We start from the raw sequence: 72,089 nt of genomic DNA on the forward strand, positions 1-72,089 counted from the left end.
CCAGAGCACCTACCCTCCCCAATCTCATGGCACACCTTATCCCTCTCCACTCTTTGATTCTGGCCTCACTGGCTTCCTTGAGGCTCAGGACCCAACTTTGCTTAAGCTCTTCTCTCTGTCCTGAATATTGTTTACTCCAAATCAAGCACCATCAGGTCTCCACTCCACATATTCTGATGGCAACACATGACTCTACTTGGTAGCGTGAGCTACTGATGTGTTTTACCTAGAGTTGTGGGGTTATATGATTAATATCCATCTTCCCCTATTACACTGTAAGTGTGGTAAGGACAGAGGCTCTCTGATTTTATCACCACTTTGTCTTGATTCTTAGCATAGAGCTCGGCTATGTGTAGTAGACAAGTTGTGCCACCTAGACCATCTGCAAGGAAGAATTTACTGCCCATCTGTGGAGAACATGGCCAGCAGACAGCCACCAACAGTCAATAACGTGAGAGTCTGCCTCAGTTATAGATGGTGGCATACCTGAGAATTGTACCCTTTTGGGGACAGTCTGTTCAGTGACTGAGGCAAGGTGTAGTGGGTTGAGTGGCGATCCCCAAAAGATACATCCGTGTCCTAACCCCCTGAACCTATGAATGAGAACTTTGTTGGAAAAAAAGAGCCTTTGTGAATCTAATTAAATGAAGGCTCTCAAGATGGGATCATTTTGGAGTTAGAATAGGCCTCAGATACAGTGAGGGATGTTCTTATAAGAGAAAAGCAGAGGGAGATTTGAGACTTGGACACACAGAGGAGAAGGTCTGTGGAGACAGAGGCAGAGACTAGAGTGTTGCTGTCACACGTCAAGGCGTGCCTGGAGCCACCAGGACCTAGAAGAGACAAGGAAGGAATTTCTGCTGGGGCCTTTGAAAGGGGTCTGCCCTGCAGACACCTTGATGTTGGGCTTTGGGCTTCCAAGACTGTGAGGGAATAAATTTCTGCTTTGTGCTTTGTTATAGGAAACTGGCACTCAGGGGCATAAAGGCTGGTATTTGGGCCACTGTGGCATGACTGAGGAATATTCCCCACTCCAGAGTTCTCTGTGGGGTCCCAAGGTCCTCTCAGGCCTGCATCACGGTCAGCTTTTTTTTCTGTCCACTTTTGCTTTTTCCTGGCCTCCATTAGCAGATTTCCATCCCTAATAAGCATCTCATACTTCAAATTCTATCTCACAGACTGCTTCCGAGAACCCAGAGTGACACAAGATAGTAAGAGAGTTGTTAAATGAGTTAGTTAAGTAGACCGTGAGTTCCTGGAAGGCAAGAATTATGTCTTATTCACATTTACAATCATAAAAATTAACACGATGTCTCCCAGAAAATACACATTCAATAGCAATTTGTTAACTAAAAGAAAGAATGCATGAACATGTAAATAGATTGAATCGAATCTAGAGATTGAAAAAAACTTTGATTAAATGCTTTTGTGTATTTCTTGTGAGCCTACACTAAGGAAAGAAGCCAAGAAGGAAGAAAGGAAGGAAGGAAGGGAGGGAGGAAGAGTGATTGATTGTTGCTTGTCATGAACTCAGCCAAGCATTGCCATCAGGCTCTTTTGTGGATGGGGATGGAGAGGACACAGTCTCCACAAAGGACAGCTTTTCCCCCTTGAGGGCAACATTTTTGTTCTTGCAGAGCTAAGACTCTCCCTCTCAACTTAAAGAAATCATTTCACCACCCTGCCCCCAGCCATGCTGACATAAATCCTCACAGATAAATGTTTTTAGTGTAAAGAGCAAAAATAAAGCAGAAGGGACATGTTCAAACAAGGCAATGGAATGTGGGTAAAGGAGAAAGAATTGCCACTGTCTTCAACAGTTGAAAAGTCTCTGTGAAAGAGACAGAATTCCAGAACTGCTTTATATTACAGTGTGTTTCAGAACAGAATCCCAAAGGTCGTCTCCTGCAGGCCTTCTTTTATAGGTGAAAATCAGAGAGAGCTAGTGATTTGCTCAAGGTTCTGCTACTAGGTCAGTGACAAAGAAGAGGCTAGAACCTGGGTTTCTTTCCCATAAATCCTAATGAGTCATAGGAAGAAAGGAATGAAAGAGGATAAGGAGGTGAGGGAGGAGGGGGTACTGGCAAAATGGACAGGGTTTTAGCATATGAAGAGGGAAGAAAATAATCAGGCTCTGGCTAGGTGCTTTGGAGAGATGGTATCATTTATTCCCTACAACAATGATGTGAGGCAGAAATGATTATCTTCATTTTTATCATCTATGGTGGTAAACTCAAAACACTGGGTGAGTTCCCAAATAAATGGCAGAGCTAGGATGCCAACTCTAGTCTATCTGACTCCCAAACCCATACTTTTCCAGGACAACAGGTTACAAGGGAGAAGAGCAAGATTAAATTGGAAAGTCAAGTGAAAGAATGCTGCTAGGTGGGTTACCTGGGGGGAGACTGGAAAGGAGACCAGGAGTGAGGTTTGAGTAACAAAGGAATCCCCAGGAAAGTCGGAAAGCTCATGCTAATAGTAATAGGGCAATGGAAGTTCTCTTCTTGTCCCCAAATGTCTAAAGAAAAACAGAAGATGTCAGCAGTGTCTGTGTCTGAGTTTGAGGGAAGGCTTGGTGTTAAAAGGGGAACACAGGGCAGGTAGAGGGGCCCTGATTGTCCCTGTGGGGAGATGACTGTCACTCAGAAGTGTTAAGGGCATGACTCCGCAAATGTCAGGAAATAGGGAGATGTGCAAGATGGTATCAGTGAAGGAGGGGAGAGGTTGGATGGACAGAGCAAAGGGCCATGAGGGGCTCTGAGTGACGACTAAGAGTTTTCCCAGCATGCCACTCATCGTGACTGGAAGGTGGTTCCTAAGAGGCTAAGAAGGGCCTGAAACGGGAGAACAATGTGTTTGAATTCACAGCTGATGAGAACTAGAAAGGACAGTGAGGGTCACTGAAATCAACTCAATAAACTGGTGTTTTAGAAATCTTTTTTTTGTTGTTGTTATTTTTAAAAAGATATTTATTTATTTATTTATTTATTTATTTGAGAGAGAGAGAGAGAGCCCAAATGGGGGGAGGGACAGAGGGAAAGAGAGAGAGATAATCTTAAGCAGATGCCCTGCTGAGCCAAAACAAGGATCGATCTCACAGCCCTGAGATCATGACCTGGGCTGAAATTAAGAGTTGGACACTCAGCCAACTAAGCCACCCAGGTGCCCCTAGAAATCATTATTAAGAGTCAACACATTCCTTTCCAGCTGTGATGGAGTAGCTTGTAGCAGGCCAACACACCTGCTGAGAACAACTAGAAAAGCCAGGCAAAATGCAGATCATCTCTCTCTCTCTTTGAAACTCTTCTTGCAGATTTTCTCTTTGAAGGCACTGGGGATCTATCAAGCAGCTAGGACTTGAGGGGCCACATCCTATAAAGAGGGGAAGCTTATTGAGTTTGGAATTGAGCCCAACTTTCTACACACTGGGCATTTTGGGGGTATTGGTGTGGGGCAAGAGGTGAAGAAATGGAAAGAGAGTGTGCTGCTAAGAGGCAGAGAATCCGAAGAGCTTAAGGCAACCTTATGAGGTGGAGAGGTACAAATGGAAGTCTCTCCAAGGTGGCCAGGACTTGAGGGCTAAAACCTGGGAGAGGAGTGGGCCTGACACCCAGCACAGATCCCTGAGGCCTTTACTCTCAAATCTGTGTACAGAGGAGACTAAGTAGTCAAGTGAAAGAGACTGAGAGTCAGGAAAAAGCTATTACGAGTGTCTCAGTCTATGGGACAAAAATTGGAATTTAGTATCTCCTCAGGGATGGGGGTGGGAAGGTCCTAGAGCAGACCTTGGGTTCTCAGTGGGGTTCCCTGAAGATCTACACTCTAAGGGTGAGAGCAAACCCACCGTATATAGAATCTTACAAAGACTGCAAATAGATCTCAAGTCAACTTAATTCATGTTGGGTTGAGGAGCTCTGATTCCCAGTTACCTGCCAGGGGATAAATCTCTCTTTTCTAGAGAGGAAGCATCATTCAGAACCTCTACAATATTCAGTGCACAATATCCAATATCCAACAAATGATTATCAAACATAGGAAGAAATAGAACCATGGAAAAAACAGAAGAGGGGAAATAGGCACATAGGTGATCCAGATAGGAATTATCCGGCACAGATTATAAAATACCTATGACTATAATCAAAAGAATGGACAACAAAACAAATAGTCCTACCATAGAAACAGAAGCCTTAAAAATATCAAATAGAATCCTAAATCTGAAAAATGCAATAACTGAAATTATGACATGGATATTGCCAAAATCAGATTGAACATAGAGAGAGGATTAGCATGTTGGAAGATAAACCTAGCTAGAGACAGACAGTAGACTATGTGCAGATGGCCCAGTGCTTGTTGGGATCACATTCCCAAACATTAGTATGCCAGCTGTGGCTTCAGGCTTTGCTTTGGGGAGTGCCTGAGGTTGAGACCAAATGAGCTCTGTTTACCATGAGATCATCACTGCTGGGCCGGCAGGGGGAGGGGCCACTCTAACTCCAGCTGCAGCATTACAGAAACAAAGTATCTTCAGAATATTCTCTTCCTGCTCTTCTTAAGGCCAAACAGTGTTGGGGACTAGATCTCAAATGAGATATCCTACCAGATTGCTACCTCCAGCCCCAAGCCTTGAGGTCTTATTGGCTGTAACCGTCAAAAGAGACCCCACATGAGGGGTTGTTTGAAACCAGCTAGCTGTGCAGACATATGCACTTATACCGGGAATTACATGTAGATGATGTTTTAAATCACCTAACTGTTGCAGGGAGGCCCCAGACTGGATGAGTCTTCCCAGCTGTAGATCACTCTAGACCCTACTTAATGATGCTTGTGGGGAACAGACATATAATTTCCCAAGTGTTGTGTGCTAGACATGTCACATTCCTTTATTTTCTTTAAGTCAAAATAAATCCAGTTTTGAGCACCTCGTCTTATTAGGATGGTGGCAAATGCCATTTCTGTCACCGTGGGCAGCACAGTGTGGTGGTGACAAGCCCAGATTCTGAAGCCTGACTCTTGGGTTCGAAATCCAGCTCTGCCACTTATGAGCAGAGCTTACTCTGCTTCTCATGAGTATCTGTGTGCTATTATTATCCCCACTTTACATGACAAATACCTTCTTGGTTGGCTTGTGGTGAGGATTAGTGAGTAAATATGTGTAGAAGGCTTTAGAACACTGCCTGGTGTTTTAACCACATTACCTGGGGTAAGGTAGGGTGAGGCTAGACATACACCGAGACAGAGAAATTGGGAAGAATTTCCAGGTGGTGTTGGCTCCCAGCCCCTTGCCAAGAACACAGCAGGCTGTGCAGGGCTGCTTGGGGAAGCAGTGGGGCGGGTCGTGAGACAGGTGGGAACTATGGGCAGGTCCCTCTGTTGTGGCTTTGGAGGGAAAGAACAGGCAGGGCCGGGCAAGCAGGCTTAGGAATGGGTAGCTTAAATCATTTCACAGGGTTCTGAGGCAGAGCAGTTGCCCTAGAGCCTAGCCCTGGACAGTTAGGGTAGCTGGAGGGTGATCTGGAATGTGAGAGCCCTATCAAACAGGCAGTTAGGGTTAGATGTACTCCACTACTCAGGAAGGAGAGCTGACTGGCTTCTAGTCAGGGCCTGAAAACTGGGTCAAGACAGCATTTTTTGAAAACTGTATTATGCCTGGGACATAGAAAATTCTCAGTGATGGCCAATTCATAAGCAATTATGAGTCAGGGTCAGAGGTCAAGAAGGAGGTTCTCACACTCTGACCCCCTCCCAGGAATGCTGTGACAAATTATCACAATGTAATGACTTAGGGCACAAATTGATTATTTCCCAATTCTAGAAGTCAGTCATCTAAAATAGGTTTCATGGGGCTAAAATCAAGGTGTCCAAAGGCTTCATTCGTTCTGGAGACTCTAGAGTGAAATCAGTGTCCATATTTGGCCAGATTCTAGAGGACACCTGCATTTGTGGGCTCAAAGCCCCATCCTCTGTGCTCAAATCCAAAAGCATCCTCAAGTCGCTCTGTAACTATGACTCTCCTGGTTTTGGGGTACCTGGGTGGCTCAGTGGGTTAAAGCCTCTGCCTTTGGCTCAGGTCATGATCGAGCCTCGCATCACGCTCTCCTCTCAGCAGGGAACCTGCTTCCCTTCCTCTCTCTCTGCCTGACTCTCTGCCTACTTGTGATCTCTGTCAAATAAATAAATAAAATCTTTAAAAAAAACAAACAAACCTGGTTTTCTTGAGCCCACCTGGATAATCCAAAAAAATCTCCCTTTCTTTAGGTCCTTAATTTACTCTTGTCTGCAAAGTCACTTTTGCAGGGGTGCCTGGGGGGCTCAGTCAGTTAAGCATCTGTCTTCAGCTCAGGTCATTATCCTGGAGTCCTGGGATCCCAACCCTCAAGGGGCTCCCTGCTCAGTGGGAAGTCTGCTTCTCCCTCTGCCTCTCACCTCACTCATGCTCTTTCTCACTGTATCTCTCTCCAATAAGTAAATAAAATCTTTTTTTAAAAAATTGTTTAAGTTCCCTTTGCCATGTAAAGTAACATAGTAGGTTCTGGGGATTGGCACATGGATTGATAGATCACTGGGGGAATGGACCTCGTTCTGCCTACCCAACACCGCCACCACTGCTGTCTTCATGATGTAACTCCACGTGGTCCCTGACGACAGCTTCGGCACCATGACTAAGCCCACGAACCTCTGTGGAGGCTGGGAGTCTCCAAACCTCCCTGGTGTATCCCAAAGTCATCTGCTGCTTCTGAGGTTCTCCAACTTCCCAGCTCTCCCCCACTTGCCATTCTCATAGGATTCTATCAGTTTCCCTGTCTTGGGGACTCCATCCCTCCTCACGCTGTGACCCATTCCAGCTGAGTCATCCAAGGAGCTTCTCAAGCTTTTGGAAAATAATAGACAGGCAAGGATCTGCTTTTGAGGGGCACCTGGGTGGTTCAGTCGGTTAGGAGTCTGCCTTTGGCTCAGGTCATGATCTCAGGGTCCTAGGATCGAGCCCTGCATCAGACTCCTTGCTTGATGGATAGCCTGCTTTTCCCTCTCCACTGCTTGTGTGCTATCTCACTTTCTATAAAATAAATTAATTAAATCTTAAAAAGTGAGGGAGGGGGTCTGCTTTTGACTCAGCAACAGGAACTTCCCTAGAACTGTGGAGCCCAGGTTAAAATAAAACATCATTGGGATACAGATGGCCCTTCTTTTCACGACATCTGTACCTTTGGAGTAAATGTTTATAGCAGCAATGGCCATGGTCGCCAAACTATGGAAAGAACCAAGATGCCCTTCAACGGACGAATGGACAAGGAAGATGTGGTCCATATACACTATGGAGTATTATGCCTCCATCAGAAAGGATGAATACCCAACTTTTGTAGCAACATGGACGGGACTGGAAGAGATTATGCTGAGTGAAATAAGTCAAGCAGAGAGAGTCAATTATCATATGGTTTCACTTATTTGTGGAGCATAACAAATGTCATGGAGGACAAGGGGTGTTAGAGAGGAGAAGGGAGTTGGGGTTAATTGGAAGGGGAGGTGAAGCATGAGAGACTATGGACTCTGAAAAACAATCTGAGGGGTTTGAAGTGGCGGGGGGGTAGGAGGTCGGGGTACCAGGGGGTGGGTATTATAGAGGGCACAGATTGCATGGAGCACTGGGTGTGGTGAAAAAAATAATGATACTGTTATGCTGAAAATAAATAAATCAATTTAATTAAAAAAAAAGATATTAGGAGCTATACCACTAGTCAAATACAAGGGTTATGTTAATATTTGTTAATCTGTTTAGTTTTAAGTGCTTTGTTCAATTTAAATGGGTTATAAGGTTTCCAACTTAAGTCAAAATACAAAACCAAAGAAAAAAATAAATGCTTCAATATCCCCCCAAAAAATAAATAAATAAAACATCATTGAGCAATCCTGCCAGTCTTCCCTGGGGCTTCTTGTCCAATGTCTGCCTTCCTCACTAGACTCAACCTCTGGACAGCAGAAAGTGTATGTGTCCCAGTTCTAGCACAGAGTAGATCTTCAAGAGACCAAAAAAAGTCACCTTGGGTGCCTTTCAGTTCAAACAACCTACACTGTTCTTCTATCCTCTAATTACTCTTATTATTCTCAAAGGAGGAGCCACCCTGATTGCCCCATCATGCTCTCTCTCCATACTCCAGTGTTCCTCTCTGGGATGGTAGATTATGCAGCAGGTCAGAAAACGGAACTGGGAGTAGTGGGGGGAATTTCCCCCCTTCCCACAGCTGTGGAAGCCAAATGCTTTGTGCAAAAATGTAATTTTAAGAGAGGAGCACTGAGAAAGGCTCCCATTCATCCATCCACTCATCCATCCATCCATCCATCCATCCATGAATCCATCCATCCATCCGTCCATCCTTCCAGTATTACTGGTACTTAGTATGTGCAGATGGTAACAGAAGAAGAGATATTTAGAGTACCTACTATGTGTCAGATACTGTGCTGTGCCATTTATGTGCATTTTTACCAGAGTTTGGTGGCAAAGCTTTACTAATAATATCCTGAATTTGATTTGTATGATTTTCACACTGTTCAAAGTGCTTTCCCATGTCTATCCCTACTTGAATTTCATGAACCTGGGTGCAACAGGTATGGCAGATGCAATCATTGGTATTTCAGAGAGACAGGGACTGATGTACAGAGAAGGGGCTACACAGTCATGCAATTGATCAGGTTGAAGGGAGGGCTCTGGAATCCTGCTCCAGCAATACTTCTCTCTCATCCTCTGTGCTCCTACTGGTTTCCACAGCCTGCCTTTCATATGTTCAACTCGTCCTTTCTTCGACAGAGAAACCTTGACACCTCTCCAGGCACTGTACATAAATAAGTATCTCCCAAAATATATACACCCGCATGTGCAAAGATGAGCACATATTTACACACAAGCACACACTCGTGCACAGATATTTGCACACACACACCCATACATATATGGGTACCTTCCCTTCTCCTAGAAAGAACTCATTTATATTCCAGAGAAAAGGGCTCTCTCCTCTAGCCCCCTCCCCCATACTCTTTAGTCCCTCTCCTCTCTCTCCTTTTCCAGATGCCTCACATACTTTTGAGGTTCTGCTCCTTGACCCTTACGCATTGTCCTGTAAGGAGCTGGGGCATGAGGAACAGGGGTGTTACTAAGAATCTCTGTGAGTCACCAGTCAGAATGGCTAAAATTAACAAGTCAGGAAATAACAGATGCTGGCGAGGATGTGGAGAAAGGGGAACACTCTTATACTGTTGGTGGGAATGCAAGCTGGTGCAACCACTCTGGAAAACAATGTGGAGGTTCCTCAAAAAGTTGAAAATAGAGTTACCCTACAACCCAGCAATCATACTTCTAGGTATTTACCCTAAAGATGCAAATGTAATGATCCGAAGGGGCACGTGCACCTGAATGTTTATAGCAGCAATGTCCACAATAGCCAAACTATGGAAAGAACCTAGATGTCCATCAACAGATGAATGGATAAAGAAGATGTGGTAGGTATACACAATGGAATACTATGCAGCCATCAAAAGAAATGAAATCTTGCCATTTGCGAAGACATGGATGGAACCAGAGGGTATTACGTTTAGTGAAATAAGTCAGTCAGAGAAAGACAATTATCATATGATCTCCCTGATATGAGGAAGTGGAGATGCAACGTAGGGGTTTGGGGGGGTAGGAAAAGAATCAATGAAACAAGATGGGATTGGGAGGGTGACAAACCATAGGAGACTCTTAATCTCACAAAACAAACTGAGGGTTGCCAGGGGGAGGGGGGCAAGGAGAGGGTAGTGGGGTTATGGACATTGGGGAGGGTATGTGCTATGGTGAGTGCTGTGAAGTGTGTAAATCTGGTGATTCACAGACTTGTACCCCTGGGGCTAATAATAACACATTATATGTTAATAAAAATATATAAAAATTTTTTTAAAAAGATTCTCTGTGAGTGAATAAAAAGCCTCTTATTTGGGGGTGCCTCAGTGGCTCAGTTGGTTAAGTGTCTGCCTTCAGCTCAGGTCATGATCTCAGGGTCCTGGAATCAAGCCCCACATCAGGCTCCCTGCTCAGCAGGGAGACTGCTTCTCCCTCCCCCTTTGCCCCACCCCCAACCTGTGTGTGCTAGCTCACTCTCTGTCTCACAAATAAATAAATAAAATCTTTTTTTTTTTTAAATCTCTGATCCAGAGATCTTACACCAGGATATTAAAAACTGAACAAAAGCTATCTGCCCTACGGATTGCATGGAACACTGGGTGTGGTGCAAAAATAATGAATAACGCTGAAAATAAATAAAAAATAAATTTTAAAAAAAGTTATCTGCCCTAAACCTCTATTGTCTTTTTTCCCTAGACTTGATATTGATATTATTCATAATAATGATATTATTCATAATAATAGGCACATTTATTTGGGTGCTTACTCTATTCCAGGCACAGGATGAAAAGCTGTACTTGCCCAAGGTCACCTGGCTGGTAGTGGTAGCCAAGAGAACAGGTGCCTTTGGTCGGGCCGTTCTGCATCCCGGACATCTGCTTTACTGTGCAGCGAGGCAGTGCTGGCTGTTTGGACAGAATACTGGTGAGCAGGCTCCCAAGTTGTAGGCAGGAATGCTGAGTCCCAGATGGAGAAAGTCTACAGAAGTGGTAGCTTGCTCTGCACGATGCGATTTGCCCCCAGCTAAGCTGATGGCTTTTACTGCTTCCTGGCCATGAGGTTCTCCTGTTACGATGAGAATGACTTGAGCAATCCTCCACTTGCCAACACTATGAAGATGACAAGCTTGCCAGTCTGCTGTGGCTTTCCCCCCACCCTCCACAGCACCAGGCCAGTCCCAGACCGAAGTGCCATCAGCAAGAGCCACATGCTGAGCTGGATTCCCAGTGCTGAGTCTCAGTGGGACCCCAGAGTGGCCTAGAGGTGGAGAAATGGAGTGTGTGCCAGAGACCCCAGTCCTGGGCAGTTAGAGACAGCATTCACTCCTGCCTCTGTACTTTTTTTTTTTTTTTAAGATTTTATATACATATTTCAGAGAGGGTGGGGAACACAAGCAGGAGGAGCTGCAGAGGAAAAGGGAGAAACAGACTTGCTGCTGAGCAGGGATCCCAACGTGGGGCTCGACCCCAGCACCCTGGGATCATGACTTCAGCCAAAGGCAGACGCTTAACCGACTGAGCCACCCTTGTGTCTCTGCTACTGCCCATCTGCTCATGCCGTGTCTCCCCCTGGAATGCCTTCTCCCTTCCTCTACATCAGCTCAAACCATACTCAAGTCTCAGCCCTTCTCTGAAGTTCTCCCTTCTGTGAACTGACTAACAATTTAGCTCTGGCACAGAGTCTAACAGAGGTTGGACCTCACGACCTAGATGCAACACAACGATTCAACAAGTGCAATATTCGTAAGTGACCTAATCAGTGTCGTGCAAAGGGTTGGTGATGGGGGGCTGAGGTGGGTAATGGACTCCTGCCTTATGGAGTTTACAGTCCAGTGGGGAAGACAAATGAAACAAAGAATTTCAAGTATGAGTGGGAGGGCAAGGGAGGTAAAGACCGCTTGGGTGCCGAGAACGCAAGAACTTATCTGAACCAAAGGAATCAAGGAAAGCCTGCCAGATCACGGGTTTTCCTACTCCTTAGTCAATTTGTGAGTTGAAGTCTTGTCTTCTCTATAAACGGCATATGCTGCAAGACAAATAACTGTGTGCACTATAGCCCTTGTGTCCTGCGTAATTGTTCATGAGAAATCATCAGAGAACACCAGCCAGCTTGACCAAGACCCAAGACCCGCACAAGCCGTGGCTGCACCAAAAGTAGAATTTAGGAAAATCCTGGGGCTTCATCATCAAGAAAAGGTATGTTTGTATAAATTTTGCTGCCCTGACTCCTTTGCCTTGTTTCCTATCTTAGTATCCTCTCTCTGAGCTGCTGGTGTAGGCCTAGAAGGAATTATAACCCCAGATAAAAAGCAAATGTGGGTCCTGCATAGGCCTGTAGGAGATTACACAATAGGAAAGTGCCAGGACCCTAGATCCGACAGCCTGAGCAGAAGGCAGAAGCTCTGCCTTTCTTCCTGAAAAGTCCTCAATTAATCCAGCTGAACAAAACTGATCTCCTTCCATGTTCTTAAAAATTGTACTCTGTGCTAAGAAGTGCGGAGGCCCTGGGAGGGTATGCAGGTGCCTGGGCTGTGAAGTGCCTCAAGGACCTTACTGGTGAGTCAGAGAACAAATCCACTCAGAGATACTAATAATAATGACAGTTTCCAATTAGCGTATGTCCCCCAGGACCAGGTCCTGAGGGCTTTGTGTCTGGTGCCCCCTTACCCGCCCCCCTGCCCTGTGTTCCAGCGAAGGTATGAGTATGCCCATATTTAGAATAAGGAAACTGAGGTTTTCACTTGCTCAAAGCCGTAGCAGGCTAGCTGCCAAGCCGGGATCTGAACCCAGCTTCTGGGTGGGGCTCCACGGCCTGTGTCTGTGTTTCACTGCAGTACACTGGCCACAGAGGCAAAGGGTTTATTTTCACTTCATAAAGAAGAAGAAAGGAAGTGCTTCACTAGAGATACAGAAAGTGTCATGGGAGTACAGAGGGGGTCAAATGGCTTGAGAGCAGAGGGGTTAGGAAGGGTTTCATGTGAAGGTAGCAATTTTTAAATACTAATTTTTGTTTTTAGTTTTTTGGATCCAGAAAGATCCTTTAAGATCAACTAGTTCGGCATTTCTTGGGTGTGGCCAAGATGTTCCTTTATAGTGTGTGTGTGCATGTATGTGCGTGTGTGTATGTATGTGTGTGTAGGGGTTGTGTAGGGGGTATAGGTGTGTATGGGCATCGTTTTAAAAGCCTGGGAAAGGTTGTAAATCATATCCCACTCTTGGTGACCCACCAATGCCCATTAGCAAATTAAAGGCTCTGAAAAGTCATGTGGGAAGGAAATCTGTTCGTCCCAGAGTTTCCCAAACCTACTTGATCATGCCACCCTCTTCTGAAAAACCCTGATGAACATCTCAAGGGATTCCTATTCCTTGGAATATTTGGATTGTCCATGGTTTTACCTACAATGGGAAGTAAGATCAGAGAGGGTAAGCGCTGGGCCAGGGCTCCCGCAAGACAGGAGGCAGGACTGGACTGGCACAGATCAGGACTGGGAAGAGTGGGGAAGATTCTGAGGATTCTGTGTGAGGCAAGGCCTGGAGCCCGGGAAGCTGCCCTTTGGTGTGGAGAAAGATGACCAGGCTTTTTTGTGTTCTGTAAAGTGCCTGAGGAACGAGGAAGATGGTGAGCCCAGCAGAGGGGTGGCACAGGGGCCAGTTGGGGGGGGCAGGGGGCAAAGTTTGGGTCAGGTGTTGTCTTTACTCAGTAGCAGGGAGCCACTGAAGGTTTGAGGGCATGGAAGACGTATGATTAGATCTGTGCCTCAGGAAAACTTCAGTGAAAATGTGTGCAGGTTAGAATGGCCAAGAGAAGAGAGAGCAAAGACGGGGGAATGAAGGCAGGGAAGAGGCACTGGGAACTGGACAGGGTTTCTCCCCGTTCACAGAGGAGAGGAAGGCGGGCAGCAGAAGTCAGCCAGCTCTGTGACATGTAGCCGACCTCGAGTAGAGCCAACAAACTGCTACCTTGATGGTGGTGATTTCCTCGTTTTTTGTTTTTATTTTTAAGATTTATGTCTTTGTTTTGATAGAAGGAGTGAGCTTGCATGCGAGTGAGGGAAGGGGAAGAGGCAGAGGGAGAGAGAGAATCTTCAACAGACTCCTCGCTGAGTAGGGAGTCAGACATGGGACTCGATCTCCCCACCCTGAGATCATGACCTGAGCCGAGATCAAGAGCCGGATGCTTAACCAGCCAACTGAGCCACCTAGATGCCCATCGTTTGGAGTCTTAAAATAATCAGTTTTTAGATTTTTTGTTTTTAACAACTTTGTTGATATATGTGTGATATATGGCACATACCACACAATCCACCCATTCAAAGGATACAAGTCATACCCTTTAATACACTCATAGACACAGACACACCCTTTATGGGGCTGCTTGGCGTGGAATCTGCTTGAGATTCTCTCTCTTTCTGTCCCTCCTGCTTGTGCGCTCTCTCCCTCTCTCTCAAATAAATAAGTAAATCTTAGAAGAAAGAAAGAAAGAGAAAGGGAGAGAGAGAAAAAGAAAGGAAGGAAGGAACCCACTTCCTTACTTCTTCATACCTTCCAGCCCCAAGCAGCCACAAACCTACTTGCCGTCTCTGTGGGTTTTCCTATTCTGGACATTTCGTGTTAACACATTCGTATAATCTGGATTTTGTGATTGGATCTTTTCACTTAGCCTAATGTTTTCAAGTTTCCTCCATGTTGAGAGTCACGTATCAGTACCTCATTCCCTTTTATGCACAAATACTATTCCGTTGTACAGTTACACTATGTTTATTTCTCCATGTGTCAGTCTATGGACATTGGAGCTGTTTCCATCTTTTGGCTATTAGGAACAATGCTGCTAGAAATATCCATGTACACATTTTGTGCAAACGGATGTTTTTATTTCCTTGGGTATATGCCTGGGAGTGGACTTGCTGGATCAGATGGTAACTGTATGTTGAACATTTTGAGAAACTGCTAGATGGTTTTCCAGAGCATGCATGCCCTTGGACGGTTCCACAAACAGTGTACAAGGGTTCTGTTTCTCCATGTTCTCCCCAACTTTTGCCATCATTTGCCTTTTTCATTTTAGCCATCCTCAGGAGTATGAAGTGGTACCTCATTGTGGTCGCAATTTGCATTTCCTTAATGACTAACGATGTTGAACATCTTTTCATGCACCTATTTGTATATTTGTCTTGGAGAAACGTCTGTTCAGATCCTTTGCCCAATTTTAAATTTGGTTTTTTCTTTGTTATTGATCTGTATAAACTCTCTGTATCGTCTATAAATAAGCCCCTTATGAGATATATGATGTATAAATATTTCCTGCCATTATGTGGGGTACCTTTGCACTTTCTTGATGGTATTCTTTGAAGCACAGAATTATTCTTTTCATTTTGGTGAAGTCCAATTTGCCTATTTTTTTTTTCTTTTGTTGCTTGTGCTTTGGTGTCAGATCTAAGGAACCATGGACTAATCTAAGATCACAAAGAGGTAGAAGTCCAACTTCATTTCTTTGCATATGGATAATAACCGGCATCATTTCATTCCTTTTTCAAATCATTTTATTTTTTTATCATGATAAGTGTACTCTTTAATCCTCACCCCCATTTCCTCCATCCCCCCCCCACCTGCCTCCTTTCTTGTAATCATTAGTTTGTTCTCTACAGTTAAGAGTCCATTTCTTGGTTTGCTTCCCTCTCTCTTTTTTCCTTTGTTCACTTGCTTGGTTTCTTAAATTGCTCATAGGGTATCTGTCTTTCTCTGACTGACTTATCTCACTTAGAGTAACACTCTCTAGTTCCATCCATATCATTGCAAATGGCAAGATTTCATTCCTTTTTATGGCTAAGTAATACACTATTGTATCTATTTACCACATCTTCTTTATCCATTCATCTATCAATGGACACTTGGGCTGCTTGCATAGTTTGGCTATTGTAAATAACGCTGCAGCAAACTTAGGGGTGCATGTGTGCCTTTGAATAAGTGTTTTTGTATTTTTTAGGCAAATACCCAGTAGCATAACTACGGGATTATAGGGTAGTTCTATTTTTAAGTTTTTGAGAAATCTTCATACTGTTTTCCACAGAGGCAACATGACTTTACATTATCCTTGAGGGTTCCTTTTTCTCCACACCCTGGCCAACCCCTGTTGTTTCTTGTATTGTTGATTTTGGCCAATCTGACAGGTGGGAGGTGATACCTTATTGTAGTTTTGATTTTGCATTTCCTTGATGGTGAATGATGTTGAGCATCTTTCCACGAGTCTGTTGGCCACCTGGATGTCATTTCTTTTTCTTTTTTTTAATTTATTTTTTATTTATTTTCAGCATAACAGTATGGATGTCATTTCTTTGGAGAAATGTCTGTTTATGTCTCCTGCCCATTTTTAAATTGGATTATTTGTTTTTTGGGTGTTGACTTGTATAAATTCTTTATATATTTTGGATAACCCTTTATCAGATATGTCATTTGCAAATACCTTCCCCCATTCAGTAGGTTGCCTACCAGCATCATTTCTTGAAAAAAAACACATTTTCCCCCATTGAATTATCTTGACATTCTTATTTAATATCAATTGACCATAGATGTCAAGGATTATTTCTGGGCTCTCAATTCTATTCCATCAAACTATAAGTCTAGCCTTATGCCTAGGCCACACTGTCTGGACTGTAGTTTTGCAGTAAGTTTGAAATCAGGGAGGGTAAGTCCTTCAACTTTGTTCTTGTTCAATGTTGTTTTCACCATTCTGGATCCCTTACATTTCTATATGAATTCTAGAACCAGACTGTCAGTTTCTGTAAACACACCATCTGGGATATTTTTTAAATTTTTTTATAAACATATATCTTTATCCCCAGGGGTACAGGTCTGTGAATCGCCAGGTTTACACACTTCCCAGCACTCACCAAAGCACATACCCTCCTCAATGTCCATAACCCCACTTCCCCCCCCCCCAGCAACCCTCAGTTTGTTTTGTGAGATTAAGAGTCACTTATAGTTTGTCTCCCTCCCAATCCCATCTTGTTTCATTGATTCTTCTCCTACCCACTTAAGCCCCCATGTTGCATCACCACTTCCTCATATCAAGGAGATCATATAATAATTGTCTTTCTCTGACTGACTTATTTTGCTAAACATAATACCCTCTGGTTCCATCCATGTCTTCGCAAATGGCAAGATTTCATTTCTTTTGATGGCTGCATAGTATTCCATTGTGTATACCTACCACATCTTCTTTATCCATTCATCTGTTGATGGACATCTAGGCTCTTTCCATAGTTTGGCTATTGTGGACATTGCTGCTATAAACATTCGGGTGCACGTGCCCCTTTGGATCACTACGTTTGTATCTTTAGGGTAAATACCCAGTAGTGCAATTGCTGGGTCATAGGGCGGTTCTATTTTCAACATTTTGAGGAACCTCCATGCTGTTTTCCAGAGTGGTTGCACCAGCTTGCATTCCCACCAACAGTGTAGGAGGGTTCCCCTTTCTCCGCATCCCCGCCAGCATCTGTTATTTCCTGACTTGTTGATTTTAGCCATTCTGACTGGTGTGAGGTGATATCTCATTGTGGTTTTAATTTGTATTTCCCTGATGCCGAGTGATATGGAGCACTTTTCATGTGTCTGTTGGCCATCTGGATGTCTTCTTTGCAGAAATGTCTGTTCATGTCCTCTGCCCATTTCTTGATTGGATTATTTGTTCTTTGGGTGTTGAGTTTGCTAAGTTCTTTATAGATTTTGGACACTAGTCCTTTATCTGATATGTCATTTGCAAATATCTTCTCCCATTCTGTCAGTTGCCTTTTGATTTTGTTAACTGTTTCCTTTGCTGTGCAAAAGCTTTTGATCTTGATGAAATCCCAATAGTTCATTTTTGCCCTTGCTTCCCTTGCCTTTGGCAATGTTCCTAGGAAGATGTTGCTGCAGCTGAGGTCGAAGAGGTTGCTGCCTGTGTTCTCCTCAAGGATTTTGATGGATTCCTTTCTCACATTGAGGTCCTTCATCCATTTTGAGTCTATTTTTGTGTGTGGTTTAAGGAAATGGTCCAATTTCATTTTTCTGCACATGGCTGTCCAATTTTCCCAACACCATTTATTAAAGAGGCTGTCTTTCTTCCATTGGACATTCTTTCCTGTTTGTCGAAGATTAGTTGACCATAGAGTTGAGGGTCTATTTCTGGGCTCTCTATTCTGTTCCATTGATCTATGTGTCTGTTTTTGTGCCAGTACCATGCTGTCTTGATGATGACAGCTTTGTAATAGAGCTTGAAGTCCGGAATTGTGATACAACCAACTTTGGCTTTCTTTTTCAATATCCCTTTGGCTATTCCAGCTCTTTTCTGGTTCCATATAAATTTTTTAAAATTATTTGTTCCATTTCTTTGAAAAAGATGGATGGTACTTTAATAGGAATTGCATTAAATGTGTAGACTGCTTTAGGTAGCATAGACATTTTCACAATATTTATTCTTCCAATCCAGGAGCATGGAACATTTTTCCATTTCTTTGTGTCTTCCTCAATTTCTTTCATGAGTACTTTATAGTTTTCTGAGTATAGATTCTTAGCCTCTTTGGTTAGGTTTATTCCTAGGTATCTTATGGTTTGGGGTGCAATTGTAAATGGGATGGACTCCTTAATTTCTCTTTCTTCTGTCTTGTTGTTGGTGTAGAGAAATGCAACTGATTTCTGTGCATTGATTTTATATCCTGACACTTTACTGAATTCCTGTACAAGTTCTAGCAGTTTTGGAGTGGAGTCTTTTGGGTTTTCCTGGGATTTTGATATGGATCGTGTTCAATTTACAGACCACTTAGAGGATTATTGCCATCTGATAATGTTAAGTCTTCTAACCTATGAAGATAAGTTGTCTTTCTATACCTCACTCCTTTTCTTCCCTAACAATATTCCATTGTATAGATATAGCACTTTTTATTTAACCATCTGGACATATGGACATTTGGACTGTTTTCTCTTTGGGGCTATTCTGAGTAACACTGCTATGGATATTTTTGCACATGTTTTTGTGAGGATGTGTCTTCATTTTTCTTGGATTTCTTGGATCACTTAGGATTGACTTGCTGGGTCATATGGTAACTCTAGGTCTAACATTTTGAGGAACCTCCAGACTGCTTTCCAAGGGAGCTGCACTATTTTACATTCACTATTTTTATGTTTTCAGCAATGCACAAGAATTCCAATTTCTCCACATCTTAACTAACATTTGTTATCACCAATTTTAGCCATCATAGTGGGTGTGAAGTGGTGTATCATTTTGGTTATGATTTGCGTTTCCCTAATGGCTTAATGACATTGAACACTTTTTTTCATGTATTTATTGTCTATCCCCTTCCCTTAATTCAAGGGCTTTGGGAATAATGAAGAGCCATGGGCAACTCAAACTAGTTGACTGGCCACTCCTGGCCCAAGGCATGGGTATCCAAGCACAATGAGCAATGCCCACAGCCTCTCTTCTGTGATCAGCTGCCCTGAACCCAGGAAGTGTGGTCGGTTATGCCCAAGGCAGCTCCTGTAGCCACAGGCAGCAAGTAGTCCCAGCACGGTAGGTGGTAGAAAGCTTTTGAGAGAAGCGGTGGCTCATTCTGAGCCCACCTATTTGCTCAGCTGCTTCCAAAAGAATCTGCCTGTTTCCTTAAGTCTAAAACAGAAAACATACGGAAGCACACAGATCTTTGAAGCCTTGAGGAAGATAAATAAGTGACAAAAGGGTGGCATCTGTCTGACCGGGCTTTGTCAGAAAAAGAGGAGGGAGTGGTTCAGAGAATCCACACTGCCCCATGAGTGTCAGGGAGCACAGCAAGGAGGCATCTGAAGGCCTGGGTATTTGCTGGACCTCCAGAGGGCTCCGCTGGTGAAGAGGTCCTGCTCCTCTCTCAGAGCCCGGCGATGAGACTGCACGGAATGAGTGCCAGGCGTGAAGCCCCTTGGATAGCGCCAGTCAGAGCTGCCTCCCAGCCAAGACCAGCTGTGGGAGGAGATAAAGAACAAACATCTATTTGTCCCCTTCTCTGCTTGAAAATGTCATGAGGTCAGAGGAAAGACGTGGACACAGGTTGCTAGAGTTGACTAGTGTCTTTGGTTCACATGCTCTTGGGGACGTATCATGACTAGAAAGTGCATGTCCAGGGAAAATGAAGTAGCAACACACCGAATGCCACTCTGGAGGAGACTGGGCTTTCAGCTGACCTCGGAAGCATGGTGGGTGCTCAGAGGATAAAGACCAAGTGGTGAAAGGCTTGTCATGGTCATGGGCATCTTTTTTTTTTTTTTTTTTAAGATTTATTTATTTATTTGACAGACAAGAGATCACAAGTAGGCAGAGAGGCAGGCAGAGAGAAAGAGGAGGGAGCAGGCTCCCTGCTGAGCAGAAAGCCCAATGCAGGACTCGATCCCAGGATCCTAAGATCATGACCTGAGCCGAAGGCAGAGGCTTAACCCACAGAGCCACCCAGGTGCCCCAGTCATAGGGATCTTAAAAATGATACTCCCTTTGAAGAAAGAGGTATAAAGGATAACATGTAATAATTGTTTGAAATTGCTTTAAGCAAAGCTGTTCAATAGAAGAGGAACCAGCTTTTGTGTGTGTGACTAGGGAGCAGAACCAGGACCCATCTGCAGAAGTTACATTGACATGGTTTGAACTCGTTCTAAGTAAGAACTTTAACCACATGAACTCTCTGATGACAGAATTGACCACCTTGTAAGGTAATGAATTTTCTGACACCAGAAGGGCTAATGCAGAGGTTGGGTACCTGTTTATACAGGATGATAAGAAGAAGAGTCAGACATTTGAAAGAGGGCCTGGTGGAGTCTCACAAAACTTCAGATTCTGAAATTCTCTAAATCTATTTGGGTTGAACCATGTATATTTGCCACTGTTCCTCTTTGTGGCCTGTTGGACCTCACTGGCTCGAGAGTAGCCCAGTCAATTCTCAGGCATCTGCACCAAAGGGGAACCATAATAGCACATTACATCCAAACCAATAGCAACTTGTCAAACTGATTGGGTTTTTTTAATTATTATTAGTTAAATTCAGTTAGCCAACATAGAGTACATCATCAGTTTCAGATGTAGTGTTCAATAATTTATCAGTTGGATCTGATCTTACAGTATGTTTGATTTGGGGGCATCTCCTCGTGTTTTATTTAGACTAATAGTTTGGAGATTTTTCCAATTCCATTGGATCCTGCACTATTTAATGATGTTACAGGAGACAGACTATCCATTAATATCAAGACCTCCTGACATTTCTGGCAACTAAATCATCTAGCTCAGAATCTGAGCTAGCTCAGAGTCTCTACTAGGCTGAATTACAATAGAAGGGGAATTTCTCTGTTTTGGAGAGGTATAAGCTAAGGGATCATTGGCATGGATGAGCCCCATTATGTTGGTGACTACTCCAGAAATAAGTTTTGCCAGATTGGAACTTAGGGATTCTTCAAACCCTTTGAAGGGGGACGGGGAGTAGGAGATAGAGCTTGAAGTCCTTCTCAGAGTGTTGTCCTGGACCTCAGTCAGGCTCCATTCATGAAGAGTAAATATTCCTACTGCACAGGGGTGCATGGAACTGCTGAGTAGACAGATGGAATGGAAAGTAGAAAAGTAAGGTACAAAGCACACACAACTTTGCATCCCTGGTGACTATGAAAGTGAAATGAACTTGATCCATAAAAGCAATGCTGGGGTGGCTCAGTTGGTGAGGCCCCTGGCTCTCGGTTTTGGTTCAGGTTGTGGTCTCAGGGTCATGGGATCGAGCCCCATATCAGGCTCCACACTCCGTAGGAAGTCTGCTTGAAGATCCTTTCCCTCTCCCTCTCCCTCTGCCCCTCTCCACCTCACATGTACATTATCTCTGTCTTTCAAATGAATAGATAAATCTCTTTTTTTAAATGTGCACTTTTATAAAACAACAGAAAGACTAAAAATTAGCATATCAGTAAAAAAGTTCGTAATTGAAAAGAGCATATTTCCTTCATCTTTGCCCAGCACTGCTGCTAGCCATGGCACTGCAGAGGGAGGTTGAACGATGTAATGGTTAAGAGATCTGGCTCTGGACCCAGACTTCCTGAATTCCAATCTTGGTTCTGCCGCTCACTAGCTGTGTGACCTGCAGCAAGTTACTTTACCTCTCTGTGCTTCAGTTTTCACATCTATAAAAAAGATAAGGATGGTGATAATAGTGTCTATCTCATGAGAAACAGTAAGATTTAAGTGTAACATACTTACAATGTTGTCTATCAATAGTATATACTCAATGTGCTCAATGATACTGTTTCTTATTATATTACAGGAATTAATGTTCTCACAATAGGAAGTTCAATCCCAGGTCAACTGGAGGGACAGGTAGGGCAGTGAAGGTAGGATTTCTTTCTATGAGATCCTTCCTTCCTTCCTTCCTTCCTTTCTTTTTAAGATTTTCTTCATTTATTTGACAGAGAGAGACAGCAAGAGGGAACATAACCCAGGGGAGACGGAAAGGGAGAAGCAGGCTTTCTGCTGAGCAGGAAGCCCTATGCGGGGCTCCATCCCAGGACCCCAGGATCATGACCTGAGCTGAGGGCAGAGGCTTAATGACTGAGCTACCCAGGCGCCCCTCTTTCTGAGAAGTGTCAATGAGAAAGATGTAACACGATATTTGAGCACAGCTATAGTTTTCAGTAGTTGCTATATTCTTCAGTAGAATCACCTGAAGAGATTTTAGCCAAATGAAGCCTGGCTGTATCCTGACCAATTAAATGATAATATCTGGGAGTGAAGCCCAGACTATCTTCTTTTTCAAAAGCTCACCAAGTGAAAGTAACGTAGAGCAGGGGCTGAGAATGGCTGGCCTCGAATCTTTTCACTTAACGTATGGTTCAGGGATCAGCGGCATCAGCATCGCTGGGGGGCATGTAAGAAATGCAGGGTCTGGGCCAGGACCGTCTGAATCCAAAGCTTCCTCTTGACATGATCACATTCTGATTCACACCCCCTCTGATGTCTGAGGAGGTACTGGAGTAGATGACTTCCAAGGTCACTTCTCGCTCCCAGGGAGGCGTCTAATAAATGCCGAATGAAACAGTGGCAGTTATGTGAAGTCCCAGAAAAGTCTGAGGCAGAAAGACTTTTGGAACCTGGACCAGCAGGGATGTCATCCGAGCCCAAACCTGATTTTTCCCCAGGCATGGAAATCTTGACAAAAGCACACCTGTGCTCACAGACCAAGGATAATTAATTAGCGGGGTGCCCCTGGCACTCAGGCTTCTGGTGCCAATGGAAAGGGATGAGAAGAAGTGACATAGATTGATAGGAACCAGAGACAGAGAGGAGAAGAGATAAGATAATAATTTCATTTTCCAGAGGTCTCCGTGAACCCTGGTTTTGATGCATTTCCAGTGCCGTGGCTGGTTCCTCTGACTTACTCATACTTCGAACTGGCAACCTCCCTACAGACGTGCCCACCCACTTACACAGGAAACCTGAACTCCTGTTTGTTATATCTTTCCCGCTGCTGTTCTCTTTCTCTTTCCTAGCCATTAGAGCACAGCTTTACCCTCCTACCAACCCCTATTATTTCTGTCCTCTTGCATAACCCTCCAAGTCCACCTGCTCTTAACCTGAGTTTCTCCATCACTGAGTCACTTACCTCCTTCACATGCTGATGAGCAAGGCACTGTTCCGGGTGGTGATAGGGAGCAAGAACTGAGGGATGGCCACTGCATAAAATAGAACCAAAAATTCAAAACCAACTCCAATGTCAACACATCCTGTCAGCTATGTCAATGGGAACTCACCAGACCTAGTGATAAATTCAATCAACAAAAGGCTAGTAGGCTTCTAGAACTTGACAACATGGCTGAAGAAGACCCATGGAGGACACAACCAAGTTCCTTGGTGCAGGGATCAGCCCTCCACCCTCCACTTTTCTTTTTTCTTTTCTTTTCTTTTTTTTTTTTAGAGAGAGAAAGTGAGAGGGGGTATAGGGGTAGGGAGGAGCAAAGAGAGAGAGAGGAACTCTCCAGCCAACAGGGGACTCGATCTCACGACCCCTGAGATCGTGACCTCAGGTGAAATCAAGAGTTGGATGATTAATCCACTGAGCCACTCGGGCGCCCCAGCCTTCCTTTTTTTTTTTTTTTTTTTTTTTTTATTGTGGTGAAATACACACACATAAAAATTACCATTGTAACCATTTTAAAGTGTAAAGTTCCATGGCATTATGTATATTCACATTGTGTGTAACTACCACCAGCGTCCATCTCTAGAAACTTTTCATCTTCCCAAACTGAAACTCGGTACCCATTAAACACTAACTCCCCATTCCCCCATCCTCCTGGGCCCTTGGAAATTCTATTATATTTTTTGTGTCTATGAATTTGATACCTCATATGACTGAAATCATATAGTATTTGTCTTTTTGTGTCTGGCTTATTTCCCTGAGCTTAATGTCTTCAAGGTTTATCCATACTATAGCATGTGACAGAATTTCCTTCCCATTTTTACCCCACATCTTGGCACTCTAGAAGACGAGGAATGATCACTTATCTGGATAAGGTCATTCTGTGTCACTGGAGAGGACACAGGGAGACATACAATTTATCTCTGCTCCCTGAGCAACAGTAATCAAGTCAAGGAATTGGATCCTGGAGGGGTTAGAGCCTTTGTCTGTGAGTGTCACTGGAAAAAGTTGAGGGGTAAATGGAAGGAGTCCATAAAGAGGAGACTAGAACAAAGACCCAGAGGTGGGCATAGAGGTGGTATGCATGTGTGTGCCTGATGGGAAAGACTTGTCCAGCTAGCTTAGCTGCCTGAATTCCAGCTCAGATGTCAGCCATGGGTAATGCTGGGGTTCAAGAGCACAGGTTTGTGCAATGTCATCTCTCACCCTGGGCTGTGCTTAGTTTTCCGGTGGCCCATCTTCAACGTACTTACATCGGGGCCATGGCGGACTCTAGCCAGCTCAGCCCCTCCTTCCTCCCTTCCCTAGCTCAAACCCAGGACATAGTCTGAACCCACTTCTCAGGGAGCAGCAAACGTGGGAAGTATCTCAGAATAAGACACCAGTGCTAAAAGGAACCTCCAGAGGGCCATACCCTCACTTGATTCTGAGGAAACGGAGGCCCAGGAGGGTGAAGTAACTTGCCCGAAGTCACATAGCAGAGCAAAGACAATTCAGGATCTGCTCTTTGCCAAGTTGGTTTCATCTAAGCTGTCATGGCTTCAGTAACAGTGAATTCTCCTTCTCCCTATCTTTCCCAGCCTCTAGACCCTCCCCCTGCCTCAGTACCCCTGCCTGCCCACATCTCCAGAAGCAGCCTTGAAGTCCCCTCCTCCTTCATCCATCATTCCAGGTCACTCCCCCGGTCTCCTGATTAGGCCTTCTCCCTTACCCTCTGGAACACCACCCCCCTTCCTTTTGTTGTGATTGCTTACTTTTTCAACCAAAACTCCCATGAGGCCTGGGGCAAACCATCTGTGGAGTAAATCCCAACTCGAATAAGCACTTACTGAACAAACTGAACGTTGCCGTAGAGATCTTGAAATACCTTTTCCACCTGAGACCCCAGCCCTCCGCTCCCCCCCCCCAACATCTTTGTTTCTAGGGCCCCTCAACTGCTCTCTTGTTGCTGTAGGATGACTGAAATGCCCTACAAGGGACAGTTCAAGATTTGAAATTACTACTATATTGATTCAGGCAAGTTCTTACCTTAGGAATTTTGGAACAATCTGGGCAAAAATGTCTGAAAGTCCCAACACACCTACTTTAATCTCATTAGTGCAAATTCAACTGACAGGCTCATGAAGCCACCCTGGGGTAGGGGGCGGGTGCTGAGCCCTACAAACACTTACAAGGGGCAATTTCCTTCACACCTGGAGATGAGAAATCACAGTTGACAGCCCTTGTTTTGAAAGACGGAAGATTGGTGATAAAGTCAGAGCTGCATGCAGAGAAAGGACGCATTCCATTCTCTCCCTGGGAGGGAGGGGCAGCGGATGGAAAGTGCTAGCAGAGGAAGGGAGCACAAAGGAAGACAGACGGAGTAGGCATCTCTGATGGTTCGCACCTCTGACAAGAGAGAACAGGGATTAAAGCCATCAAAACAAATCAGACTGCCGCCTCTCCCTTTGGTTTCCCTGAGGCCTCCTCTGTAAGTTCTAAATTTTTGCTCGTCCTCCTGAGTTCCATCAATACTGTACTTGCTCTCAGAGCCCACATTCTCTCCGTGACTCTCCAGCAGTGGCTCCCAGAATTCAGACCTGGAAACAGACCTTCTGACATAGCATTGCCAGATCTTTGTTTTGTCAAGGGAAGATGCAAACACAAAACAGAATGAAATGAGAAACAAGCAATTATCATCTCCACGATTTCTTTTTTTAAAACAGGTATTTTAATACCAAATAAATAAATAAAGCTCTTCCTAAAGCTTTTAAATTTGAGATGGTCCTTAGTATTTGAGAATAAAGCTCTAATGCGATTGGTAACTGAAAGCCACATTTCCAACTTCAACTCCTACGAGTCCCCAAACTGCTTCCCTCTTGAAATACAGCCTTTGATCCATCTTGACAAAACTATGTCTTTTGCACTCTGGCAATTCTCACTCATCCTGGAGCTCCTCTTGTTCTTCTTCTTCTTTTTTAATTTAAATTCAATTAGCTGGGGCACCTGGGTGGCTCAGTGGGTTAAGCTTCTCCCTTTGGCTCAGGTCATGATCTCAGGGTTCTGGGATCTAGCCCCGTACCCAGCTCTTGGCTCAACGAGGAGCCTGGTTCCCCCTCTCTCTCTGCCTGCCTCTCTGCTTACTTGTGATCTCTCTGTCAAATAAATAAAATATTTTAAAAAGAAATAAATTTAATTAGCCAATATATAGTACGTCATTAGGTTCAGATGTAGAGTTCCATAATTCATCAGTAGCCTATCACACCCAGTGCTCATTACATCCCCTGCCCTCTTTAATGCCCATCTGCTAGTTACCCCCTTCCCCCAACCCCCGCTCCTCCAACAACCCTCAGTTTGCTTCCTAGAGCTAAGAGTCTCTCCTGGTTTGCCTCCTTCTGAGATGACGCCCCTTCTTCTGAAGCCTCCCCTTCCTCTGCATGTAGAGGGTGTCTCCCCTCCCCCAGCCCCCAGCATTCCACAGAGAGTTCCCTCCCCAGCAGCAGTGCTCCTCCATTGGTGGAGGAAGGAACGACTGACACATCGGTCCACCCCTTCCTTCACCAACCCAGCATAGTGCTGGCACCACGAAGGCTACACCGGGAGAACACAAACTTGCCCTTGGGGAGTTTACTTTGAGGGAACTGGGTAAATCAAACAGACTGAAATGAGACAATATAAACCATTTGGAATCAGTGTGACTCAGATTATGGGCATAATAGCTGAGGGGATCTGAAGTGAAGGGAAAGTCATCTCTGGGTGGGGCTTGCCAGAGATGGTTTCATGGAAGAGATGAGTTTTCATCTGGGCCTTGAAAGAAGTACAGAATTTAAACTGGCAGAGGAAAGCCAGCATGAACAAGGAAGGGTGAAGAGTAGGAGTGAAGGCTCAGAGGAGTTGGGCAGTGACGAGAACCAGCTGGGGGCCAGGGTTCGAGCATGGTGGTAAGTACTGAGCCCCCAACAGGGCAGGGAGGGAGGCAGGTTGGACTAGACCAGGGGGAAATGAAATGCCTAGCAGAGTAATAGAATCTTACTGCTGGGAATAAAATTTTATTCTTTTTTACTGGAAAGATTAGGCATCATCCAGTCTCACCCACTCATTTCACGGATGTAAAAACCAAGGCACAGAGTGGAAGCATGCTCTTTCCAAGGTCATAGGAATAGCAGCATCGACAGTAAAAATAAATGCAGTGGCTGACTTTAATAGAACCCATAGGACAGGCTGAACACTGCTTGAAGCACTTTATCTGCATACCTCATTTAATCTTTTCCACCATTCTGTAAGGTAGGCACTGGACTTATCCCCATTGTGTAGGTCAGCAAACTGAGAAAGTAAGCAGCTTGCTCAAGTTCACAAGGTAACATTGACAAATGGCAGAGTCAACACTCTGGAACGGATCCCATAGGGCGCTAGTGCTCATGGAAAGAACATAGGATTTGGAATCAAAAGACATGCATTCAAATTCTGGCTCCACCCCAGTAGTCATGTGACCTCAGGCAAGCTACCTAACCTTGCTGATCCTCTGTTTCCTCATTGGTACAAAGCAGATAATAATTCCTACCCCACAGGATTTCTATGGGGATTAAATAAGATTATATGTGTCAAGTTCTTGGCACATAGTATGTGCTCAATAAACACTGGTTTCCTCCCCTCTCCATCTCCTTCCTTCTAGAAGCCTTCGCACCCCCTCTGTGGTCCTATGGATTCAATTCTGCCCACTCCCACCCCTCCCCTTCACCTCTGGACAATGGTCTTCCAGACTGGGGCCCTGGAGGTAACTGAGGGGTGGATGTCAGGGTTTGGAGAGGAGGAATCTGGTTTTCCTGGATATATTGGTACCATTCTCATTTGGCTCTGGTGATGTTAGCATCATGGGTGGCAGAAAAAATCTGCTCTCCTGCTTGGGGTGGGGTGTGGGAAGTCATCAGGAACCAGTGGAAAGACGTAGGCCAACCCTTTCATGGAATGACTTCTTCCTGGCCCAAGCCCTTGGCCTCTTGGGTGTCTTGAGTTCCTTATTCCTTCTCCACTTTCTCTACTCAACCTCTTACATGCTGAGTTGTGCTGCTTAATTGTTCCATAGGAGGCCTCGGAAAATATGTATGGGGAGACCAGTTGGTGGGAGCCAAGCAACTGTATCAAGAACTTTGCTCACATGAGGATGAGATTGGGAAATAAGATGGATATTTTCATTCCTGGCTAAGAGATGGGATAAGAGGAATGTTCCTCCCTGGAAATTTTGAGTGTTTAGCTAATTGAACAACATCTTGGCCTCTTGGTTGCAAAGCACCATCTTCTAAGCCTTCAAGTGTTAGTAAGCTTGAGCACTCAGGAAATTAGTGTTTGGTGGCTACCAAAGTGAATTAACTGTGTGATCAAGTCCCTCTGAAGAAAAGGCCGTTATTGGTGAGTTGGGAGTTAATAAGTCTGCATACTGTAGACTCTGTTTCTATTGGATTTAAATGAAGATGAAAAAGGACTCTGAGAAGGCACTGAGGATGGGACCTAGTATTTTGGAAGCCCACTGTGCACAGAGCACCGTATGAACACTCTGTATATGTATCTTGCTTCATCTTCCTGGCAACCCCATGAAGCTGATGAAAGTCAGTCAGCCAGGCCTGGGTGTTAATCAGTCTCACTTTCTAGCAGGGTGACTGAGGACCATTAACATCTCAGCCTTAATTTCCACATAGGAAAAGCAGGGATACTGGAGGAGTCCTAGTGGTTCAAAGATTGTACAATGAAGAACATAGCACCCTCCCTGCTCAGGGCCAGTGCCTCAAGTTTGGTTGGTATTGTCAGCGGGGGAGGTCACAGAGGTCTTTAGGAAATAAGGGAAGGGGGGATCCGCTAAGTCCAGGCTCTGAAGCTTGAGAAAGATTTTGTCTTGTCACATCGAATCAAGCTTCTTTCTGTTAGAAACAAGGGTGAGCCATCCAGTTGACTCTGGAGTGTTTTGGCAAGGTGGGAGGGAGCCCTGGGCTGCAAGTCAGCGACATGGGCTCCACGGGCAGCTGGCCGGTGACTCTCTTGTCCAGGTCCCGGGCCTTCGGTTCCACGTCTGTGAAAGGACACGGCTGGACTCAGGGATCTCTGAGGTTTCTTTCCGCCCTGTGAAGAACCTGGCCTTCCAAAACATAAGTTCATTTATATAATCTTAACAGTCCCATTCTGGCTTTTTAAATTTGACAGGCAGCTTAGGAGGTACAAGAAAAATAGCTCTCAAACAATTTCAAAACAAAACAAAGCAAGTTACAGGCAGTGCCTTTGGATTTCCATTTCTTGCCCTTCTGCACAGGGAATAAAAAAACAAGAAAACATTTTTCTTTCTTTCTTTTTTAAATAACACACACATTGTCTTTCTACCTGGCATTTCATTTGGGCCGTGTGCCAGGGATGTGGATAAGATCTTTGAGGAACTTTTATAATGTCACATACTTATGCAAATTGGCAAAGTGTTTTTAGCAACAGGCACCACAACAACACCCTGAGGTTTCAGTGAGTGAGAAGCAGCCAGGCAACCTAAGCAGCTTTGAGTACCTGAATGCAGGAGGATGGCCCCAGAGACAGGAGGGTGGGGTAGACTTGTGGCAAGGACGGATTCTGGAGTTCTCTGGGTTTCAACATGGCTGCCATCTTGGCCAAACCACATTGGTCAATCCACTCCATGTCTTGAGTCGAGGTGTCCTATCTGTCCAGTGGGAGGGTGTAGCTGTCCCATTTCATGGGTTCCAGGACTGCTATGGGCCCTCCACTGGGGTGGCTGCTCACTGACCCAATGCCATCTTCCATCACAAGGACTCTAGATCAGAGGCCATGGCATAGCGGCCTCCCTGGTCCAAAGGCCCTACATCAGGTCAGGCCCACCTGTGCAGTGATTAGTCAGGACTTTTAAAGTTAGACAGATCTCGGTGCAAGGCCTAGGTCATGTCCAACTCCACCACCTCCTAGCACTAGGACTTTGGTAGGATATCTTCCTTGATTCTTAATTTTCTTATTTGTAAAACAGAGGTAGGCAGGTTGGAGGTTTGTTTGTTTGTTTGTTTGTTTTTAAGATTTTTATTTATTTATCTGATAGAGAGAGATCACAAATAGGCAGAGAGAGAGGGGGAAGCAGGCTCCCCACTGAGCAGAGAGTCCGATGCGGGGCTGGATCCCAGGACCCTGAGATCATGACCTGAGCCAAAGGCAGAGGCTTAACCCACTGAGCCACGCAGGCACTCCGGCAGGTTGGAGTTTTGGTCAGTCTACTTTGTGGTTTTATGTAAGGCACACATCCCATGGGGATGATTGGGAGTTAAATATTTATAAACAGCTACCACGGAGACTGACATGTAACAAACATTCAATCAATGGGCATCATAATTATAGTTACCAGCATTAGCCAGGATATTTCCCAAGCTGTATTTGTGGGGAAGCAGGTTGTTAATAAGCAATATTTGAAAAATGGGTTTGTGGTCAAACTAATTAAGAAATTGCTAACTAATCAGACAGGAAAGGTAGACAAGTTTCCTTCCTGCAAGACTTCTCAAAGCCCTATGGAGAACTGTTGACTTCTTGAAAGGAGGTTATGTTATGCATCTAAAAGGAGGTTTGTTATTTCTCAAACTGATTTGTCCTTAGAACCCCCTTTGGTTGTGGGCCATTTGGGGGGACTAGTGGTCCATGAAAGTCCTTGGGAAATCCTAATCAAGGTCTAGAATGGGAAAAAAGGAATCTGGAAGAGACATACATGGTGAGAATTGGTGAGCAGGACATTTGAGGAAGGAGTAAAACTAAAGAATGGAAGAGAAGAGAGGGGGATGGTGGTGTGCTTTGGAGCCATCTGGACCCTACTGTGAGGTCTGAGTGTCCGACGTCATCCCTGCTTCTCAGGGAGTGCTTATTCACATCAACTCATTTTGCATCTCTACACAAACCTTTGAGAGAGCCCAGCCAGGTTGTCCTCATTTTTCAGATGACCACATCCAGGCTCCTGGCCCAGGACCACATATCTAGCAGGTGGTACATCGGGGATGTAAGTCCAGATATCCTACTGTCAAGTTCTGGAATCTTCTATGTAAGACAGAAGAAAGTTGAGTTAGATTCTAGCATGCAGACCATTCAAACTCCAGTTAGCCCAAGGGAGTTCAATAATTAAGGTCAATTGGGGCTGATTTTTTACTTTAGATGTCACCTGCTTGTTTTCATTTGTTGCCTCTTCCCAATATTTGGAACACTATAAAAATGTGCTCTGTTGAGAAACATAATTGGAACCATCCCAAAACATGTTTCAATGACTTTGTCAATTTGGTGAAACAGTTTCCTCATTTCCACCTCTCGTTTTCTCTAACCCCAGCCCCATCTTTAAAATCTGGTGGCCTCGTGTGCCATCCTTCAGACTACGGCAACCTGCAAGGACCTGTGACCTCACCACAGAAATTGCTGAGGTCAGCCTGTTCCCTTCAGTCCTTTGGGATAAGGAAAAATCCCAGGGGCCTGTAAATAGTGCAAGAAACAGCACCCCACCCAGTGCTCTGTTTAGCTTGGATGAAAATTGTACGCAGTGACAATGCAAAGTGCCCTGGGCCGCAGCAGGACCCGGGACCTTATCACTTGTTGATTAATTACATGGCTATATATAGAGTTGCATCGGCTGTGGAGTTAAAGGTGGTGCTGTGTGTGGATGTGCTCGTTCCCTCTTACTCCTGCTGAGCTAGAGAACTATCCCCGCCAAGAGATGAGAGGCGCAAACCGTAAACATCCCCGCCAGGTGGTGGTGATCAATTAAGGTCCGAGTGGGAGTTTGTCTGTCACACCCAAGCTTCTCAAAGCCAGCTCTAGGCACCTGGGAAAGCATGTGGAGAAAGGCCTTTCTCTCCTCTCTGTTTTGATGGCTGGCTTTTGTTTTTTGTTTTTGTTTTACTGGAAAATCAAGCTCAAACAAAGCCAAGACCCTAAGAACAAGGACACTTTCTGTCACTCGGTCATTCTAACATCACCGATTAAGGTTTTGCTGTGTACACAGCCCTGGAAATGAAAACTCTGGAAGAAACTGAGGTACCACGGCTGTCCCCTGGGAGCTCACAGGCCTGATGAAGGGAGAAGATCCTCAGACCAAGTAGAGGGAAAAAGACAAGACAGGATAGTATCACCCTAGGAGGCTGTAGTGGACATTTGCCATTTTGTCAGCTCTTTTGGAAGCCATCCTTCCACAATGCCCGTGGTCCTGGTCAGACCAGCCACCACAGTCTCCTGTGGCCCAACTTCTACCAGAGGGGTGAATGAGTGAGTTAAGTCCCTTTTCTACCGAGGACTTGTGTTTTGAGCGGGGACAGAGAAGGACACAGAAAGGGTTTACTCTCCCCAAGGTTGCCCTGTGGTAAACAAAGGCTTAATATCAGGTCTGTCTGCCTCTGAGCCTATGCTTTTCTCCACAATGTCACTGTCACCTCCAGGAAATGAAGGAAACAGGAAATAAAGAAGTGAACCCAGAACTTAGCATGGAAACCCCTCTATGGAACTACTGATTGCCGAAAGAGGAACCAGAATATGGGTTCATGAAACTTAGTAGGGGGGGAAATCATTTGAAAAGAAGGACCCAGTGTAGCCCTCGGCTCCTGACAATAAGCAGTAGACTGAGGGTAGAAACTGTACCGTTTTCTTCTTTTCTCACAGTGTCTAGCATGTGTTTATTCAACAGTCTAATGATGTGCTACTATTTCCTTACAACAACAAGGAACAATCATAATTCAAAGCACAGGCTTTTTGGGCACCTGGGTGGCTCAGTCAGTTAAGCAACTGCTTTGGTTCAGGTCATGATCTCAGGGTCCTGGGATTAAGCCCTGTGTCAAACTTCCTGCTCAGTGGGGAGTCTGCTTCTCCCTCTCCCCCTCTCTCAAATACATAATTAAATAAATCTTAAAAGCACAGTCTTTCAAGTTGATTAGATCTGGGTTTCAATCTTCCCTTCATTGGAAAAAGGTCGCATTTTTACTTGGAAATAATTGGAAATGGATCGCTGTCTCACGTCATTATAAATCAGTACCAAAAGGATTAAGAATACAAACCTCAAAGCATAATTGGAAAACTTTCAGAAGACATGCATAGGTGAATGTCTTTATGACCTCAGGATAGGTACCAACTTCTTAATCCGGACACAAGCATTGTTAATCATAAAAGACACACAAGTATTACTCCATTAAAGCTAAGAATTTCTGTTTGTCAACAAAGTGTCCAACAAACTTGAAGGCAATATTGGAAATAGCTACAGATAACAAAAGATTAGTTTCAAAAATATGTAAAGCACTCCTAAGAATAAGAAAAAACTCAACTCAATTTAAAAATGGGAAATTAACATATAGAAGGGTTTCACAAAGCAACAAACATATCTGGAACCAGGCAGTGCAGCCTGTATCTGTGGAGGACTTAATGAGATGAAAATAAAGGACCATTTGGGGTTTGCTTCAAGTTTTAAGTAAATATTAAGTTTCTTTTTTTTTTCAAGAAACACATAAATCTATAAAGAGATACTCACCTCACCAACCATCAGGAAGAGACAGAGCACATTTCAACCCCCCTGAAATTAGTGTATACTCATGGGATTGACAAATCTGAGAAGTCTAATGATGCTGAATGTTAGCTATGAACAGGGTGTCACTCTCATTGCTGGTGGGAAATTGGAAAACCATTCAGCACTATCTTGTAAAGTTGGATGTTTGCATACCAAGCACATCTATTATGTATATATCCAGTTTCTGTAAGCATACACCCAAGAGAAAATTCAGCACATGTATACCAAGAGACACATAAAGAAAAAATTATCACAGTCGAATTTATCAAAATAGCAACAACCTGGGAACCACTAAATACTCCTTGGAAGGCAAGCACATAAATATTGTGGGGTGCTTAAAAAGCAGGATGTTTGGGGGCACCTGGTGGCTCAGTGGGTTAAGCCTCTGCCTTTGGCTCAGGTCATGATCTCAGGGTCCTGGGATCGAGGCTTGCATCAGGCTCTCTGCTCAGCAGGGAGCCTGTTCCCCCCCCCCCACCCCCGCCTGCCTCTCTGCCTACTTGTGATCTCTGTCTGTCAAATAAATAAATAAAATCTTCTAAAAAATCCCCCCCAAAACCCAGAATGTTCCGCAGCATGGAAACAAAAGAGCAGTAGGGGACTGTTCATGTGGACCAGTCTAAATAGCATCATGTTGAAGTCCCAGGAGACCACACACAACATGACAGACTTGTTAGAAAGTTTGAAAACTATTCAAAATTAAAATGAAACTAAGCCAAGCTGAATAATAGACCATGTAGACTCCCATATTGCGTGGGGGGGGGGTACTTTTTTAAAAGAGGCAAATGGGGATGCCTGAGTGGCTCAATCAGCTAACCGGCTGCCATCGGTCCTGGGATCGAGTCCCTAATCGGGCTCCTCACTCAGCAGGGAGTCCGAGTTCCCCTCTGCCTGCCGCTCCCCCTGCTTGTGCTTGCTTGCTCTCTCTCTCTCTCTGTCTGACAAATAAATAAAGAAACCTTTAAAAAGAATAAAAGAGACAAGGAAATGCTAAACCCAATATTCAGGATAGAGCTTATCTCTGGGCAGGAGATGGGGAGTAGGAAAGAAAGAGAAGTTCAGGAACTGTAAGTTATTGGTAATGTTCCAGCCGTGGTTTGGGCAGTGGGTCCAGAAGGGTTTATTATATTACTTAGTATGCATACATACAGTAAGGTAAAAGAAAAGATGGCCTTCAAGGGCAAAGGGGGATAATGAAGCAATGATTATGATTAATCCAATTCGGTGAACAGAAGATCCCATCAGTCAATCAGTAAGGAGGAAATTCTGGGCCCATCTCTGTGCTAATTATAGGGGCCAGATGTTGCTTACCCTATCTTAATCTCATTTTTCTTGACTGTGGGAAACCACGGGCTATTTATTGTAAGGATTAACTGAACAACAATGGGAGCTAATATATTTTTATAGCAGCTTTATTGAGATATAATTCACATCCCATACAATTCACCAACTTAAAGTTCACAATTTAATGGTTTTTAGTATATTCAGTGTTGTGCAACCATCACCACAATAAACTTTAAAACATTTTTATCACACTAGAAAGAAACCCTATATCCATTAGTGGTCACTCCCCATAATCCGCCATAACACACCACCCCAGCCCTAGGCAACCACTAATCTACTTTCGGTCTCTATAGTTTCTCTGTTCTGTATAGTTTATATAAATGGAATTGTACAATATGGGGTCTTTTGTGACAGGAGCTAATATTTTTATCTTTCCCCACAACAGAAATTCGTCAAGTGTAGCTATGTGAATCCCTGTTGGTCTGTAAATATGGCTTGGCTGTTCATTGTAATCATGACCATCAAAATAACTTGACTTTAAATGACTAAGCACTATGTATCATTAGACACTGTATGGCTAATGACGTTGTCTTATTCAACACAAGTCTAACGATGCCCTATGTAGAAGTTGGGGTGGAGAAGCCAACTCACTTTGTCAAGGTCCCATGAGGAGTTCTGACTCGAAGCAGGGAGCCGTACCTCATTCTGTCTCACTCCAGGACCTTATCACTACCCAGTAATGCCTCTCTATATGACAGTCTATTGCGGGAAAGATGATGTCATGTGCTTAATTTTCATACAACGACATTTTTGTCCTAGTGAAGTTAATTTGCAGTGCCTGTTGAAATAAGTAGAGTTAAGGGCTTGAGGTACTCTTGGCCTGACTACAGTTATCCAATATTGAACCCTTTTTTTTCTAGAGAAACTTACCTGGGAGAAGAGCAGCAATTACCATTCGAGAGAAAATGGGCCAAGGAATGAGTCGTAGACTGTGACTTAAGGGTTGGTAAAACAGAAAGAGCTCGCTAAGTCCTTAATTATTGGTGCTCAGTTAAGGCTGCATTTCCTGTTCTGCTGTTCCTGTGGATATCAAGTCAGAGAAACAGGAGCTGTTCTGTTATGGGCATTGAGACAGATCATCTCTGAGTGTCTAGCAGCTCCCACTGCCTGCATATTGGAAATAAATGACAGATAACAAAGAAAGGAGATGGGCGGAACCAGTTAAACCTAATTTGATTTAACAGATATATTTAAACTACTGTGTATATTGTCACTCTGCTAGGCCATGGAGATCCTCAAATTTCTGTAAACGAGGGGTCAGTATTTTTGTTGGAAGAGGATACGGGGAGGGATTTTTTTGCGCTCATTTTATAAAGCAGAGAACCTTTTTATCTTTGGTTACACATTTTTTTGGAGGAAGCGCTGTTGCTTTTGGAAATTATACATTCTCACACAAAGACATGAAATTCACTACCCCTTCTTCCTTATTTTGCCTCAAGGAAGCTTAGCAGGGCCTGATTAAGCAAGGAAGGTCTTCAAACTTTCTTCGACAGCTCAGAAATCCCTGGGGTTGAGTTAAGTTCTAGGTGAAGGGTTCATATTGGTGTCAAACGAGTTCCCGCCATCTCGTCACTGTCCATTACTTCATGATCTATTTCCAAGAGAGCAGGGACTTGACAGGACTACCCCCCACTCACACCAACAGCCAACAGACAAGCATTCATGCTTGAGACCTGAAGAAAGAAACACCTGGCTATGATTACCTGAAACTACAATGTTTTTTTTTTTTTTTAATACAACTATATTTTTTTAAAGACTTACTTATTAGAAAGAGAGGGCATGCATGTAATCAGGGGCAGCGGGAGAGGGAAAGCATCTCCAGCAGACTCCCTGCTGAGCTCAGAGCCTGACATGGGGCTTGATCGTATAACCCTGAGATCATGACCTGAGCCAAAATCAAGAGTTAGACATTTAACAGACAGAGTGACCCAGGCCCCCAAATACAGTTGATTTTTTTATTAAATTACTTCATGATCTATTTCCAAGAGAGCAGGGACTTCAAATGGATCCCAAGCTCTACAAATCTAACTCTCTGTCCCTGTCCCCTGACCTCCATCCCATTATCACCTACCTCAGAAGTTTCTAGCTTTTTCCTCTTCGTTGAGTACCTTTCGCTTCCCCATCACCCACTGTGAAAGGGAAAAACAAGGCACTGAGTCATATGGCAACTTCAGCCCAAAGTGGTCCAGTGATTCTCAGTCTGCTCCCCGTCCCAGCTACTAGGAAGAAGTCTGAATTCATACCCTCCTTAATGAGGGAAGCCCTCCTTCCACTCTGAGAAAAAGGATAAACAACCTTAGAAGGAAAACTGGCTAGTTCCCGACAATAAGGAGAAAATCACTAGTGGCTGGTGGATGTCTATGCAGGGTTTGAGCTGCTCAGTTTACTCTGACCTGAGTGGGTTGTGCTGGAGACAGTGTAGGGTGACACCATAAAGCGATAGAGATGGGCAATAAGAAAGCGCTATATTCAATCTGGAGTGATCCAGAGGTTTTTCTCCCAAAGTCACTAGTACAAAAGCCCCATGAGGGCAGAGATTTTGTTGCTTAGAACTTAGAGAGCACTCAATAAAAAACTATTAAATGAAGACATGAACCCAGGATAGACCAATCATACAGGTCATTTACCGACAGGTAGATTAAGGGCAAGGAGAGAAGGCTGGGGGTCAGTTCTTCCCACTCCTATCCTTGGGAATTCTATTGCATCTGTGACTGCCAACGCCCCTCTACCATATCAGTACTGCTAATTATGCAAATTCTATTAGTGTCTATTCCTATGCCAGATATCATACCAGGCAATTTACATCTATATGTATTTAAACTGAACTTCACCTACCTGTGAGGTAGATATTATATTGCCATTTTATAGTCAAAGGAGCTAAAACTCACAGAAGTAACATGTTCACAATTAACCATCAGCAAAATAGAGATGATGATGTAATCTGACTGATTCCAAAGCTCACTCTATATTTGTAAACTATAGAGACATAAAGGGGAGAATGGTATTTATTTCTGGGTTGCTCTTAAGAGGTTCTAAAGTGAAACCATGTGCTTTGTTATGGAAAAAAAAAAAATCAGCCCCAATCAACTCCAACATGAATCAAAGACTTCCATCCTAATGTTATTATTTATGGTATTGATATTGTGGGTTATTACTGCATTCTTCTAGAATTCATCTCAAGTTTGTAATACGTGATCAGACACTGGTATGTGGTCTCACTGATTTATAGTGATCTATTAGTGATCTAATAGTGTTCTATTATACATAGTGTTCTATTCTATTATACATAGTGTTCACTAATTTATACATAGTGTTCTCCATTGTGTAAATATTCACAGGGAGATCAAGAAGCTGGCACTCATCTCCAGAGACTTAAAGAATGTTTAAATATTCCTTGATGGAACATCCTTATTGACTAATTACCATAAGACATTATGAACCATATTGTGAATTGCTCTCCCTTCTTGGCTGACGAGTCCCCACCTGGGAAGCAGAAGCTGGGGGGTAGGGTGGAGCTGGGAGGATGGGAAGGGGGGAAATGAAGATAAAAGGGAGGAGCTCGAAGATTAATCCTGTAGGTTCATTACACCGGAAAGGTGGGTCCAGGAAAGCCATGTTTGGCAGGTAACGGGCCTTGCCTGGATGACTCAGCAGCCTCCAGCATGGCAGCCAAGCTGAGTCGGTGGAAGGAAGCACAGTTCCTCCAGGCCTGATGGGTGAGGTTATAAAGAGCTCACTGAAATGCATTTCAAAGCCATTCACTATCCCAGTAAGATGCTTCAAAACCCAGCTCAGAACTAATCCAGAAAGAGAGTGCCTCGATCCAAGTTCATAAGGCATGCGAACAAGTCACCCAGCATCTGCCAGGAGGCCTTGGTTCTGTGCAAACTGGGAAATTAACAAAGTTCCGCTGAGTGTGCCACCCATTAGTAAAGGGCCACTGGCTCCCAAAGGCTTTGGGATTTACATACTCAGCCTCCACAATGAGGCTGCTTCATGCTCCTCTGGCTCCTTCCACTGAAGCATCCCAAAGTGCTTTCCTGGGGTGCATTATTTATACCATTGGGTGGAGAAGACTCAGAGAAGCCAAGTCTTGCCCAAAACCAACCAGCAAGTCAGTTCCTGAGGTGGGAATTGGGATCCAGAGCTCCCAGCCCTATTGTGGCCTTTGGATGGGACTTCAGAGCACAGCAGAGGCCACGGGCGAGCCCTCTTGTGTGGAACTGTGACAAACTAAGGGAACAGGGCCAGTGTGGAGGCAGAGCCCCACAGATCCAACAGCACAACCGAAAACCAACTCAGAACACACATCCTACCTGAGGTGTATCAGTAGCATTTTCTTTGTAAATAAGGACATCAGTATTGAGATTAGTTGTTGCGAGGTCATAAAATATTGGAGTTGGAAGAAGCCCTGGGAAAGCATCAGTCCAATTTCTTTTGTTGCCTGGTGAAAATATGGCGATCCAGAAAGACTAACTCGCTGCTCAAGGTCATGTAGGGGGGTCATACCAGAGCCAGGCCCATAGCCTGTGTATCTTAAGTATTAACCCTCTATCTAAATGCCAAGAGTTCTTACAGTAATTACTTGACACTAAGTGATCACCACCTCAAACAGGAGCTAATCTCCCCCTGCACTTTCCTGTTATCTGAGCTGAAATGGCATAAGGAAACCAGAGGTGAAGGGGTGGTGAACATTGATTGCTCAGACCTGTAATCTGAGACGGGAAGCCTCCTGGATCCTCTACTCCTTTGGTCTTGGAGAAAATGAACACTGCCATGGAAAGAAATAGTGGTACATTTCAGGGAGAGCTGGTGAAGCTGGGCTCGCCGGCAAGGTCGGGCCTACTCTGGGGTGGGTATCTAAAATAAGACAAAAAACCAAACGCACAAAAAAACCCCATAAAAAACTTGTCTGGAACAGTGTTCTCAGGCTTCTTGCCTGGGCTTCGCACTCCACTGAGTGACAATGGGCTCTCGGCATAGGTGGTAGCTGCCAGTGGGAGGCTCTCCCATCCCTCACCCACCAGGTGTTCTTCTCAGCAAGCACATCAGCTTGGCAGGGAGGGTGGCTTCCAGGGCACTGGGAGGGGCAAAGTGGTGCAGCTCCCTCTCCTTTGCGGTCCAGGTGTCAACAGATGGGCTATGGATCTGCCCCTCCCTTAACAAATAAATAGGACTTTTATAGGCTGAGTAATCCCACAGGGGATAAGCCAGACTGTCAGTTATCGCAGGTTTTCCAGCTAGGGTCTACTGTCCCCAGTCCTGGATCACAGAGCCTATCACAGTTCCCGCAAGGAACGACGTTTCTAGAATGCTAGCCAACCCCTGGGCATCCATGAGGCTGCATGTGCCCCTGCTGGAGTTATGGGGAGCCAAGTCTTCCTGGGAGCTGCTGTTCATCCTTTAAATCCTCCTTCCCCCATTTGGCAAATGTCCTGTACCCTTTGCCACTGTTCATGCTCATGGTTCCGTGCAGATGTCGTCAATCCCTCCAGTTCAGCCCGGAGAGACAAGAGTGAAATTGCTGAGAAGACCGATTTAAGGAAGGAAAACACTTCCTTATTGAGAACGACATCAGCCCCAACCTTTTCACGCTCCTAACCACTGCCTGATTTCAGCAAAACAGACCAGGACACAGGCTCCCTGGCTGTTCTCTTTCTTTTGATTCCCTTCCAATGCCAGGCCTCTGAGCAAGAGGGGCCGTCCGGCTGAGTCCTGACAAGTGAACAGGGACACTGGCAAGTGGACAAAGACCAGGTTGGATGCTAAGTCCTTGAGTTCAACAGTGCCTGCCTTCTAGGCCCTACAAGAGAGAGAGCTCATGGAGTTAGCGTGGAAAGAGTGTTAGGAATCAGATATGGGATTTGGGGTTTGATATGGGCTTTGAGGTCAGTAAACCTTCCTAAACCTGGGGTTCTTCATCTGCAAAATGGAGATAGTAATCCCTCCTCTCCTCCCTTCAGTAATTGTGAAAATTAAGTCAGTTAGAATAAATGAAAGCTTTGAATCGCTGATGAGTACTGGGCTCCAAGTGAGTCTTCATTTTGCTCTCCTGAGTTCATGGTGTCCGCGCCCTGGCTGGTTGAGCCACTCCCAACCGTCGCAGAGTTCCCCAGGTGGGTTCCCACCCAAGGGAGGAGAAAGGAGGTGAGCCCTGGGGTTCTCATTTGCCTCCCTCCTCCCTATAAATATTCTACAAGCACTGTGCTAGGCACTACTCCGAGAAAAAAGAAAAATAGAAAAAAATCCCTAATTTCAAGGAAAGATAATAGAACCAACCCCTAGTCCTAGCCCATGGTGGCGATTGTCTGATGAAGAGGGGACTGACCTTTGGGACAATACCAACTGTCTTAGCCTTCAACAAGTACCTCATTGATGGATACCGATAACGATAAGAGATCTTTCTGGACCCTTCAGGCCCAAACCCCAGCTGAGATCCCAGAGAAACAGGCGATCCAACCCAAGCCAAGAGAGGGGTCACTCACTTACCACCTTCAGACTGGTCAGAGGGGCCAGAGCCTTTGACTCACGCAAGCCTCCTTTGCAGCGTGGGGTCACATTAGGGTCGGCTGTCAATCCCTAATGCCAGAAAAGCTCCCCTCTGACTTAGTCATGATCTCCAGGATTTTGATCTACAAGCAATGAACTGGCACTTTCCACCGAGGAATGACGATTGGGCTCTGCAGAGCCTCATTAAGCTCCAGGACTTAATGACTCTCCTGGTTAATGGAAGCAAAACCATGTATGTGGTCACATCTGCCAGCATCTTTGGCGAAAGAGCGAAACTTTCCGAGCAGGTTGGGGAGTAGCGGCACTAATCCCCCAGGCCACCCCCTTCTCCCCACCCCCCGCCCTTATCTGAGGCTTGTTTTGACAGCTCACAGAGCCGGGTCTCATGAGAAGAACAACAATATTGCTCCTTTCCCTTTTCACGTCTTTCGTTCCAACCCATCGTTTGCCGCAGGGGGAAGGAAGAAACAATCAAGCATTGTCTTGTTCTGGCCCGGTGTGTCAGGGCCTCATGGAATAAATATTATTTGCCTGGGAGGGGAACTAGCTAGCAGACAGCTCACAGTGTAAAGTGAGGGCTGGGTAGGACAGGGAGGGTGGTGATATTTGGGTTTGGTTTTATTAGGAGTTTAATCTTTTTCTCCTTTGGTTCTGTGGGTTTTGTTCCCCTGACAAGCCATTAAGCATGAGCTGGTGTTGTGCAGGGCCTCTGCCAAGAAGAAACAAAAGAGATTTTTTGCAGCGTGTGCCCTTGGTCACTCCCTCCATGTCCAGCTTTGAGTGAGTCAGGGGTGTGCCCCCTGGGGACACTCACAGGCCGAAAACAATATCTTGGAACATTCCACCTGCCATGGCAGCCCCTCAGCAGTTACGGTCGGGACAGCAGACCCCAGCGCGGATCTAGGGAAACAAGGGCCCCAGGTGGATTCCCAATCAGTCCGCATTTATTGTATTCCTACTGTGTGCAGTTCAGGAGAAGCTCTGGTGTACTGCATTTCAATTTTCCTTTGTGCCTTTAGCCTGAAGAGAGCCTCCCATCTCTCTGGAACAGAAATCAAAGATCGGTCATTGACTAAGAGACAGACATTGGAGTGACTTCTCCAGAAAGCCTCTCAGGAGTAGGAGTGGGTAAGAAACACAAAGGTGTTGCTGCCTTGGGACAACCACAGAGCCATGGGGGTAGGAAAGAGGTGTCTCTCCACAGTGCAATCAAAAGTCTCCCCTTTCTCCTCACCACAAAAGTCCCTCATCCCTAAAATCCATTCGGAGTGCAAGCTACCTATTCAACCCCAGTAATGAGAGCACTTCCTGACCAAGAACCTACTACATGTTGGACATTGTGCTAAGGGCTGTTACATATATTATCTCATTTAAGAGAATGGAATCCCCACCCATCCAATTCCATAGATGAGAAACTGAAACTTGGAGAGGAGAAGGAACCCGTACCAGTTTCCACAGCTGATAAGAAGGTCTCGAACCCACCTCTGTCTCCACAGTCCTAGGCTCTCAGAGGCACTTCCCATAAGCGGAGACGGATTTGTAAAGACCCTCTTACCTCCAAGCCAGACTGGACACACCTTCACTAAGGGGGCAGGTGCCATCTGCCCCTGTGGTGAGAGGCTTACTGGCCTCAGAGAATGGCAGCCACGACCTGGGCTTTGGGGCCATTGTGCCGTCTTCAAAAGTTGGAGAGCCTCTGTTCCCAGAGGGCAGAAAGCCTGTCTGTGTACTCTATTTAATTATTTCTGCATCCCAAATTATTCAGCGCTTTCCTTGGTGCCATGTACAATTAGGGATTTAAGATGTGTTTTCTGGGGATGATAACGATCTCACCATCCCAGCCGGTGAAGTAAACATCACTCCCCTTCTCTCAGGGAGAAACAAAGAGCCACAGAAGGCTATGCCATCCCAGGCACTCAGCACCATGTGTGGAGGGCATGGGCACGGGAGTTCCGCACACCTTGTTTGGGATCCTGGCTCAGCCACACACTAGCAGGGTGCCTGGGGCAAGTCAGCTGACCTCTGTGAGGCTGAGTTTCCCCAGACACCTCCCTTATAGGTTATGTCAAGATTAGGTGAGAAAATGCCCGCAAAGCTCCTTGCCTGGCAGAGTCCGGGTTCAGTGCTAGTTTCCTTACTCCGTGCATCTCTTTCTTTCAGTAAGACTCATGGTTCAAGAATCTTGATTCATGCCTGCCTTGGGGATATTTCCACCACTGCACACAGCTGGTACCACACCGGGCTGGTGGGCATGAGGCCCAGACTTGGGGCCACTGTTCTCCTCAGCGGTATGGCTGAGACCAGGCTAGAGCTCTGCAACAAGATGGAACTCAAGCAAGGAAAAACAAAAGGGAACATAAAGTCATAGGAATGTGCAAAGAAGTCAGAGGGTGACTTCTGCTCCTTGTGGCCCACTGTAGGGAGGCCTCTCTGTCCAGCCCCAACTGTCTCCAAGGAGCACCCTCTAACCTGTCTAGGATCCTCAGGGTCGAGGCTGAAGAGAAAGAAGTTGGGATCCTGGAGAACTCTCTCCCCGCCAAGACCTACTTCTGGAGTTCCCACTTCGAGTCTGAAGACAGGCCGTCTCCCCAGATGATAACCAGAGGAAACGTTCCTTTCCCAGAGCCCCTGCCTCCTTACTTTCAGGAGGATAAACGTATCAATCCAACATCGGTAAACCCTGCATCCATCCAGGAAAAAGGGGACATGAGGGAACATTATCTACGTCATCTCCTTGGATCTTCACATCAACCCTGTCGAGTATTTTTGTTTTGTTTTTTATTTTAAAGATTTATTTGTTTTAGAGAAAGAGAGAGTTTGGAGAAAAGTAGAGGGAGAAGAGAGAGAGAATCTCAAACAGACTCCCCACTGAGGAGGGAGCCCTATGCGGGGTTCGATCCCATGACCCTGAGATCATGACCTGAGCTGAAATCAAGAGTCAGACAAACACTTAACCAACTGTGCCACCCAGGCGCCCCCTGTCAGATATTTCTGGAATATCATTCCTAGCCAAGGGATGAAGATATTTTAGCTTGAAGGGATGGATTACGGGAATTGACCAAGTTCACAGCTGGCTAGCTAGTGGCAGAGCAAGCACTAGTTCTAAGCCCAGTTCTCTGGTGTCTCTGTCCTTGAGCCCGGGACACCAGCCCCAGCAACTGCACCTTCCCTAGGAATGAAGCTGGGGCTCTCCTACTGACCAGCGCAAGAAAGTTTCCTGGAAGTACTGAGTGAAAGAAATGAGCACCGGCTGAGGCCACAGGCCTGAGGCAAGGGGACCTGGCAGTCATCCATCTCTCTGCCAGGTAGTCGATCAGAAGACCAGGGTTCAAGTGCAGACTTCACCACGTGGAAGACTGTACAGGTCGGAAACCTTACCCTCAGTGCCTCAGTTTCTCATATGCAAAATGGGGGAACAAATAAATCAATATATATAAAGTCCTTAGAACAGTGCCCGGTACATAGTAGTTATTAAATAAATTCAGGCATTTTGTCAACACTGTTGTTGTTGTTACTATTATTTCCTCTCAAAGTTCTGTGAAGAATAAATGAGACGATGAATGTGGAAACACATTACAAGCTGCAAAGGTCAGGGATGAGAGCTCATAGATGCTGACAGGACAATAGGAAAGGAGAGTTGGCCGCACATCATGTGTTCCAAGAGTCTCAAAACCTTCAATGTGAATCACAGAACTACTCCAAAATCCAGCATCAGGCTTCCCCGCTCAGTGGGGAATCTGCTCCTCCCTCTACCACTCCCCCTGCTTGTGATCTCTCTCTCTCTCTCTTTCTCTCTCTCTCATGCTCACACTTTCTCTCTCAAATAAATAAATAAAATCTTTAAAAAAACAAAAAGCAATCATTTGCCTTCTGGTTGTTTTTGTGTATTCTACCTCAATTTTAGACCAGATCTTTTCTGTCACGGAGCTAGCTGTTTGAATTTCATTTAGTTATCCTCAATCATCGCATAGCAAGGTGTTAAAGATGCAGCACCTGGTCTAAGATGTCCTTGGGTGTCTTAGTGCAAACAGAGAGAGCAATCCAGCTCTGTCTCTCTTTCTCAGGTAATCCAGGTACGTCCTTTCCTGATGGTCAGGAGGAACCAGGTAGGCAAGCTGCCCAGCCAGGGGGAGCTGCTGCTAGCTGGTTAATGGCCACAAGCCCCAAAATGCCACCATTCAAGGTCTTGTCACAAAAGCTCCTTGGCCCACACTGGGCTAGTTTCATACGTGTCTGGTCAATTAGCCAAACAAGAGTTACTGAGTGCGACTTTGCATCCAACACCATGCTGGAAACCAGGGGTATATAAGGGAAATGGCTATGCCATGGTCCTGGCCCCTATAGAGATCTGTCTGGCTGGTAAAATAAGGCAAATGAAACTGAAACAACGAAAGAATTATAAAAGAAGGTGATATAACAATGGTTAGGATTTACGGCACAGGGGCGCCTGGGTGGCTCAGTGGGTTAAGCCTCTGCCTTTAGCTCAGATCATGATCCCAGGGTCCTGGGATCAAGCCTTGCATCTGGCTCTTTGCTCAGCAAAGAGGGGGAGCCTGCTTCCCCCAATCTCTCTGCCTGCCTCTCTGCCTATTTGTGATCTCAAATAAATAAATAAAATCTTAAAAAAAAAATTTACAGCACAGAAAGTAAAAGTTAGAGTATAAATGGAGACAAAAGCTAGAGGGGCCTGGAAAGGCTCATGCAGGAAGAGGTTCTTTAGCTGGGCCTTGATGGTTGTGTAGGAGTCACACTGATGGAAGGCATTCCAAGACCGGTAAACTATGTGAGAGAAATCTAGGAGGTCGAAAACACCAAGGACTGTTTATGGAGCAGAGGCCAAACTGGCGTGACTGGACCAGAGCGAGTCCATCCTTATTCCCAAATGTCTCTCCTGCTTTGCAAGAACCAGGAAAATGAATTCCGGATGGTAATACAGCTAGTTGAAGTTGCTCCAGTCAGTCCTTATTTGGCCTCCCGCATTGATAGCCCAGTATGAACCTTGGCAAGCTACCTACCCCCTTTGAAACTCTCTCCTCCTCTGTAAAACAGGGATGATAGGAGCTACTGAATAGAATGAGGATTCAAAGGGAGGGTAAGTGGAGGTCCCAGGGCCAAGTGCTCATAGGCGGGTGATGAGGACCATTCTCCCCTCAAATTCCAGAGTCAGGAGCTCCCAGCTCAGGTTCCCTGGAGAAGAAATGCCCTTCCAAGCTCTCCCAGGAGCTAGTGCCCATCTCTCCTTGCAGAGAGCAGCAGGAGTTGCTTTATCTCTCTACCTCTTCAACTAAGTTCTGGGCAGAGGATAAAGACAGAGTTCTCTGCTCTTGGAACTCCCTTCTGCCCTGCAGGGGAGGGTGAACCAGATTTGGGTGACTCTCTTGTTGTTGACACGGATCTGTCCAGGATACAGGAGGATGCTGCCTGGGGCCCACCTACCCGCAAAGCAGACCGCACCTTGATGTTGTGGGATCCTAACAGATGCCCTCCAACTAGCCCTCCAACTTGCCAATTCTTTGAAAGAAGGTCGCTGTCCTGGGGGGAAGGGGGCGGGGTTCCCTGCTGGTTTTGCCACTCTCCTCTTTCTCTTCCTTGAGAAGCCAGCAAGGTGGAAGGGCCTTGAAAGAACTTCTCAAAAGGGCTCACTGACCCAAGAAAACAAAGTGGCCCGGTAAGGAGCGGCCTCAGATTGAGGTCATCCATGAAAGCGTGAGCCGGAGAAAGTAATGATCACCTGGCCCTTCTGCGCAGCCTGTGAGGAGCCACGGAAAGCAGTTGCTAGGGTTGGAAACAAACAACATGCTGAGAGGCCTTGGGAGAAGGAGCATTTAGTCCATCAACCCCCAGGGACAGGCCCGCACTTCATGACACTGCTCTTCGGCCCGGTTTCAGGCCACTGAGTCCAAGTTTCTGCCACAGACCCAGGGCTGAGGCTGTTTCCAAAGATCTTGATAATAGTTTTCCACCTGTGCCTTGCCCAAGCCCCACCGCCGGCCGGGCACGCCTGCCCTCTCTCCTCCCGTCGGGCTGGGCTCGCAATCATTGCTGAGAAGGGAGTCACCGTCCAGCGAGGCCCTGCCTGGAAGGGGGGCGGTTAGGAGGGGGCCGCCCCGCCCGCCCCCGGAGGGACCCACACAGCCCCGGGGCACCGGGCCCTGCCCCGCCGGTGGAGAAGAAGCCTCCAGCGTCCCTGGCTGCGGGGCTCTGCGACCCCTCCTCCCTCCCCTTCTCGGGGATCGCCGGCGCGCCGCCACCGCCCGGGCCGTGAGACCGCCCTCTGAGCGCCTGCCGCCCCGGGGACACCGCACGCACCTCCGAACAGACACCTGGCGTGAGAGGGAGGGCGCAAGGGGGCGGGGCGTGCAGGGCGTGCTTGCACACGTTGTCCGCGCGGGTGCAGGTGTAAGCCTGGGAGGGGGGCTGCAAGGCGCGGGCGGGCGCGTGCGCGCTGGTGCGTGCGGGCGCGCTGGAGAAGGACTGTGTAGGCATATGAGCCCATTGTGTCCCCGCGTGTCCGCTCGTGTGCGTGTGAACAGAAATCGGAAGGGGACATCCTAACGGAGAATTCCAAGTAGCCTGAAAGACAGCCCCAAGCCCCTGGACGGAAACCCCTAGAATGTAAGCTCCATTTGGGGGGAGTTTGTGTTTGACTGTTCACTGCTATGGTCACAATGCCTCTTAGGGTACTTGGTACACTGGAGGTGCTTAATAAATCGTTGCTGTCTTAGTGAGTGGATCCCAGAGGTGGAGGGAGACCATTCTGGAACCGGAGAGAGTGGGGAAAAAAGCCACATCTCACCTACTCGGCTGTTCTTGCTGTCGGTCCTGAGTCAGCCGTTCTCCACAGGGTAGCTGCCTCCACAGCTACCCTGGGGGAAATTAGCAAAGTACCTCCTTTATTTCCCTGCTACCCCTGGCTAACCGCCCCCCCCCCTCCCCTTAACCCGCTTGTTTCCCGGGTCTCCTGTTAGCCCACAACTGACAGAGCGCGGGAGACTGTCAAGCCGAGGGCGCTGCCTACGGAGAGCTACCGAGGCGGCCTCCCCCTTCTGGAAGCATTGGGTAAGATTCGGTGAAACCTGCGCTCTTGCTTTGCTCCTCCATTGGGGAATTTAGACTTGGAGCTTCCATTTCTCCACTTTCAAATAGTAGCTGTTACATTTACCCCACAGAGTTGTTGGGAAGTCAAGGAGACCCTAGAAGTCAAGGATCCCCTAGAACACGTGGTAGGTCTTACAGAAATGTTGGTTTCTTTTCCTGAATATTAGGCAGCAATCCGGGAGTGTCCCGAGTATGGCTGGGGACTGGTTATGGGTTGATGATCACGACCAAGACACCCCTCTTTTTTTCACAAGATGCCTTGAGGGGAATTTAAGGGTTGTTCAAAACTGAGGGAGGCTTCATTTCTAAAACCTTCAGAGGTTCTCTGCTATGAGTCATGTATTCTGCTAGGACCTCCTGACGCTGAGGAGGGAGGTTTTCCAAGTCATTAAACCATCACCTTGTGACCAACGTGAAACGCTCCCAGGCCTGGTCTCTCTGCTTGGGTACCTCCCCTGCCCACATGGGCTGCCTCCACAGCTACCCTGGGGGAAATTAGCAAATTCTTCCTTCGGCTGGAGAGAGAGACAGGACCTGAAAATCTAATCCTGCAATAACATTTTTCATCACTAAAGGAAGGATTAGATTTCACCCTCCTCAACCTGATTGAAGGCCTCACCAGAAATAACAACCTTCATGGGGTAATTAGGAAATTATCCCCTTACAAATTGGTAGATGTCTCCTTTCTTTTCCTTGGGACAAGAGGGTTGTTTTTCTTTTGCCCTGGTGAAGTTGGTGAGATTAACCACGCCACCCGGGTAATTGTTCACTTGTGGGTAAGCTGATAGCCTGCCCTTCCAGGGTGCGTCTGCCAACACACTCCAGAATAACATGTTACATCTCTCTGCAGCCCTTCCTGATGAAAGGAAAACTTCAATCATATTTAGTTAAAGGAGTTCTTTAAACCCAGCCTGTCAGTGTCCAGGAGGTAGAGAATGACACTGAGGTTAAAGGAAAGGTTTTGTAGAACTGGCTAGACGTGAATCTGTTTAAAGGGATTGAGTGCATTCAGTCTGAGCCTAATCGATACCAACTGTTCCTGGGCTTGTGGAAAGCCCAGGAAATATCCCACAGAGAGCCCAGGAAGTCCCAAAAGGCCCCAGGAAGAATTCTCAGTTGATAGCAAGGAGAAATACCCAACTGTGAAATTTCTAAGTCCTAATCTGTTTCAGTTTAAAAATGTACAATGTTAGTGGAAAGGAGACCAGAAGTCCAAACGTAAAACTGGAATGAATATTAGCCTCCTCTTTCCACTTTGACATGTTCTGTCTCACTCCCACCTTCCCATCTTTTTTCTCTTTCTGTCTTGCACACACACACACAGACACAGCAATAACCAACAGGCTTGACAGAGCTCTTGGATTCATTAAGAATCTTCTGGAGTTTTCAGTATGCTAAAAGGTGTGTCTGTCAATATGTCTGTGTAAATGTGTGTGCGGGTACACATTTATCTTTTAGCATTTCTGTTTCGCCCTTGATATATTCCAGAAACTCTTAAACATTCTCTCACTCAGTGCAGGCACCCAAAACACAGCAAAACAAATGTTGTTACTACCTCCCATTTAGCCAAGGAGAAGCCTGAGACTAAGACTCAGGGAGGCGAAGTGACATAGATAGTGCCCTGCCATCAGGGTGCAACACAGCTGGGATTGGAGTGGATGTTCCCTCCCAGAGCATTAACTATCATCATTGTCTCATCTGATGTGGGTGTAGAAAGGATCTCATCATTAAATCAACGCTGTATAGTAAACGGCTGATAGCAATTTCATGTGCTGCCCCTTCCAAAAGTATTTGCCCTGAAATAGGAAGCAATTCATAATCCATATGAAAAGAGCTCTCATGGTAAAAATTTCAGGCACCAGGAACAGGCTAGTAAAAGAAATAAACATCAGGACTTAGATGAACTGAAGTCCCTTGACTTAATGAAAGTTGACAGAAGTTTTATTTCTAGGAGCCCCTATAAGCCCCCTGGATGCCTCTGTGCTCTCGGCTTGTCTCCTTCCAGCTGCTCTGGGTAGCACCAGCTCATACAAGCAACAGAAGGGCAGGCTCCCTAGTACAGTGCTTCCCGAAGTGTGCACCCAGGACTAGCAGTGTTTTCGGACCTGGAAGCTCGATAGAGATGCAGATCCCGAGGCCTCAGACCCACTCAGTCAGAAACTCTGTGGGAGGGGTCCAGCAGTTGGTATTCTAACAAGCCTCCTAGGTGATGCTGGTGCACCCTGGAGTTTGAGAACCACAGCCTTCGAGCCTACAAGAGGATGCCCAGACACCTCCCCAGGAGTTAACTGACCCCAATAGGTCCCTTAGATTCTAACCACACCCCCCAGACACTCAGTTTCCTAAACATTTCTTTTTCATGTATCTCTGATACACCGTGCCTGTTATTTTGAAAGCGCTTGCTTCTTTATTTGGCAAACTCCTACTAATTATTTAGAGCTCAATTCAAAGATCTCCTCCTCTCAAGTTTTCACCTGTTTTCCTCCTAGGAAAGTTTCACTCACCTATTCTCCTGTTCCCCTACAGCACCTGGGCATACCTCCCTGTCCCTCTACATCACTGGGCATGTCTCTTCTGCCCCCCCTATATCACCAGGCATACCTCCCCTGCCTCCCTACAGCACCTGTTCATACTTCTCTGCCCCCCCTACATCAGCAGGCATAACTCCCCTGACCCTCTACAGCACTTTTACATATCTCCCCTGTCCCCCTACAGCACCTGTGTATACTCCTCTACCCCCCTCTTAGCACCTGTGCCTACCTCCCCTGTCCCCCTACAAAATCTATGCATATTCCCCTGCTCCCCTATAGCACCTGTGCATATCTCAACAGCATTGTCTGGTTGTGTTCCTTTGGTTTCTCTGCATACCTTTATAGTGGACCGTGATAAAGTCACAGTTGATCTTACTCCTCTCTGTATCTCCAACACCCAGCATTGTGCCAAAAATGCAGTAGGTGCTTAATAAATACGTGTTGAATACGTGAATAAGTGAATGCATAGTCCCAAGTATTATAACAAACGTAGTGAGTAATAGAGACAGGCGGCTGTCTTACCGGCACACAGCTGGTTGCTTCAGATCCAGGAATCCTGACTCCCAGCCCAGGAAAGCAATTGTGTCTATTTCACCTAGACTGGGTGTCTTTAGGTAATGTAATTGCTGAACAAGAGAATCATTTTTGGCTACTTTGTGGCAGATAATTATGCCAAACACACAGAACTGGTAAATTTCTTCCCTTTAGGCAATGGAGCTGTGACTGGATAAGGTCACAGGCTCTGTCAGTTATCTCTGCATCTGTCTGTTTGTCTTTATATATGGCACCAACCTATCGCAATGATATCTAGATTGACTATTAAACCATTTATAATGCCCAGGAACGAATTTGTGGCAGCCGGCAATTAGCTCTATTCATGTTTTTACTTTTTCTCCCTTTGAAGTTTAATGGACGGTTTTATGATGTAGTCTTCACTGCCTCCAAGTCTGCAGGCTGCTCACAGCCCAAGTCTCCAGCTAAGGATTAGCATCTAGAGAGAAACAGCTCATAACCTAAAGCGACTCTTAGCACCTTTTCAGGTCTGATGCTTTGCCTGGGTCTTCTTTCCTCACGAAGAGAATCAGGATGAAAAGGGATAAGGAATGTATCCATTTGTTTATTCATTCATGGCAACACACATGGAGTGAGCCTTCCTATGTGTTAGGTATCGGGGACACAGAGAGAACAAGATGTACCTACCTTCGCAGAGCTCCTAGCCTAGTGGGGGAAGCAAGGACTGCAAGTAGGAATCTATAGTTTAGCGTGATGAGCACCATGCTGGCGGGAACACGAGGGAAGGGTATCTATACTGGAAACTCCAGTCTGAGTAGCCAGTTGAGATGGAGGGGAAGGAGAGAGGCCTGGAGATAAGAGGGAGGAAGGCGCTCCTCAGAAACCGAAAGTAGTTCCAATGGCTGGACTTCTCATGATAGACATTGGTGCTTCGTCTTTGGTGGAACGCCTTGAAATCCGGTAATGCACGAGAGGCCCAGGCTATGAAAAGTGGTGAGAAGTTGTAGCCTGGTTCAAGGAAAGAAGGACACAGTAGGGGCCATAATTTCTCAGCATTGACTTCCTTGTGGTGGGTCGGTACCATCAACAGTTTCCTCCTTGTATCAAGGAAAATATATTTCTTCAAGCCCTTTGTGGCTTTGGGGACTAAGGAGGTCATGGAAAACAGGGAGGTGTGAATATAAGGTTTCAAATTCATCGTTTCTCTTTCAGATGGCCTGCTTTCCCCAGAGCTTAAAAAACATACACAAAAGTCCCTTTCATCCTACAAAGAAAACTTGAACTAACTGAACATAAGCCCTCCCTCACCCTGTGACCGTTGGAAGTTCTTTATCTCTTCCTTTCCTTTGTTAACCAAATTCACCCCCTCCTTTTATTCACATTTCTTTACACAGCTGCCTTGCTTGCATCTTTACACCCCCCAGAACTACTACAACAGAGCTTTACACCCCCCAGAACTACTACAACAGAGCTTATCAGTGGCCTTCGGTGGCCACATCCAATGCATTCATTTATTTGTTCAATGAAATTGAACAAATGTTCAAAACAACAAAATTGAACCAGGCACCATTGCAGACCCTAGGATATGGTGCTGTAAAGCCTCTCTTGGAACCTATATGTTACTGGACTCCTTTCAGTTCTAAGGTCCCTGTAGCACTTGCCTTTGTTGCCTTCTGGAAGCACTCTCTTCTTTTCCATGGCACTAATCTCTGATGGTTCTCCTGTCTTTTATATCATTCCCCTCAGTCTCTTCTGTGGATTCCTCTTTCTCTCCGTGTTCATTAAAACTTGACATAAGGGGGGCCCCTGGGTGGCTCAGTAAGTTAAGACTCTGCCTTCGGCTCAGGTCATGATCCTAGGGTCCTGGGATCGAGCCCTGCATCAGGCTCTCTGCTCAGCAGGGAGCCTGCTTCTCCCTCTCTCTCTCTGCCTGCCTCTCTGCCTTCTTGTGATCTCTGTCAAATAAATAAAATATTTTAAAAAAAAACTTGACATAAGGTAGGTGGTGTCCTAGCCTCTCGTCTTATCCCCCAAGAATGGATCCTTTCTCTGAGTTCAGTTCTCAAATATGTATCTCAATATCCATATTACCAGCTCCTTCCAGATCTCCCTGTGGATTGCACCTCAGTGTCAACATAACTAGAGGTGAACCCTGTGTGTTGTGCTCCCAAACTGTTCCTTCACCTGAGTTTTCCCATCTTAGCAAATCCTATCATGCAATCATGGAAGCTGAGAGTCAATCCTGGACTCATGATTTTTCTTATCCCTGTGCTCTCCATGCTTAGAGCTTCTGTCCTAGTCCAGGGGCCTCATCAGCTATCCTGGAACTTGACCGTAGTCTTCTTGCCTCCAGATGGATCCTATCTAGCTTGTCTTGCATGCCACTGTCAGAGCATTCCTAAATTGCAAATTTGACCATATCCCTCCCCCACAATCTCCATTTCCTCTAGCAGCAGTTTTCAAAGTATAAGATGCCAAGAGTTTCAGGAGGTGCACAAGATCAAAACTATTTTCATCATAATAAGACATTATTTACCCTTTTCATTGTGTTCACGTTTACCCTGATGGGCAAAACAATGATGGGAAAAACAGCAAGTACCTTAGCACAAATTAAGAGCATGGAACTAAACAGTACTAGGTACTAGCAGTTCTATCTTCATACTATGTACTCAAAGAAAGCACAAAAGTGCCTCACTTCATGTCCCTGATGAAACAGTAAAAATTACTGATTTTATTAAGTCTCAGTCCTTAAGCATCTTTAAAAATAGTCTGTGCGTATTAACATGCAAAGTACACATAAAGCCATTCTGCTGCAATCCAAAACTTGATGGTTGTCTCAGGGAAAAGCATTTGTGTGATCATTTGAGTTGCAAGCTAAACTAGCCATCCTCCACCCCCACCCCTCACCCAGCAATAACACCATTTTTACTTGAAAAGCACGACTGATAGATAAACTGGTTACTCAGGCTTGGGTATTTGGCAGGTGTGTTCTTAAAAATTAAGTGAGCCTGTCACTTTAATGAAAACATCTAACAAGGTTTGTTGCCAATATAAGATTTGATCTTTCAAGCAAAGGTAAGATTTTGAAACACATGCATCTGCCACTATAAGCATGACAGCTTCCCGATACTTAATTACTTTTGTGATGAGATTGGTGGCGATATCAGTGAGTGTGTGAGGTTTGTTTTGGATCTTCTGTAATGAGATGTGTCAACATTTGGAAGATTTGCATAACCCAGTCAGTCAATATTTTCCAAATGGTCAGTGGTTAACGTTACAAAATCATGCGTGGGTAAAAACAGAACAAAACAAAACAAATCTGTTCAGGTACAAGACGAACCAATGGTTTTAATGGGACAGTTCATTAACATGGCTTCAGGTTCCACACTGCAACTAATCTTTAAGGAACTACCACTCATTGAGCACCTGGATGGCTCAGTCAGTTAAGTGTCTGGCACTTGGTTTTGACTCAGGTCATGATCTCAGGGTCCTGGGGATCAAGCCTGGTATGGGACTCTGTGCTTAGTGAGTAGTCTGCTGGAGATTCTATCCTGCCTCTGTTCCTGCCCCTCCCCTGCTTCTGTTCATGCTCTGTCTCTCTCTCAAATAAATCTTAAAGGAAAAAAATAATGTAAAAAATGAAAGTGTAAAGGGCTCTTAAAGCCAGAAAGTTTGAGAACTGCTGACCCAATTAAAAAAAAAAATCTGGTCATTTTTACTATTAAGCTTTATGTTAATTTTACAGATTAATTTGACTCTTAACATTCAGGAATAAGATACAGATAGCAGATAAGTGACATGGGCTTGGGAAATGATTGCAAAAGTAAAAGTTAAATCTTTAAAATTGTGAAATGTTCATACTTAGATGATGATTTGTCTTAATGACAAAAAAAAAGATTTTGATTTTGATATAGTCCAGTTAACCTATTTTTTTCTTTTGTTGCTATTCTCTGCTGTTGCATCCATGAAAACATGGCTAAACCAGTGTCACAAACCTTTCTTCTATGTGCTCTCCCAAGAGTCTTATTTTAGCTTCTACATTGAGGTCTTTGATCCACATTTAGTTAATGTTAGCTTATGATATTAGAGGGTCCCACATGCTTTGTACAATGTATTGAGTCATTCATTATTTGGCCTCCACCAGCCTCTCCAGCCCTCACTCTCAGTCCTGCACCATCACCAACATGGCGTCATCCCCCTCCCACTCTTGCCATGGCCGCTCTTCCTCCATCCCCATGTACTGGGGGAAGTTAGCCAGAGGATATGAGCTCTGGTTGACCCACCAGATGGCCCCCAGCAATCGGAGGCTCTTTACCCCCTTTCCTGTCCCTGGAATGTGCTTCCCACTTGCTTTAGAGGAGCCACCCAAGAACAGGATCTTCAGGTAGCGATGTATGTGGAGGCCACCTGGACTGAATATGGGACCAAGTTCAGTGAGGGCCTCTATACAAACCTCAAAATTTGGCGGGTCATGCTTGCAGGGATTTACTCCTCTTGCGGGCACCCAAGACAAGCCTCCTGTGTAAGTTCCCTTGTTTATTAACCCTACCACCTCCCACCCAACCTGAGGTGGCCGCCTTCTTTCTTCGGTCTCTTCCTGCCCTCCCTATGTGGAGACCAGTTTCAGTTTGCCTCCAGAAGTTCCTGAGGAGTTTGCCAATAGACACCATGGGCTGGGCTGTCCCCAGCCTTAATGCTTTTGCTTACCATCTTCCTGGTCTGCCCTTTTCTTGTGTTGCCTTTCTGTTTCTAATTCCTATTCATACTTGAGAATGCACTATTGTCATCTTCATTTTTTAAAAGATTTTATTTATTGGAGAGAAAGAGTAAGTGAAAGAGAGAAAGAGAGAGAGAGAGCACAAGCAGGTGGGGAGAGGCAGAGGGAGAAGCAGATTCCCCACTGAGCAGGGAGCCCAATGCAGGGCTCCATCCCAGGACCATGCTGAAGGCAGATGCTTAACCAGCTGAGCCACCCAGGTGCCCCACTATTGCATCTTAATGAGACACCCTTAAAAGAAGGTGATCCTTTGAGAAAGGATCCTTCCTTGATCCCTCCCCACTTTATGTCCCCTAGATCCTTCTATCTGAGCACCCTTAACACTAGAGTGCTGGTTCTCCAGCTTAAGCCGCAGGCCCTACCCCGGGGTAAACTTGTGGATGGTTTCACAGTATTAGGCAATGGATCGCTTCTAGTTTCTGCCATTCCTAACAAAGCTGACTGGGCCTGCTTGTACATGTCTCCCTGGGCACTTGTGCAAGAGGAGATTCCTGGAAGGGGGAATTAGGGTGTCACAGGGTTTGCACCTCTTCACCTTTAGCAAGTATTGCTAAGTGTTCTCCAAACCTGTCAAACTGATACACCACCACCCGCCATCAATAAAACCTGCTGATTCCCCCACAATTTTGTCAACACTCAGTATAACCAGACTACATTTTTTTTAACTGATGAAAGAATATCTTACTGTTATTTTCCTAATTACTAATGAGGTAAAAATCTTTCTGTCACCCACCCAGGATTCCTCCTCTGAGAATTGCCCATTGAGAAATATCCTTTGTCTGTTTCTCTGTGGTTTGTCTTTTCCTTACTGATTTATAATTCTTTCATAGGTTCTGGATACTAACCTTTTTTTCTGCTGTATGCCTTACAAATCTCTCTTCCCTGCATGCAAATGGTCTTTTAACTTGGTAGGTGAACTTCGTTATTGCACCAAAGTTCTCGTTTTTAATATAATCAAATTATCCATCTTTTTCCTTATGGTTGTAGTTTTTTTTATATAGTTGAAGCTTTTTATTATTATTTAACACAGTCTTCCCTATCATAAGTCCAGAAGATATGGCATGTTTTATAGTCTAAAACTTTGAGAGTTTTGGTAATGTATAAAGAAGAGATGTACTTCTGTTTTTTTCCCATCTGTATAACGAATTGGTCCAAATCCACTAACTGAATATTTCATCCTTTCCCAACTGTATCGAAATGCTATTTGCCATTAGTCTTTTATTTTATTTCATTGGCCTGCTTCAAGGGTCAACAGAATTTTTCTATAAAGAACCGGATAGTAGATGTTTTATGGTTCATGAGCCTTAGAGCCTCTGTCACATTACTCACCTCTATTGTCGTAGTGCAAAAGCAGTTAGCAGGTGGGGCTGTGCCCCCAATAAAACTTTATTTACAAAATAGGCAGTGGGCTGGACTTGGCATGGGGGCCTTTGTCTGATCACCCCTAGTCTATTTCTCTGCTGTTCCACCATTAGAACACTGTTTCAATTATGTGGAGCTTTGATCTTTTATCTTTCTGTTTGGTAGAATCCGTTTGCCCTCCTTATTCTACCCTAAAATTGTCAAAGCTACCCTTGGCCCTTTAATCCTTCCATCAGAGTCTCTGATTTGAAGAAAGGAAGAGTTTCTTCTCTATTATCTTTTCTAACTTCTTGAATTGAACCATTAACTCTTGATTTTTAGTCTTTTTTCTTGTTACACATTTTTCCTTTAGCTGTTGCCTATCTCTGTCTCACAGTTTGGCTGCTGTGTTTTCACTGTTGTTGTTATAAATACTTTCTAACACCCGTTACGATTTGTTTTAACTATGGGTTAAAAGTGTGCTTAAATTGTACAGATGTGGGCGCCTGGGTGGCTCAGTGGTTAAGCCGCTGCCTTCGGCTCAGGTCATGATCTCAGGGTCCTGGGATCGAGTCCCGCATCGGGCTCTCTGCTCGGCGGGGAGCCTGCTTCCTCCTCTCTCTCTCTGCCTGCCTCTCTGCCTACTTGTGATTTCTCTCTGTCAAGTAAATAAATAAAATCTTTAAAAAAAAATTGTACAGATGTTAGGGAGTGGAGGTTTTTCTGCTCATTAGTTATTAATTTCATATTTAAGTACATTGAGCTTGGAGAATCCAGTTGAATTAAATAAACTGGAATTTTTTAATTTATTGCAACTTGCTTTGACCTAGTACATGATAAAATTTTATAAATATTCTAGAATGCTTAAAAAAGAATGTATGCTCCCTAATTATTGATAGCCAATTTCTGTACTTTTCATTTCGATTAAACTTTTTACCTGTACTGTTCTAAGCTTTCCAACATGACTATAGATTTCTCCATTTTCCCTCAGAGTTCTGTACATTTTTGCTCTTTCTATATATAAGGCTATGTGATTGTGTGCTATTGGGGTTTTGAGGAGGACCCCAATAAATATACCCTCTTTCCTGCCTGAGTCTGATTATATTGAGAAATAAAAGAGAAAGTAGAGATGAGGGACAAATTATCACCATCACTGCTGATAAGGCTAAGAGATATCTTGGTTTGGGAACCAAATGGGCCTGCACACAAAACCTAGAAGGGGCAGGCATCCCCACCTCTGGGTGCAGGCAGCCCTAGGCCAGGACATCCCCACCTAAGAGGAGCAGAGCCCCTGAGGACCTCTTGCTTCCAAGAGGATGAAGGCAAGGGCAAAGTGAATGCCACGTGCCACTTATCAGTGCCCACATACCAATCAGACAAGTTACTCCCAAGAGCTGAGTGAGCAGGTGACAGAGAGCCGTGGAACATGCTTCAGGAACATCTCCGCTTGTGGAAGGTAGGAGCAAATAGTGTTTCCATTAACACACACCTACACATTTAAAACGATTTCATCTTCCTGCTGAATTGTTTTTTCTATTAATGTGTATTGACTTTATGATGAATACCACTTTTTCATTTTCAAAAACATTAAAACATTAAAGAAGTTATGTGGTGGGCACCTGGGTGGCTCAGTGGGTTAAGCCTCTGCCTTCAGCTCAGGTCATGGTCACAGGGTCCTGGCATCGAGTCCCACATCGGGCTCTCTGCTCAACAGGGAGCCTGCTTCTCTCTCTCTCTCTCTCTCTGCCAGCCTCTCTGCCTACTTGTGATCTCTCTCTGTCAAATAAAGAAATAAAATCTTTAAAAAAAAAAAAAAGTTATGTGGCAACTTTTAAAAATTAGTTTACGTCTCATTCATCCCTTTTCCCCCTATCCCTTTACTTTTAACCTTTCTGTGTCATTACATTAAAGTTGTGTCATTTTCAAATAACATCAGCTGGTGGTGGTGATTGGGATTTTTGAATAGATTTATTGTGGTTTTTTCTCTTGAAAATGTTTAAACATATGCAGTGAACACCACCATACCCCTCAACTAAGATTCGCCAACTGTTCAAAGTCCTGCTAAATTCATGTTCTGTGTGTGTGTGTGTGTGTGTGTGTGTGTGCACATGTATCTATATCATGTATATATATCACACTATTCACAATACTTCACTCCTAAATATTTCAACACACATTTCCAAAGAACAAAAACATTTTTTATGCAACTCTCTCACCATTACCGTCAATGCGAAAATCAACATTAATTCAACAATATCTTGTGATGTTCAAATTTTTCAAGCTAACATTTTTGTCTTTGGTTTAGGATCCCTTCAAAATTTATGTATTACATTTGGCTCTTCAATTTCCATCATTCTAGTTATTTCCTACCATTTCCTTCTGTTCTCCATTATATTGAATTCTTTTTTCTTTTTTTAAAGATTTTATTTATTTGTTTGATGGATAGATTACAAGTAGGCAGAGAGAGAGAGAGAGAGAGGGAAGCAGGCACCCTGTTGAGCAGAGAGCCCGATGTGGGACTCGATGCCACGACCCTGTGACCATGACCTGAGCTGAAGGCAGAGGCTTAACCTGCTGAGCCACCCAGGTGTCCCATTATATTCAATTCTTCAGAGAGACCAGGCCTGCGGTCCTAAAGTAAGTTCCACATTCTCAATTTGTCTGACTCTTCCCCCTTGACATTCAGCTTAAACATTCTGGGTAAGGACTCCATATAGGAGATGGTGTGTATCTGTGGGTAATGCCAAGCTTGACTCCTTGACTAAGTTAGTAGCTGCCAATCTGCTCCCCTGTAAAGTCACATTTTTTTCCTTTTTAACTAAAAAGTAATCTGTGTAGCGATACCTTGGGACCAAGTGAGTATCTTTCACTCAGTGATCTGAGCTCTCATTGATTATCCTTGCCTGCATAAATGGTTACACTGAGGAGTTACAAAATAGTGATTTTGAGATCCCATCCTTCTTCCTGTATTTGTCAGGTGGCATTCTTCCAAAAGGAAGAAATGTCCATTCCATTTCTTTCTCTCTCATTCTCTTCTTCCCTCTCTCTCTCCCACTTTTGCTCTCTCTTCTCCTTACAATTTCCATGAGGTATAACTTTCCATACTACAAACTGCACATATGTGAAGGATATGCTTTGTTGACTTTTGACCTGTGTATACCCCAATGAAACCATTGCTAGGACTCTGAGCCTTTTCATCACCCCCCAAATTTCCTCATTTCCCAACCACTGATCTGCTTTCTGTCCCTACAGACCTGTTTGCGTTTCCCGAAACTATACATAAATGGAATCACCCCTTACATACTCTTTTTTAGTCTGGTTTCTTTCATTTAGCATAATGATTATGAGCTTCATTGTTGTTCCTATTTATTGCTGGGTATCATTCTCTTGTGTGAATGGACCACAACTTACCTGCTTGTCTACGGATGAGCATTTGGATTATTTCCAGTTTAGGGCTATTGCAGAGAGAGCTGTTGAAAATAATCTTTACAAGACTTTGTCTCAGTATAAGTTGCTATATCTCTTGGGAAATGCTTTGGAATGGAATGACTAGGTCATATGGTAGGTACATGTTTACACTATTAAAAATCTGCAAACTCTGGATAGCCTCCTTGGTTGAGCACTGGGTCTTGGTTTCAGTGCAGGTTGTGATTTTGTGGTCATGGGATCGGGCCCCACATCAGGCTCCACCTTCAGTGTGGAGTCTCCTTCAGATTCTCCCTCTCCCTTTGTCCCTTTCCCCACTTTCTCTCTCTCTAAAATAAATAAATAAAATCTCTGTATTATCTTACATCAGCAGCAGCCATGTATGAAAGATCCAGGAAAAGATCCATTAAACATGCCCTACATGCATTTTGTACATGGTATGGTCAGTCCTCTTCAGTATAGATGGGTGTGTGATGGTTGTCTAATGGGAATTTTAACTTGCATTTCCCTGATGAGTCATGGTGTTAATTATCTTTCCATCTGATAACTGCCCATACATATATTTCTTTTGTGAAGTCTCTGTTCAGATCTATCACCTTTTCCCCCACATTGCTTCTCTTCTTATCAGATTTTAAGATTTTTGGATATAGGTCCTTTGTCATATATATATATATGACAAATGTTATATAAAATGTTAATAAAAAATGTCAATATATATATGACATTTTTTTCACAGTCTGGCTTTATTTTGTTTGCTCTTTCAGAAAGCAAAACTTTTTTTTTATTTTTATAAAATCCAGTTTATCAATTTTTTCCTTTTATAGTTAATGTCTCTGGTAGCCTATTCTTTAGTATCTAAGAAATATTTGACTGACCTAAGGTCAGAAAAGCACATGATTTTCTCATATGTTTTCTCTTAGAAGGTTTTTCTTTCAGGTTTTGTATTTAGATATATCATTCATTTAAAATTTATTTTCATGTATGGTGAGAAGTATGGTTGGTGTTCATTTTTCTCATATGGATATTTGGTTACTACAGCATCATTTCTTTAAAAGACTTTCTTTTCCCCCATTGAATTTCCTTTACATTTGTGTTGAAAATCTATTGAGGTTTTTTTTAGCTTGTTTTGTTTTTTATTTTTTATAAACATATATATTTTTATCCCCAGGGGTACAGGTCTGTGAATCGCCAGGTTTACACACTTCACAGCACTCACCATAGCACATACCCTCCCCAATGTCCATAACCCCCCCCAACCCCTCCCCCAGCAACCCTCAGTTTGTTTTGTGAGATTAAGAGTCACTTATGGGAGCGCCTGGGTTGCTCAGTTGGTTGGGCAACTGCCTTCGGCTCAGGTCACAGTCTCAGAGTCCCGGGATCGAGTCCCGCATCGAGCTCCCAGCTCCATGGGAAGTCTGCTTCTCCCTTTGACCTTCTCGCCTCTCATGCTCTCTCTCACTGTCTCTCTCTCAAATAAATAAATAAAATCTTTAAAAAAAAAAAAAAAAGAGTCACTTATGGTTTGTCTCCCTCCCAATCCCATCTTGTTTCATTGATTCTTCTCCTACCTCCTTAGCCCCCCATGTTGCATCTCCACTTCCTCATATCAGGGAGATCATATGATAGTTGTCATTCTCTGATTGACTTATTTCACTAAGCATGATACCCCCTAGTTCCATCCACTTTGTCACAAATGGCAAGATTTCATTTCTTTTGATGGCTGCATAGTATTCCATTGTGTATATACACCACTTCTTCTTTATCCATTCATCTGTTGATGGACATCTAGGTTCTTTCCATAGTTTGGCTATTGTGGACATTGCTGCTATAAACATTTGGGTGCACGTGCCCCTTCGGATCACTACATTTGTATCTTTACGGTAAATACCCAGTAGTACAATTGCTGGGTCATAGGGTAGTTCTATTTTCAACATTTTGAGGAACCTCCATGCTGTTTTCCAGAGTGGTTGCACCAGCTTGCATTCCCACCAACATTGTAGGAGGGTTCCCCTTTCTCCACATCCTCGCCAGCATCTGTCATTTCCTGACTTGTTAATTTTAGCCATTCTGACTGGTGTGAGGTGATATCTCATTGTGGTTTTGATTGGATTTCCCTGATGCCGAGTGATATGGAGCACTTTTTCATGTGTCTCTTGGCCATCTGGATGTCTTCTTTGCAGAAATGTCTATTCATGTCTTCTGCCCATTTCTTGATTGGATTATTTGTTCTTTGGGTGTTGAGTTTGCTAAGTTCTTTATAGATTTTGGACACCAGCCTTTTATCTGATATGTCGTTTGAAAATATCGTCTCCCATTCTGTCAGTTGTTTTTTGGTTTTGTTAACTGTTTCCTTTGCTGTGCAAAAGCTTTTGATCTTGATGAAATCCCAATAGTTCATTTTTGCCCTTGCTTCCCTTGCCTTTGGCGATGCTCCTAGGAAGATGTTGCTGCGGCTGAAGTCGAAGAGGTTGCTGCCTGTGTTCTCCTCAAGGATTTTGATGGATTCCTTTCTCACATTGAGGTCCTTCATCCATTTTGAGTCTATTTTCGTGTGTGGTTTAAGGAAATGGTCCAATTTCATTTTTCTGCATGTGGCTGTCCAATTCTCCCAACACCATTTATTGAAGAGGCTGTCTTATTTCCATTGGACATTCTTTCCTGTTTGTCGAAGATTAGTTGACCATAGAGTTGAGGGTCTATTTCTGGGCTCTCTATTCTGTTCCATTGATCTATGGGTCTGTTTTTGTGCCAGTACCATGCTGTCTTGATGATGACGGCTTTGTAATAGAGCTTGAAGTCCGGAATTGTGATGCCACCAATTTTGGCTTTCTTTTTCAATATCCCTTTGGCTATTCGAGGTCTTTTCTGGTTCCATATAAATTTTAGGATTATTTGTTCCATTTCTTTGAAAAATATGGATGGTACTTTGATAGGAATTGCATTAAATGTGTAGACTGCTTTAGGTAGCATAGACATTTTCACAATATTTATTCTTCCAATCCAGGAGCATGGAACATTTTTCCATTTCTTTGTGTCTTCCTCAATTTCTTTCATGAGTACTTTATAGTTTTCTGAGTATAGATTCTTAGCCTCTTTGGTTAGGTTTATTCCTAGGTATCTTATGGTTTGGGGTGCAATTGTAAATGGGATGGACTCCTTAATTTCTCTTTCTTCTGTCTTGTTGTTGGTGTAGAGAAATGCAACTGATTTCTGTGCATTGATTTTATATCCTGACACTTTACTGAATTCCTGTACAAGTTCTAGAAATTTTGGATTGGAGTCTTTTGGGTTTTCCACATATAGTATCATATCATCTGCGAAGAGTGAAAGTTTGACTTCTTCTTTGCTGATTCGAATGCCTTTAATTTCCTTTTGTTGTCTGATTGCTGAGGCTAGGACTTCTAGTACTATGTTGAATAGCAGTGGTGATAATGGACATCCCTGCCGTGTTCCTGACCTTAACAAAAAAGCTTTTAGTTTTTCTCCATTGAGAATGATATTTGTGGTGGGTTTTTCATATATGGCTTTGATAATATTCAGGTATGTGCCCTCTATCCCTACAGTTTGAAGAGTTTTGATCAGGAAGGGATGCTGTACTTTGTCAAATGCTTTTTCAGCATCGATTGAGAGTATCATATGGTTCTTGTTCTTTCTTTTATTAATGTGTTGTATCACATTGATTGATTTGCGGATATTGAACCAAACTTGCAGCCCTGGAATAAATTCCACTTGGTTGTGGTAAATAATCCTTTTAATGTACTGTTGAATCCTATTGGCTAGTATTTTGGTGAGAATTTTCATATCTGTGTTCATCAAGGGTATTGGTCTGTAGTTCTCTTTTTTGATAGGATCCTTGTCTGGTTTTGGGATCAAGGTGATGCTGGCCTCATAAAATGAGTTTGGAAGTTTTCCTTCCATTTCCATTTTTTGGAACAGTTTCAGGAGAATAGGAATTAGTTCTTCTTTAAATGTTTGGTAGAATTCCCTCAGAAAGCCGTCTGGCCCTGAGCTTTTGTTTGTTTGGAGATTTTTGGTGACTGTTTCAATCTCCTTACTGGTTATGGGTCTGTTCAGGCTTTCTATTTCTTCCTGGTTCAGTTGTGGTAGTTTATATGTCTCTAGGAATGCATCCATTTCCTCCGGATTGTCAAATTTGTTGGCATAGAGTTGGTCATAGTATGTTCTTATAATAGTTTGTATTTCTTTGGTGTTAGTTGTGATCTCTCCTCTTTCATTCATGATTTTATTTATTTCGGTCCTTTCTCTTTTCTTTTTGATAAGTCGGGCCTGGGGTTTATCAATTTTATTAATTCTTTCAAAGAACCAGCTCCTACTTTCGTTGATTTGTTCTATTGTTTTTTTGGTTTCTATTTCATTGATTTCTGCTCTGATCTTTATTATTTCTCTTCTCCTGCTGGGCTTAGGGTTTCTTTCTTGTTCTTTCTCCAGCTCCTTTAGGTGTAGGGTTAGGTTGTGTACCTGAGACCTTTCTTGTTTCTTGAGAAAGGCTTGTACCGCTATATATTTTCCTCTCAGGACTGCCTTTGTTGTGTCCCACAGATTTTGAACCGTTGTGTTTTCATTATCATTTGTTTCCATGAATTTTTTCAATTCTTCTTTAATTTCCTGATTGACCCATTCATTCTTTAGAAGGATGCTGTTTAGTCTCCATGTATTTGGGTTCTTTCCAAATTTCCTCTTGTGATTGAGTTCTAGCTTCAGAGCATTGTGGTCTGAAAATATGCAGGGAATGATCCCAATCTTTTGATACCGTTGAGACCTGATTTAGGACCGAGGATGTGATCTATTCTGGAGAATGTTCCATGTGCACTAGAAAAGAATGTGTATTCTGTTGCTTTGGGATGAAATGTTCTGAATATATCTGTGATGTCCATCTGGTCCAGTGTGTCATTTAAGGCCTTTATTTCCTTGTTGATATTTTGCTTGGATGATCAGTCCATTTCATTGAGGGGAGTGTTAAAGTCCCCTACTATTATTGTATTATTGTTGATGTGTTTCTTTGATTTTGTTATTAATTGGTTTATATAGTTGGCTGCTCCCACGTTGGGGGCATAGATATTTAAAATTGTTAGATCTTGTTGGACAGATCCTTTGAGTATGATATAGTGTCCTTCCTCATCACTTATTATAGTCTGGCTTAAAATCTAATTGATCTGATATAAGGATTGCCACCTTTCTTCTGATGTCCATTAGCATGGTAAATTCTTTTCCACCCCCTCATTTTAAATCTGGAGGTATCTTCAGGTTTAAAATGAGTTTCTTGGAGGCAACATATAGATGGGTTTTGTTTTGTTATCCATTCTGATACCCTGTGTCTTTTGATTGGGGCATTTAGCCCATTAACATTCAGGGTAACTATTGGAGATATGAATTTAGTGCCATTATATTGCCTGTAAGGTGACTGTTAATGTATATTGTCTCTGTTCCTTTCTGATCTACTACTTTTAGGTTCTCTCTTTGCTTAGAGGACCCCTTTCAATATTTCCTGTAGAGCTGGTTTGGTGTTTGCAAATTCTTTCAGTTTTTGTTTGTCCTGGAAGCTTTTAATCTCTCCTTCTATTTTCAATGATAGCCTAGCTGGATATAGTATTCTTGGCTTCATGTTTTTTCTCGTTTAGTGCTCTGAATATATCATGCCAGCTCTTTCTGGCCTGCCAGGTCTCTGTGGATAAGTCTGCTGCCAATCTAATATTTTTACCATTGTATATTACAGACTTCTTTTCCCAGGCTGCTTTCAGGATTTTCTCTTTGTCACTAAGACTTGTAAATTTTACTGTTAGGTGACAGGGTGTGGACCTATTCTTATTGATTTTGGGGGAGTTCTCTGCACCTCCTGGATTTTGATGCTTGTTCCCTTTGCCATATTGGGGAAATTCTCTCCAAAAATTCTCTCCAATATACCTTCTGCTCCCTTCTCTCTTTCTTCTTCTTCTGGAATCCCAATTATTCTAATGTTGTTTCATCTTATGGTGTCACTTATCTCTCGAATTCTGCCCTCGTGGTCCAGTAGCTGTTTGTCCCTCTTTTGCTCAGCTTCTTTATTCTCTGTCATTTGGTCTTCTATATCGCTAATTCTTTCTTCTGCCTCATTTATCCTAGCAGTGAGAGCCTCCATTTTTTATTGCACCTCATTAATAGCTTTTTTGATTTCAACTTGGTTAGATTTTAGTTCTTTTATTTCTCCAGAAAGGGCTTTTACATCTCCCAAGAGGGTTTCTCTAATAGCTTCCATGCTTTTTTCAAGCCCGGCTAGAACCTTGAGAATCGTCATTCTGAACTCTAGATCTGACATATTACCAATGTCTGTATTGATTAGGTCCCTAGCCTTTGGTACTGCCTCTTGTTCTTTTTTTTTTTTTATGGTAAATTTTTCCATCTTGTCATTTTGTCCAGATAGTATATGAAGGAGCAAGTAAAATACTAAAAGGGTGGTAAAGACCCCAGGAAAATATGCTTTAACCAAATCAGAAGAGATCCCAAATCCTGAGGGGGCAGAAAGAGGATAAAAAGAGGTTCAGAAAGAAGGAAAAAAAAATAGAAACCGAATAAAGAAAAAATATAAAAAAGAAAAAAAATATATATATATATTAGATAAACTAGTTTAAAAATGCTAAAAAAGAAAAGGGTAAAAGTTAAAAAAAAATTAGCAGAAGAAGAGAAAAAAATTGAAAAAAAAGAAAAAGAAAAAAAATTAAATTAACTGCAAGACTAAAGAATCATGGGGAGAAAGCCATTAGTTCCGTGCTTTGCTTTCTCCTCCTCTGGAATTCTGCTGCTCTCCTTGGTATTGTAACTGCACTCCTTGGTAGGTGAACTTGGTCCTGGCTGGATTTCTTGTTGATCTTCTGGGGAAGGGGCCTGTTGTAGTGATTCGCAAGTGTCTTTGCCCCAGGCAGAATTGCACCGCCCTTACCAGGAGCCGGGCTGAGTAATCCGCTCGGGTTTGCTTTTGGGAGGTTTTGTTCCCTGAGTGCTTTGCATAGAGTTCCAGAGGACAGGAATGAAAATGGTGGTCTCCCGGTCTCCGGCCAGAGGAGCCGAGAACCCGGGACCCCACTCTTCAGTGCACCCTCAGAGAACAGCACCCAATTACTCCTGTCTCCCTGGCCCCTGGCCACGCTCCGAGCTCACCGAGCCTGCAACCAGTTCAAGGTAACCCCGAGCTGAGAGCTCACTCCTCGGCTGTGTCTCTGTAGCCGGCTTCCCCACTCTAATACCTGCGAGCTCTGTGACACTCAGACACCCCCGATCCTTCTGTGACCCTGCGGGATCTGAGGCCACGCTGACCCTGTGTGGGCTTCACCCTGGTGTAGCCTCTGGAGCGATGTCCCTCAGCAGAACAGACTTTTAAAAGTCCTGATTTTGTGCTCCGTTGCTCCGCCACTTGCCGGGAGCCAGCCCCTCCCCCCGCAGTCTATTTTCCCGTCGCTTTGGATTCATTTCTCCGCCAGTCCTACCTTTCAGAAAGTGGTTGATTTTCTGTTTCTAGAATTGCTTTTCTTCTTCTCTTTGATCTGCCGTTGGATTTGTAGGTGTTTGCAATCTTTAGATAAGCTATCTAGCTGATCTCCTGCTATCTTGAAGTAGTCTCAGCCTGCTACTTCTCCGCCATCTTGACTCCTCCCCCCAAATGTGGAAAATCAATTGAGTTTATATTTGTGTCTCCATTGCTGGGATTTATCTGTCCTATTGATCTAAATGCTTACCATTACCAATACCAAACTATCTTGATTATTGAAAGTTTATTGTAAGTCTCTAAATTAGGTGCTATAAATCTTCCAGCTTTGTTCATTTTAAACATTGCTTTGATAATCCTGGACCCTTTATATTTTTATATGCAATTTAGAACAAGATTACCAATTGCTGCAAAACAGTCTGCTGGGATTTTAATTCAGATTGTGTTGACTCTGGAAATCTGTTTGGAGAGAATTGAATATTAACAATATTGAGCCTTTTGGTGCATGAACATGGTAAGCCTCCCATTTGGAGGTTGGTCTTCTTTAATTTCTTCCACTTTTGTCATATTTATTCTGAAGTATTTCAGGGTCTTTGGTACTGCTGTACATGAAACCACTCCATCTTCCATTGATTTGCTGTAGTTGATTTTTGTATATTAACCTTATGACTTGAGACTTTGCTAAATTCACTTACTAGTTCTAGGAGTTGTTTTGTAGATTCCATTGAGTTTTTTTTGTAAACAGTCATATTCTGTGCAAACAGGGACAGGTTTACCTCTTTCTTTCCTATCTTGATACCTTTTTAAAATTTTTATTATTTTATTGCAATGGCTAGGACATTCAGTACAAGGTTGAATAGAAGTTATGAAAATTAGGTCTTTTTTTGCCTTGCCCAATCTTAAGGGCAACTTAGTCTTTAATTCATCATTAAGTAAGATGTTAGCTGTATGTTTTTTGTAGCTGCCCTTTATGAAATGGAGATAGTTCCATAGTTTCCTGAGTTTCAAACATCACTCTCTTAGAATTTACCAGCCAGTATTCTTTTAAAAAGAAAAACACTCCCTTTCCCTATACTTCTTTCTCTATCTCTCCTTTTAAAAAAAAATTAATACTAACTTGTAAATTATTTTGTTCCATTTGTTGTAATCCATTCCCATCTTTTTGATGCTCAAATTATACCAATTTTGGCCACGGGGAACCCCTTTGTGTCAATTCCTGTGTCCTTTTAATATGTCCCATTAATCTTGAGCACTTCTTTGCTTAATGGCACAGTTAATGTGTCAGGTTCCCCCTTGTGCTTTCCTTACCCCAGATATGAAATCATGCATTTCCTTAAGCAACTGTAACTTCTTTTAGTAAGGAATGATATTGGGAAACCAAGAGATGGATGCTGAACATACTCATTTTTACTTAGTAACTTGCTTGTAGATACTTTCGGGGACAGCACTAACACACACACACACATACACACACACACACACACACACACACACACACACAGCTTGTATTGCTAAGTCCAAATAAAATCCATCAGTATAGGGTTCTTCATCTTCCCTTAGAATACATTTGATGCTCTCTTCTCTCATAAAACATGTTTTCCCCAAACATAAAATCTTTACTCTATCCTAAATACCACTGTTTTCATTGGGTTACTACAACCCACATGACCAATACATTTGTTCATAGAAATAGTAAAGCACAGCCTAGTGAAATCCCCAGATGCCAGACATAGTCCTCCTTTTCCCCATTATACAGAAGGGAAGAAGCCATATTTCCCTTTGCTAACTCAAACCGTTTATGCCAACTATGGAGTGACTGTCTCTCCTCTGAAACCTGAAAGGCTCCAGATGGTCAATGGAAAGTCTCAGTTCCAACTTAACCATTTTTCATGGTGAAAGTGTTGCTACCTTGGGCTTCATGATCTCAATCCTATTAAGCTTAATGATGCATGAGTAGAAAGCAAAAAGTCTTAGGTAGTTATTTATGGGACAATACAAAGCTTTCTGCCTATGTTCTTGGACTACATCTGAAACTTGCAAAGTGTTGTCTCTATTTGGTCTCATAAATGACCCCTTAGCAGGCTATTTTGTCATTCTTCCAAGCTTGTAGGTAATGAGCCATGAGGTAAGGCCTTTGAAATCTGAGACCATGAGCCCATTGCCACTCTCTCTTCTGTAAAACACTGTTTTCTGATCGGAGATTATTTTGAGTATAATGCATGACAACAATTCAGGTTCTTTTTATGTCCATGAATGATGATGCTGGCATCAACTTTACCGGCAAAGAAGATAAATCTGGGTGTCTTCTTATGAAAAAAGCCACTGCCCTTCAGTGATGTGAGGTATCTAATGTAATCAACCTGCCATCAGGTGGTAAGCTATTATCCCTAGATAATGTTGCCATATTGGGACTGCCTGTTGGCAGGGGACATTTGGCAGTAGAGGTAGCCAGAGCATCTTTGCTGAGGAAAATGTATGTTGCTGCATGCACGAATGATGCCCATCATCATTCAATAGCTAGAGAGGTAGCTATTTTTCATGGGTCTATTGAGCAGGCACCAAGGTAACTGAAGAAGAAAGCTGAATCATGTTCACAAGATGGGTCATCTAATCCATGTGATTGCTGAGGACCTCCTTTCCAGTGGATGCCCTCTAGTGGACAGCATGTTCATGCTCGAATACAAAAGATCCAGCCACATTCCTGTCTCCCAAATTTCAGTAATCAGTCTTCCAGTCTTGTTTTTCCAAGTCCCTGATCAGCCAGCCAACCTATTAGTAAGTGTCCACAAATTAGGGTAGAGTTGTACCTCAAGCCATCTTTCCTTCCACACAGAGAGCAATCAGGTATATTTCCAGATGTTCTGCCCACTGAGGGGATTTTCCTTCAACAGAGTTTTTCAGAGCGCCAGCATACTGTGCAGACTCATTTTAAAATTGGTCCTGTAGATTATTCTGTTAACTGGTCATCAAAAAAAAAAAAAAAGAAAAATACCCCATGAGGTAGAGGTTGTAGCTATGGGTCGAAGGTGTGTTGGCAAAAGAGTAGGAATAAATACCATGGGAGTTGAAGCCACCTGTTCCTGCAATTCATTTGTGCACTCCAGACCCACCACTTCCATTTAACACACTGCACATATCCAGTTTTATGATCTAGTAGATCAGACAATACCCGGCTTATGGTGGGGGTTTCAGATCACATAGTTCCTTGGTGTCTCTTGGTCCGGCACTCAGTTTC

General features: G+C 44.1%; 1 long non-coding RNA gene across 1 annotated transcript; it reads left to right on the forward strand.

Annotated features, from left to right (window-relative positions):
• Positions 1-11,646: 11,646 nt before the first annotated feature.
• LOC131838571 (uncharacterized) lies at positions 11,647-45,509 on the forward strand. Its single transcript, XR_009356652.1, has 3 exons — positions 11,647-11,844; positions 42,711-42,819; positions 43,852-45,509. It is a non-coding gene; the product is annotated as an uncharacterized LOC131838571 (long non-coding RNA).
• The last annotated feature ends 26,580 nt before the right edge of the window (positions 45,510-72,089 follow it).

Source organism: Mustela lutreola, chromosome 1 (assembly GCF_030435805.1).
Source record: "Mustela lutreola isolate mMusLut2 chromosome 1, mMusLut2.pri, whole genome shotgun sequence".
Lineage (NCBI taxonomy): Eukaryota > Metazoa > Chordata > Mammalia > Carnivora > Mustelidae > Mustela > Mustela lutreola.